The sequence below is a fragment of the Podarcis pityusensis genome (genome assembly GCF_964106645.2).
Source record: "Podarcis pityusensis genome assembly, chromosome: 11".
Classification (NCBI taxonomy): domain Eukaryota; kingdom Metazoa; phylum Chordata; class Lepidosauria; order Squamata; family Lacertidae; genus Podarcis; species Podarcis pityusensis.
The window spans coordinates 45,056,316-45,128,404 of NC_138036.1; the positions used below are offsets into that span (position 1 = coordinate 45,056,316).

Below are 72,089 nucleotides of genomic sequence, written 5' to 3' on the forward strand. Positions count from 1 at the left end.
GTGTCACACCTCGCCACGTAGTCCGCGACTTCCCCTCTCATTCCGGGCCACCAGAAGTCTCTGGCTACTAATTCCACCGTCTTCTCCTTGCCAAAGTGCCCGGCAGTGGGCGCGTCGTGCAGCTGCTGCAGTACCTTGGCGCGAAGTTCGTCTCCCGGCACGTAGATGGCCCCTTTACGGATGAGCAAACCATCTCGCAGCTGGAACTCGTCGGTCGCTGCCGTGCCCCTGTGCACCTCTGCCATCTTTGCTTGCGCGAAGGAGTCATCCTGCAACGCTCGTCGCACCGCATCCAGGTCAACTGTCGCCGCCGCGCACGCCCACACTGTCGGTGCGAAGATGTGCATGGCGGCCGCTGGCGTTGCCTCCTCCAGATACTGTGGCTTACGGGAGAGAGCATCCGCCATGATGTTGGTGTCCCCCGGGACATACTCTATTCGGAAGTCGAAATTCGCAAAGAACTCAGCCCAACGTATCTGCCTCTGGTTCAGGAACTGTGCCGTGCGCCAGTGCTCTAGATTCTTGTGGTCCGTGCAGACCTGCACCGTGTGCTTGGCGCCGATCAGGAAGTGCCTCCACGCTTTGAACGCTGCATGAATGGCCAGCAACTCCCTGTCCCAGATGGTGTAGTTCTGTTCGGACTTGCTGAGCTTCCTTGAGTAAAACGCTCCCGGCCTCCAAACCCCCTGCGGGTCTTTCTGCAGCAGGACTGCTCCCACGGCTCTGTCCAAAGCGTCTGTCTCCACCCTCATCGGCCTGCTGGGGTTGACATGAAGCAGCTGCTCTTCCGACGCGAAGAGACGCTTGAGTGCCTGAAAGGACTGCTCCGCCTGCTCTGTCCAGATGAACTTCTTTTTCTTGGAGCTGAGCGTGTCCGTGATGGCCGCTGTCTGCATCGCAAAGCCTTTGATAAACTTGCGATAGAAGTTCGCGAAGCCGACAAACCGTTGGACCTCCTTCCGGTTGCGTGGGCTTTTCCAATCCAACACTGCTCGGACCTTGGCGCTGTCCATGGCGAGCCCTTTATCAGACAACTTGTAGCCCAGGAAATCCACCTCGGTCACGTCGAATTGGCACTTCTCCAGCTTGGCGTAAAGCCTATGTTGCTGTAGCCTGCTCAGCACTTCCTTGACGTGTCTGTCATGCTCCTGCTGCGATTCCGAAAAGATCAGGATGTCATCCAAGAAACAGACGCACGTCTTGTAGAGGAGCCCCGCCAACACATGATGCATGAAAGCTTGAAAAACGTGGGAGCCATTTTGCAATCCAAAAGGCATAACTCTATATTCGTAGGTGCCCAGGGGCGTGAACATGGCTGTCTTCCACTCATCTCCCTCCCGCATGCGAATGAGGTTGTATGCCCCTCGCAGGTCCAACTTGGTGAACACTCTGCCCTTCCGTACCTTTGCGAGGAGGTCGTCGATTCGGGGCATGGGGAAGTCCGATGGCTTGGTCACACTGTTCAAGATGCGAAAGTCCACTACAAGTCTTTTTTGGGGCGTGTCCCGCTTCTTAACAAAGAATACCGGACTGCCCCCCGCTGCCTTGGACTCTCGGATGAAACCGCGCTCCAAATTATGATCTATGAACTCTTTGAGTTCCTGCAGTTCGTCCTCAGACATGGAATACAGCTTCCCTTTGGGCAGCGCCGCCCCCGGCAGCAGGTCAATTTTGCAGTCATATGGTCTGTGGGGGGGTAGCCTGTCTGCCTCCTTCTCGCAGAAAACCTCCAAAAATTCTGCGTACTTGTGGGGAACCGCTTGCAGCGTGCCTAGCTGCAGCTGTGACTCCTCTTCCCCTCCTTCCTGCCTGGGCACGATGCAGTGTTCAGCGCAAAAGGAAGAGCCGAAGGTCAGCTGCCTCTGGTACCAAGCCAGCGTCGGGCTGTGCTTGTCCAGCCAACTCATGCCCAATACAATGGGCGTGTCCGATAGTTGAGTGACATTGAAGCTGATGATTTCCCTGTGATTCCCAAGTCGCATCACCATTGGTGGCGTCTGCTTCACCACTTGCCCCCCTAGCAGCTCCCTGCCATCCACCGTGACAACCTGCAGGGGCACCGTGGCAGGCAGCAACTGTATAGCGTGCCGGTCGACAAAGTCCTGCCCTATAAAGTCCGCATTGCTTCCGGAGTCAATGGTGATTGGCACGTCCATGGTGATTCCATTGGGCAGCTGGAGCGACGCGGTGAGCCTCACTACCGGTTTGGGCGGGAGGGGGTCCATGGGCTGTAAAATCTCTGGGGACTGCTTCACTGACACGTCTGGCTGGGCCCCAGTGCCTCTTCCTCCAACCAGACTCCGTCGTTTCCCTGCTGTGGTTCTCCTTGCTGCGTTGCTGCAGTTACCATTGCTGAGGCTGCAGTGTGCTTGTGGAGCCTCTGGGGACACTCTTTCGCCATATGCTGTGGATCATCGCAGATGTAACACTTCCTGTTCCCTCTAGGAGGCTTCGCTTTCACTGCTGCCGGTGCTAGGGCTCTGGCTGCTGACTGAGCCCTTGCACCTCCAACCTCCATAGGTTCCGCTCCTCCTCCTGGCGGAGGCGTGGATTGCGCACGCGCTGCTTCTCTGGGAAGGAAGGAGGAGCCCCTGGCTGGTTCGCGCCCTCCACGCCCTTCGTCCCTGCTCCACGGACGTCCTTCCAGCCGCACCCCCACCGCCAGCGCCCTCTGAACGATCTCCTGCGTGGTCCGGGGTCTCTCCCCCCTCGCAATTTCATCTTTAACCGAGCCGTGCAATCCCTCCCAAAACAGGTCTCTTACAGGAGCCGAATCTCTGTCCCATTCCAGGGCACTGACCAAAGCGAAAAAGCGGGCATGGTACTGCCTTACGCTGGCCCTCCCTTGCTTCAGTCCATGTATCTGCTGCCGAGCAAGATCCACGTCAATGCTTGATAAAAAGCACCCATCCATCGCTTTAATAAAGGCATCCGCATTTTGGAGCGCCGGATCCTTATCTCTCCACAAATTGCGCAGCCATGCTTTAGCATCTCCATGCAAATGGGACATGATGAATCCCACCTTCTCTTGCTCATCTCTAAAGTCTTTGTTCAGCAGTTGCAGTGCACACATTACATCTGCTCTAAAGTTGGGGTACTGTTGCAAATTCCCATCGAAGTGAGAGACCAGACCGCCTGTTCGTCTCCCCAACCCAATCCCCTCCGGTTTGGGTGTCAGTTGCCCTTGCTTCGTAAGCACTTCCAACCTGACCTGGAGATCCCTGTAGGCAGCAGCTGCGTCCTCCTCTCTCTTCCTGGATGCAAGAGCCTCGGCATTCAGTCGTGTCACTGCTTCTCTGAGTTCCACTATCTGCTGTTCGGCCGTCATGTTGTCTGCCGTTCGTGAGCTCGCTAGTAGGCACCCGCTTTCTCTCCTCTCCGCGAGGACGTAGATGCCCACAATCTAGGGATGGAGCTTACTGTCAGAGCTGCTTCCAGATCCTAGCTCACAGAGGATCACGCTAGCCAGCGATCATTAAATAAAAGTCTTTATTGAGTTACAGTTTCCATTCTCAAGCTGCTGCGTGCAACTCTACGTCTCATGGTTAGATCGGCGAAGCTCCATCTGAGTCTCCGCCCCTTGTACACCAACTTAATATCCTAGCCTTGCTCCACCTTTTCCGCCTGACTGTTCTTCTCTGGGTCCCTCTGCCCCCCGGGGTCTCTTCCTTCCGGGATTCCTCTGACGCTGACGCTGACCCCCCTGACTCTTCTCCCTCCTTTCGGCGGGCTTTAGGACCTGGCTCCCTTTCCGGGCTGCCTACTGCGCCACTTTCCTGTGCATTTGAACTTGGCACGCGCGCCCAACCTTCCACCTTCCGTCTGACCGTTTCTTCGCTCCCCGATGGAGGTGTGGCCACTCCTGACTCGTGCCCTCCCCCCTGTTGTGAGCTGCCAGCGCTTGATCCCTGGCGCCCTTCCTCTTCCCTGCTCTCTGGCGGTGACGCTGGTCCTGATTTCCAACTGCTCCCCTCTGAGTCCCCTCTGGCTCTATCTTCCTGGGGTGTCCCCCTAGGCTCCCCCCTTGCCCTGGCCACTGGTGCTCCTTTCTGTGAATCTTCTGATTCACTGGAAAGACTCGGAGATCTCGGGTCGTCGTCATCACTCATCTTTTCTTCTGCCTCCTCTCCCTCGCTCTCTGTTTCCTCCCTTGCCCTTGCCTCTGCTCCTGAACCCCTGACACACACGTTTCATGATCTGTAGGCTGGAGAGATCTGTCAAGTGATTTAATTAATCTATAAGTTAGGACTTTCCAGTTTGAATAAATTAAGATAGATGGCCCGTGGCCATCACAGATGAGGGCCAAGCCCGGCTCCCACTCCAAAGCAGTACTGCCCCCTCTCAAATGTTATCCAATGGGTGCGGGGAGCAAGGAGGGTGATGCGTGGTGGTGTTGCTGCTGTAACAGCAGCAGAAGAGAAAAATCCTGCAGTCAGGGTTTGTAGTCCAACATCTGGAGGGCATAATATTTGCTACCCTTGTTCTAGTCTGACTTCACGTTTATCTTTATGTCCAGTTAAGGTGTGCATTTGGTTTGAACAGGTACCTTTCTGACAACCCTTTGAGGTGCATTACGCTAAGAGACTGGCTGAAGGTCACCCAGTGAGCTTTCTCGGTCCCACTCTGCTCACCCTCTAAGCTCATGAGCATCCACATTTGAACCTACCTCATTGTTAGACTTTGGTATTTTCTGTTATCTGCTGTGAACCCCTTTCTGTGCCTCCCTTCTCTTTTCAGACAAATTCCTCCCAAAATAATTCAGAGAGAGGTGGGTAAGCAAATCGCTTCCTCTGAAAATTTCAAAACTACCCTTGCAGGCATGCACACACCCCTCTGCACCTATCTGAAATTTAAATTGACCCCTTAGACACAATCCATTTGTTGTAACACAGTTAAAATGAACTTCCATAGTGAACATACGATACAATTTCAGATTTGACTGTTTGACTGAAAGTAAACCAGTATTCGTGTTTGAATGATGATACTGAAAAACAATTAATGTTGCCTTGCGTATTTCTAATGTGCATCATGTTATTGGTGCTTTGAAAATAAGAAACAGAAGCAAGGCTATAACAGATATTGGATTATCTCAGAACACCCATTAATAATTGGTATAGCAAGAATAATATGAGACAGAGAAAAATCAGAAACAGCAGCTCTGTTCAATTGATTCCAGGAAACAGCCATAACTAATAGCTGCAATACAAATGCTTATGTCCCCCAAACCAAAAGATGTTATAAATCCTTAGAGCCTAAGATTGAATAACTCACTGGCTTTGGGAAGAATCACAAGTACTTTACAGATGTTAATGTTGCCTAGTCTGTGAAACATCCTCTGAGGGACTCCATTACCTCCCATGGTTACTTGTTCTGCTGTTAACTTATCATGAGAATAGTCAGCAGTAGAACAAATTACAAAGGGAAGCCCATCAATCAGGGATAGCTGTGATTAAAACCAAGCCTATAGAATCCACCATTTTCAATGGTGTACTATAACTTCCTTATTTATAGTCCAATAGAGTCCAATTTCAGGCAACCACAGACATACTTATACCTGGATTCGAAAGGTGGTTAGATCTTAAATTCTAGCACCTTTTTGTAGTCAGTAAAGACTGAGTAGATCTGTGAAGAGTTTTATGAGTGTCAAAAGGATGTTCTCTCTCCTAGTTGATGACCAAACAGAGGCATAGCTTGGTACATTTATTACTGGAAGGCAACATCATCAGTCCATGGTCAGTCACAATAGATAATAAGGCTAAAAGCTCTGTCTAGGTGCTCCCTTCTGATGCACCTTACTATATTCCAAGTTTAGCTCCTCTCTCACAATGGAATGTCATTCATGATGGTGGATGGGAAAGATGGCACTTCCAAGATGGAGTCTATGGGATGCCAGCCACCATCTTTGCCACTGAAGGTGGCATGAGTTGTAAATCCGTGGAGATGATCAAAAGGATGTCCAGTCTTGGATTCAGTGCTAAGATTTCTTTTAGATGACCATGCTGCAAATTTATTTCCCCTCCCTTCAATTTTCTCCTCCAGATCAGGCCTGCACAACATGATCCACCAAACTAATTCCATCGGACAAGTTTTGGGGCCTGTCCATTGTTTGACAGCTCTCTTGTGGTGTTTATTCTTCTGTTTTGTTTCATAGCCTCCAGAAGACCCAGCGGACTCGCAGATGTGGCACTGTGAGCTGTGCTTGGCTTCCTAGATTTCAACAAGTTGCACAGACCTGCTGAAAAACAACGCAGTTTTTAAAAAAGCTGGGCTTTAAAAGATTGGAGCCCCAAAGCTGCGAGATAGTGTCTAAATATAAATCCAAATATCTTTGATGCTTTGTCTTACATTCAGTGTAGGACAAAATAACCAGATTATGATTTAAATATTGTCATACACAATAGCTGCAGGTATGGCTATATCAATATGAATAGCAATTTTACGGCAATATATATTCACTTCCAGCTATTCTTGCCTGAACCTTATGAATAAAGGCTAACCTTGGAGCCTATCATGACAAAAGTATCTAAACAACACAGGCATTGGAAAGAGGCATAAGTACAATAGCCAGAGTTGCATTTTACATTGGAGGGAAATTGCGGGGGGGGGGGGCGGGTGGACAGGCGAAATTTATTTTTGGTTTATGCACTGGGACTCTTGATGGCATATTGTGATTATTTTTCCACAGTGGCACCTGATCCCAACATTTCCTCAGCAGGAGTTACGTACTCAAAAGTAGCATATAATTGAAATAACTTGTACGCTGAATGTGATGTGAATGTTTTGAGTTAAGCTAGACAGGACCAGGTGGGCAACCATTTCCATTCCTTTACTCTGATGTAGACATTAATTTTCCTTACGGTGTAGGGTTTCAGTCAAGAATGTTTATATTTTCAGCAGGTAATGATGCCCCTCCTTCTTCAAGCTTTCAGGGAAAGGTGAGTCACAACGGGCATTGAGAGCGATCTGTTTTTGCTGTGGCTGCTTTGTAGTTTTCTATGAGGAAGTGGAGGCAATAGGAAAGATTGGCTGTACATGCATATTTTCTCCAGCCAACAGCTCCTCCATCTTGTCTTGAGCAAGTTTCCATTTCTTTGCTTTCATCTAGGGGTGGGCAAATCTTTCAGTTTAAATGAGAAATCCTAGATTGCTCCTTTTCCACAAAGGTTTCTTTAAAAAAAAAATAGTTTGCAAAAATATTCAAAACATTCTGAGTGCCTTCCTCTTAATTCACTCATTTATAAGAAATCATTCCTAATGCACTTTTGCATGTTATTTACACCAATATGCAACTTTTGCATACACTTTACCCTTGGCATGCTTTTTCGTACACAACTTTTTGGTTGGAGAACTTCATCAAAAAATTTGGTGAAGTGAGAAATTCAGATAGCTCAAGAAGTGTGAGTTATGTAGGGTTCATATTAACATGAAAGCTGAATGAATTTCTCCCCCTTCCATACTCTCATTTAGTCTAAAACTGCCCTGCCCCATACTTGTTCAGCACTTCTTAGACTCAGAAAATGGAAACAAGGCAAAGATTTGCAAAGACTCTTAGCATAGCTGTGACATTTCAAAGGAGACGTACACATGGTAGGTTCATGTAGATGTTGGGAAGCATGATGGGGAATAGTTAATTTAATTTGTACAAAGAAACAAGAGCATTGCCTTGCTGATATTTACCGTGGATTAACTATCATGGTATCATTAGCTAACAAAAATATTGTGACTTTAGACTCACTCAGTGATTCTTCAGTTTTGTCTAGTACTACTTCAATCAACATCAAAGGTAAGTATATTTTTCTTTGGTTTGAGACCTTGTAACATAGATCACTGTATCATCTAAAGGACTTCTAAATTATGAAAGAAAACCCATCTTTCCTCTCCTCCCACCTCCCTATCCCAACTAATAAATCTGCCATGCCCTTTAAGCGATAGTACTGCTTGCACAGTTTGTTATTCAGTACAGAGTCAATATTTGACTAATTCATTGAGAAGTGTCTCTCAGAATTATTATGTCAAATTCAGGTTGACTATATCTTGTTTCCACTAAATCAAGACAAAAATATTTTATGTGGATATACAAAAGATTTGGTTGCAATTTTTATGGGGTATGATTGTTTTTTCCACCCATAATTTCCAGATGAGGAATCTTGAAATATCATAATAAAGTCATTATTTCCAGTCCAGTGTCCTTATATGCTGTGGAAGGACATTCAACATACATAAATTTCTGAATAAATTATTGAAATCTACTATCTGCATCATTGCAGAAATAGCAGAGTATTGTGTCACTGATTTCTGGATTTATTGCCTTTAACGTAAGTCATCAAAAAGTTGATGAACCAAAGCAGGTCTGGGGAATCTGTGGCTGTCCAGGTATTATTGGACTGCAACTCTTATCATCCCTGGGCATTACCAAAAAAGAGGGCAGAAATAAGGCAACATATTCAAACTTTTATTAACACACAAAAACAGAATAACCAATAGACACCATATTGATTCCCAAAAGTGATCCCCACAAGAACAATTTCATTACCCATGGGCAGCAGCGAGCTCACAGCATAACTTCACCTGGCTCCATGTATGTTTGCTTATTACAATTGTATTCTACGTTCCCTCCAAAGATCAGAAGGGGGCGTCCATGTTTTTCTTCCTCTCCATTTTCATCCTCACATGAGGCAGGTAAGGCTGAGTGACTGACTTGCCCAAAGTCACCCAGTGAGTTTCATCCCTGAGTAGGGATTTGAAGTCTGGTATCCCAAGTCATAGCCCAACATCATCACACCACACTGCTCCTTGAGCATGAATATTAACTGAAAGGCTAAAGAGTCAGTGGTAGAGCAGATGAGGACACTGGGGCCTGCTTTAAACCATGTTCAGCAAGGTTGGGAAAGCCTTGGCTTGGCTTTCTCTTCAACCTTCTCTTGTACTTCATGCAGCTCATTGTAGCTCTTGTCGCTCGTTTGTGCATATGAGCATAATATTCCTTGACTCTAAAAGCAGAGGCTAAAAGATATATTTTGACTTTCACAAATAGCAGCGAGGCATAATATATTGGTTCATTTTACACAAAAGGCTTACATCTCACTTTATAGCCCCTCAAAGTGGCTTGCAAAAGATTCTCAAAACAAAAGTCCCGTTCGAATCAAGTAGTGCAAGAACAGAAATTAGCCAATGTCCTTATGTAACCAGGATTATCCAGGTAATGTTTCCTGAACTTGACCTTGTCATCCAGCTCTGGTTTCCTACCACACAGCAGCTCCCACCAAATTCCTCTGGGGCTAGTGAGTGGGACGAAGAATCAACTGGATCTCACTCAGCTGGTGATGAAAGCAGCCACCTCTTGCTAGTAGTTGCCTGGTGGCAGTTCCAACCCAAATCCATTGAAACAAGGAAGGGAGGCTGAGAGGTTGGTTCTCACTCAGCCTGCAAGGTATCTCTATCAGGAGATGCTCTCTTGAATTGGTCCCAGCTGCTACAGCACAGAACAGATTTCTGAAATATTTCTTGCCCACAGCAAAACAATATAAGCTTGGCTTTCTTAAGCACAAACGTTTCCGTGTAATGCTGCAGTCAATTTCCTTTTCGACAATTGATTTTATTATACCCTATAGTCGGGCACCTACGGTGAATTTAAAGATTATCAGCAATATGTATTCTTGGAAGCAAAAAACTCCTGCAGTCTTAGAAGCAGTTCTGCTGGCTCTTCCTGTAACTGCAGTTCAAAATTTAATATCCCCAGATTAAAGAAAGCATCTCCGTGCATTTCAAATGCTGAGAGAAGCAAAATTTTTGTAATGAACAAATAAATGATAAACATTACAATGAAGCTCATAAAAGGCCCAATGTGTCTATCTGCAGCACACAGCTTAATAGAAAATTGGGCTGAACTAATTGGAATACCTTGTTCTGGAAAATCTACCCCCTCCCCCCATTTATATTTATGCTAGTTTTTATCCTAAAAACAACCTAGTCTATTCTCTGCCTCCATTTATACAGAGTAAGTACCTTTGAATGTGGATCAGCAGCAGAAAGACATTTGAATCCCCCTTTCCCACCATTCAAGTAGATAAATTGCTCCACTTTAACCCCTCCATTGACAAGTAGCCATTCAAACAATGAATTTTTAGACAAGCACAGGGAGAGCTAAGACAACCCCATCAATGTCCCTTTCCTTGGGCTCATGTGCAGATATCTGCATGGACAAAAGATGAAGAGCTGAATGCCAGATATAATTTGACTGCTCGGGGAAATGCAGTGAGTAAGCTAAAACAGGTGATTTTACTTCTTAATTTCTTGAGTGGCAAAGGGCTAATTTACACACATATTTTGCACATTAGGTGCAGACAACTGTATCCCACATGTTCAATGCTTGCAAACATACTGTGATGCACATGCAATTAAGAAGCCAGTAGTGTGCTTCCACCTGGTGTGGCATTTTAACCAGATCCATGCTTTATGGTTGGCTGTGCATTTGTTGGTTGTTTAGTTGCACCAATTTGTAAAGAATTGGCAGGATCCAGATTGTGAATGAATTGGGAGGAAGGGGCAGGGATTGCCTTCCTCTGTGGCCACATGGTCTAAACAACCAGTTTCCCACATTGTTGGATCTGTGTCAGATAGTAACAATTTAGGAACCTGCAGAATTTCTGCCAACTAGAATTAAACTGGTGTAAATTGCCCCTATTCCAAACTCTGTTCAGGATCAGGGCAGAGGGCAGGCATCTGTTGCAGCACTGTAAACCTGAACCATAGAGCAGAGGTTTCAAAACAATTCCTGAATAGTATAGAAGAAAGTATAGACATGGCAGAAAACATATAAGGGAGTGGGTGGCACTGTTGTCTAAACCACTGATCCTATTGGGCTTGCCAAATGGAAGCTTGACAGTTCGAATCTGCACGATTGAGTGAGCTCCTGTTGCTCTGTCCCAGCTTCTGCCAACCTAGCAATTTGAAAGCACACCAGTGCAAGTAGATAAATAGGTACCGCTCTGGCGGGAAGGTAAATGGTGTTTCCGTGTGCTGCTCTGGTTCGTCAGAAGCGGCTTAGTCATGCTAGCCACATGACCCGGAAGCTGTACGCTGGCTCCCTTGCCAATAAAGCAAGATGAGCACCGCAACCCCAGAATCGGCCACGACTGGACCTAACAGTCAAGGGTAAACAGCATTTCAGTGCACTCTGGTTTCTGTCACAGTGTTCCATTGAGCCAGAAGCAGTTTAGTCATGCTGGCCGGAAAGTTGTCTGTGAACAAAAGCCAGCTCCCTTGGCCTGAAGCGAGATGAACGCTGCAACCCCATAGTTGGCTTTGACTGGATGTAACTGTCCAGGGGTCCTTTACCTTTTTGCCTTAAGGGAAAGGTTTCTGCATATACCAGCAAAAAAAACCAACAACAAATTTTGACACAATATCATTCTATGACCTCACTAAATGGCATAAATCTGATTGTGTGACCTGGCTCCATTGAAAAATACTGGCTGCATTCAAATTCCAATGTTGTGGAATGACATTGGATGGCCTCTTGTGTTTGATCTGTTATGGCTGTTTCACACAAGAGAGAGGCAGAAAAATGAAAATGAAGTCTCATTTGGGACTATACATTTCCACCAGTCTGGATCCTTCGGACACATTTGTAACCTGGGGGAGCTACAAACATAAGCAGCCTTTCTCTCCTTCCACACTCTTATCCATTTGTTATGTCTCTTATCCTTCCAGTTTTCTCAGCTGACTCCTTTCAGTTCCCATTCTTGTGTTACAGAATAGAATTTGAGGAATGCATGTTGGGTCCTAATGCCCTACTGTTTCATTATCGCCTATCCTCCTTCCCCCACAGCTGCTGACTGCCCTTTAGCAGGGTTGACCTAATTATACCTCCAGACACACTGCCCAGACTTGTGCCCCGGGGAGGTCACTTTGGTGCTGCTAATGCAGACGTTTGACTTCACCCCTGGAGGCATACTCCATTGTCTCTCGAGACAGACAGATGCCAACAATGAGATTTTAAGAATAAAAATAAAGCACCGTGATTTTAATAATTGCCTTCAAAAATCGAGGAGGATTCATCCACCACTCCTTATAATTTAGTCAGTAAATCAAGCATTTGCATCCTCATTTAATCCATAACATGCTGCTAGTTGCCCAGTAATTGCAGTTCATTAACAGGCAGAAGGCAAGACAAAAATGCAGGCATACATTTTGATTTTTTTTTTATTATTATTCTTTTGGTTCCCATTCTCTGGAACCAAATGAAAAGGGCAAAATCATCACATAACTGCCTTATTTCATGATAACAAATCTATCTGATGATGTTTCTACACCATTTATTACTTGATACTTTACAATTAAAAGCTTTCTTTCTTTCTTTCTTTCTTTCTGGCTCAAAGACTCAAATATTTTTTAGTTGTTTGTGGATTGGTTAAAGGTACTTTTGCAACAGCCTTTAATGACATTTCCAGAGCAGTTTACAAGAAAGAATGGAAAGTTAAAATGTAAACACAAACTAACAATAATAAACTAAAATGCATTAATGTATTTAAGTTGTGTGTTTTTAGGAACTGTCTAAGCCCATCTAAAAATAGGACAGAACATATATAGTAAAAGCATTATGGGCAGTAAAGGTGAACCAAAGTCTCCTCCAAAAGCCACCCATTTATTATGCTCTCCGGTTCTAAGTGTATTGGTTAAGTGAGCAATTATTTTTCATTGTGTCCTGACAAAAGATCAGGGACTGCATAGAATCATAAGAATGGTTTACTAATGGATGATCTATGACACATTCAGGTGAACATGACATGTTAATTCCCCAGAAGGCGAAATGATCCCATAACCCAAATGGATTGGTGACACACATATTTATAAACATGTCCCCTGTTTTCATCACTTTTCATTCACTTGGATCACTTGGCTGCTCCGCTAAAGTTCAATTGATATTGTCAAGGTATTTTAATTTACTCTAAAATGGTTTCTCTGCCCACAGCTTTTTATGCTATAATGGCCTATTAAAAATTCAAAACTGAAATATGCTCCTCTATGGATTGTTACCTTCCTTCCTCTCACCCTGGTTTTTGCAATTCAGAGAGATTCATCCTCCGGACTGAACCAATACCTTTTCCTTTAGCATATATATTTTTAAAGGATATGGAAACTTTGCAGCATTAAAAATTACTGGAATTTAGGAGCAGAATTTTTACTGCCCTTCCTCTGAAAGCCTGAAAGCTGAAATTGGATAATTGCTATCACTGCACATCCTTTTTTCCCTTCTAGCTTTTGATCTTGACAAACCCTCTCCCTAATTTCCACATTAAGCACATAAAAAAGCAAGTATCCTCGTGCTCGGATTATCAGAAAATAGTTAGGGGCGCCCTTAATGAAATTTACAAGCTCCCATTTTATCCAAAGCAATGGAGAGAGAGAGAGAGAGACCTACCTACATGATCCTGACACAAAAACCATGCACAAACTCTATGCAATAGAATGAAATATATTTAGCCCCCTCCCCCATCTCTCTCCCTCCCCCTCTCTCTCCCCACTTTTCACCTTCTGCAGATTCAGGACTGTCCCTGGAAAATAGGGACACTTGGAGGGTCTGAAATCATACAGTATATATTTTTTTCTACTCGGCCTACTATTTTCCCATTTTGCATAATATGAAAATTCATTCCTTGTGACCTTTGGTTGCTCATCCACACCAGTTTCTGGGTAGCTTTTGGGCTCGGTTCAAAATGCTCCCTTTTACTTTAAATAAAGGTAAAGGACTCCTGGATGGTTAAATCCAGTCAAAGGCAACTATGGGGTTGTGGTGCTCATCTTGCTTTCAGGCTGAGGAAGCCAGCGTTTGTCCACAGGCAGCTTTCCAGGTCATGTGGCCAGCATGACTAAACCGCTTCTGGCGCAATGGAACACTGTGACGGAAGCCAGAGTGCATAGAAACGCTATTTACCTTCCTGCCACAGTGGTACCTATTTATCTACTTGCACTAGCGTGCTTTCAAACTGCTAGGCTGGGACAAAGCAACTGGAGCTCATCCCATTATGCGGATTTGAACCACCAACCTTCTGATTGGCAAACCCAAGAGGCTCAGTGGTTTAGACCACAGTGCCACCCGTGTCCCTTTAGCCCTCTAAAATCTGCATCTTACTAAGTTATCACAGAAGGTATGGGCACATGGATTTCTCTTGCAATTCCACTGTGTTTTACTCAGAGAGGACCATTGAAATTAATAGACTTCAGTTAGTCATGTCTATTAATTTTGTTGTTGTTGTTTAGTCATGTCTGACTCTTCGTGACCCCATGGACCAGAGCATGCCAGGCACTCCTGTCTTCCACTGCCTCCCGCAATTTGGGCAAACTCATGTTGGTAGCTTCAAGAACACTACTCCAGCTATTACTAGCATTCAGCAAAGCCACAAACCACAGTTCTCTCTAGTTGATCACAGTACATCCATATGAATTACAACTGCTGAAAACTTTCAATGATTGGAATTATAATGGCCTTGTTAACAAGACTAAGCAGAAGATACTGAATGCATGGAGAAGGACAGGGAAGGACCACTGTCCCATCTTCCAGCATCTGAAAGTCCAGTCATGTAGAAGATGGAACAAACACTCCCTTTGCTGGTCTAGAGGACATGACCTGAATGAATGGACTCAAGAAAAGTCACTGTTGCCCCTTTATCACGCTTTCATGCATTCCTGAAAAGGAATGACTATTCTTCAAGTCTGCATGAGATACCACCCAGATAGTTAGTTTCTGGGAACACAGAACAATATATCTCAATGAGAAGCCAGAGGAGACAGTCTTTTCCTTTCCTTACTACAGCATATTGGAAATTGACAGGCTGAAGGGCAGTATGGCACATTCCTAATGTGTCAACTGTGTATGAGGGATGGTAGTGGAATATGAGTTTATGGATTGAACTAGAGAAAAGGGGAATTTGCTGACCCGAACCACTTCATTGTTGAGTGTTGTGAAATTCCCTTGTCACCCATTTGTTATGCTTGTGTTTGTCGATGAAGTGCGGTGGTTTATAGCATGCAATGAACCACACGTAAGGTTTGTTGGATTTCAGTGGAAATCAAACTACATATTTCCTTCCTATAAGATTCAGCATACCTCTACTCCAATTATTAGGGCTGTGATATGTGGAGTACAGAGAGCATTGTGGCATCTGATCAGAGAAATTAAATACCATACCCTGGACTTTAGCCCAGGCTAACTCTGCACAACTTTTAGGACCGTTGTTGCAGCTCGCACAGGGCATTCACCATGTTCAGGATCAAGTTCCATCACAATGTTTGTTTGACATGCCTGCAAAGATTCTGACAGATCACAAGCCACTGGAAACTACCTTTACAAACCCCATAAGAGCCCAGCAACATTGGAATGAGTGGTTATTCAACTACAGAAGTATAACGTATAGGTAAGAAATTGCTGGTCCTGTTAGGGACTCCAGCTGAGCAATGAAGTCACTGTTCCCCGTGATTAACTGATGATATATCAGGTGGAAGAGGACAAAGGGAGATTGTAATCTCAGGTGGCAGATCCTGGGGAGATGACAGGGCAGCTCTCTAGCCATTCCTCATGAGCCCCCTGGCCATACCCATCTGTTGGGAGGATATACCTTTGAGTGCCACACAATCTCTGCCCTTTGCCACCTAAATTAGCATGTCTCACTTGGGCGTGGTAAATGGAGCTCTTCCGTTGCCAGTGTTGGAGTAAGATTCATCTGCCAGATGTGCTTATTTGGAATGGGGAGGGTGCCACCTTGCCCTCCACTTTGGCCAGCATATGTCCTATCATGCCCCAGGCTGACTGAGTTGGGTTCCAGATCAAGAATTTGGGTGTTATATATGCATGTAACCTTTAAGAAAGCCACATCCTGTCTCGCCCATATCTCTCTCACAGTTTGACTGTCTCTGCGTCAACCACACTCTAGACTATGTTAAAACTGGAACAATTGTTGCTGTTTTGAACACTTGGTACATCCACTTGCTTCTGGAGCCCAAGGACAGGCTGTCCAGGAACCACATGCGTATGTGTGTTACCAGAATCCACAGATTCTGGACTAATTGGTCCAACTACCTTGGTATTGTCTACACTCACTAGCAGAACCTGCAAGAGTTCCAGCCCTATCTTGAGATTCCAGGTCCTCTTTTTTTAAAAAAATAATATTTATTAATTTTCCAACCGTTTAAACACAACAAAACACTAACACATAAGACTAACAAAACAAGACACAAACCATTTAAAACACAGAACAATTTCAATATCTTATCTTTCATTCCCTTATTTCCACGACCTCCTCACACCTCCCTTTTTGTATTCCACTTCTGTTAATTGTTTCAGCAATTCCTTTCCATCTTCCTTTGTTTTCTATCCTATAATTATCTTAACACATTCTAACCTTATTTTTCCCTTTAATACTCTATTAATCTATTTATACTTGATTCCTTATAACATTTCTACTAAAGCCATACAACTTCATTCCAACATTTTTCTAACATTCATTATTTTTACAGTATTTCTATAAATAGTCTTAAACTTTTTCCAGTCTTCTTCCACCGACTCTTCTCCCTGGTCTCGGATTTCTGCCAGTCGTTTCTGCCAATTCCATATAGTCCATCAACTTCATCTGCCATTCTTCCCGAGTAGATAAATCTTGTGTCTTCCAATACTTCACAATGAGTATTCTTGCTGCTATTGTTGCATACGTGAAAAAAGTTCTATCCTTCTTTAACACCAATTGGCCGACCATGCCCAGGAGAAAGGCCTCTAGTTTCTTCAAAAGGGTATATTTAAATACCTTTTTCATTTCGTTATGAATCATCTCCCAAAGTGTCTTAATCCTTGGGCATGTCCACCAAAGGTGTACTCTAATCCTCAAATTCGTCTGTTTTTCTTTAAGTTCAGTCATAGCAAGCGTCAACTTATGTTCATCAAATTGCCTCTGTAGGGCTGGGGCTCTCTTTCTCTTTCTCTCCAGTTGTGTTACTTTACATTCAGCAACAACAACTTTTTCCCTGGCTTCCTCCGCAGTTTGCCGTATCAAAGTAGGTTCCTGTATCAATTTCTGGGTGGTTTCTGTATTGGTATTATTTATACTTTCTGTATTTCAGTTAATTTTAGTAATTGAAACATCCACTTTCGCATTTATCGTGTCCATTTTCCTGTTAAGCTGATCCAGTGAGTCATTTATCTTATATAATGCAGCCACTAAAGCCTCTTCTGTCGACATTCCTCTTGGTTTTAAATATACTGGTACAAAGGCAGCGACAGAAGGAGCAGGGGGGCCTGATGATGGACCTCTTCTGGATTGTTGCCAAGTCCTCCCAGACCTTAATGTTTTGTCAGCAGTTGACTGGTCTGTTTTTCCTCTTCCATTTACCATAACACTTAAAAGATTCAAGGTCAGTCCCAGAGTCTCACGGTTTTTAACTTGCAGCTGGAAATTCCCCTAGCCCAGCTCTTATAAAGCAACCAGTTTCAAAGGCTTCCATTAGGGGGAAACAGTTTCTATTTGTAATAGTCAATAGTATCCTCTTTTAAACAATCCAAAATTAGTTTCAATTTTCAGTTACTTTTACTCCTTTTTAAAGCAGCCGGAGACAATAGAAACAATGTATTTCTCTTGTTTAATTAGCTGTCAATGAACATTCTAAACGCTGTCAATGAACATTCCAAAAGACGTCAGTCCTGCTAGCAGCCCGTTTCCAGGGTCAGAGCGACGGTGTTTTAAATCTCTTCGCTCTCTCCCACAGGCATACTCAATCCGCAACTTCCCCCTCTCTTCTCCTGCATCCAAGAGGGGGTTTAATGTTCTTTACCGATGGAAATTTAATCTTTTACAAAAGGCTTTCCAGGACTCCAGCTTGCAACTTCATTGCCTCTGTCTATTTACAAGAGGGGAAGGCGTACTTCCTGTTTTGAACCTCCCCGTTACAGTACCAAATTAAACATTTAGAAATCCAATTCTTCCACTTCAGCTCTACTCACGGGTAATTACTTTAAAGTCAAATTGTCCACAGGAAAAGGTCAGCGCTCTCCGGCAACAGCTATGCGGCTTCGCTCCGTGGAAGAAGCAGACGATTCGATGCACCGCGCCGCTCACCCCACGTCGCTCCGGACCCCCCAAAAACCGGGGTTCCCACTGAGTGGGGGAGGCGCAAAAGGTGCCCGCCGAATCCCACGCTCACAGGCTTCTCCCGCCTGTGATTTTAACGGGTCTCCGCCTTTGCTGTGGCGGCCAGACCCAGATTCCCACGGAGCGGATTCCTCCCGGTCAGAGGAATTCCGCCATTACCGGAGGCACCTCCCCGGAAGTTTCCAAGTCCTCAATCTGCAACTTTCTGCATGCAGAACAGTTGCTATGCTCTCTTCTCCACATAAACATGGCACCACTCCACCCTAAATGTTGTGACTGGATCTTTTGCCATTGCCACTTCTCTATAGTTGAATCCAATAATAATCCTCTACCCTCAAGTTCATCCATTTCATATATAATGTAGTTACTTATAAGAAAATGACTATAAGACAGGTTTGCCTGTCCACCTTGGTTGTAGGTCCTATAACTGATTCCAGCTACAAAAGCTTAGACTCCTGAACAGACTCTTGGGTCTTGTTTGGTTTTTTATTTTTATTTGGGAGGGTATGTTGCTTTAATTGATATTAATTTTTGTAACTTTATTTTTATATCTTAGTATGATTTATGTGACAATTGTTCAATTTGGTTGTGTACTTTGTAATGTGTTTTCTTTATTGTTTATGGCTACTTTTATTATACTTGTAATGTTTTCATGTTGTAAGCCTCCTTGAGCATGGTTTGAACTATGAGAAGGCGGCCTGCAAATAAAAGGATGTATGTGTGTATGTTAAATGAGAAATAAACAACAACAAAAAATCAGTGGTGGCGGCAAGCTTCAATTAAAATCCTTAAGTCACATGGGGCTAACGTTTAAGCATTTTCTGAAAGAAATGGTTGGTTTGCACTAAGAAGGTACTGTTTGTTTCAGCCTGCACAGTCACCCTTCATGTGGTTTTCAAAACTGGCCCCAGTTGCTGAATGGGTTATTCTTCCACCATTCATAAAGCAACATTGAATTCTGCATTCTTCCTTGAACTCTGGAACCCAGACTTGGCTAGAGACATCACTCAAACAACAATGCTGAGCGAATCTGAAAGGTTTTGAGTTTGATTCTAATTGCTGTGTGCAAAACTGGAACTCATACTGACAATGTGACAAAGCAAATGTGTCACTTCCCGTGCAATATTTACATTAAGTAAATACAAGCTTTTCATTTACGGAACCAATCCGCACATGCTCCCCACCGTGCTGTTTCGTGCCCAGTAACATCTTTGAAAGGATTGGGAGGCAACATACTGTACTGGAAGGCTCAAAAATCTGCTTTATTGCTTTGGGGAAAAGAAGGAAATTGTTGATGTGACCCTTGCTTAGGGCCTTTGCAGATGATTAAAAATGTGGCATTCTGCTATTTGCATTAGTGCAGCTCCACTTTCTAGAGGGAGGTGTGGCCCTTCTGCAAGGGTAAGCCATGAAGTTCTTTCTGACCCTCCAATTGTACCTATTTTCTGAGGACAGTCCCAGATTTACAGAAGCCATCCCAGTTTCTGATTTAATCCCGGAATGTCCCACTTTTCCTTAGGTCATCCCTATCTTCACCTGAGAAATGTTGGAGTGGAAACCTCTATTGTTATCAGAGAAATGTTGGAGGGTATGAAATAGGATGTCCCTATTTTCACCAGAGAAATGTTGGAGGGTATGCTATTTGGGGTGTTGTGAGAAGGAGATATGCATTCTAGAACCACAGTAGGGAAAAATATGGCATTCAAAGAGCAAGGTTATTCTTATTCTTATTTAAGTGGCCACTATGTGGCTGGGATGCGGGTGGCACTGTGGGTTAAACCACAGAGCCTAGGACTTGCCGATCAGAAGGTCGGCGGTTTGAATCCCCATGACGGGGTGAGCTCCCGTTGCTCGGTCCCAGCTCCAGCCAACCTAGCAGTTTGAAAGCACATCAAAGTGCAAGTAGATAAATAGGTACCACTCCGGCGGGAAGGTAAACGGCATTTCCGTGCGCTGCTCTGGTTCGCCAGAAGCGGCTTAGTCATGCTGGCCACATGACCCGGAAGCTGTACGCCAGCTCCCTCAGCCAATAAAGCGAGCTGAGTGCCGCAACCCCAGAGTCGGCCACGACTGGACCTAATGGTCAGGGGTCCCTTTACCTTTACTTTATGTGGTTGGGCAATGCAACTGTAATTGTGATTTTAACATTTGCTCTGTATTGCAAGCCACCTTGTAATAAATTATTACATACATAAATAAATAAATAAATAAATAAATAAATAAATACTGATGACTTAGAAAGAACCTAAGTAAATAAATACAATGGCAGCATTGGTGGCTTCCACTTCTGATTGTTATAAAAAACCCCGATGAGCTATGCTTTTCTTTGGATGTGTATTTGTAGGCATATGGTGTGTGTTTATCCAACTTATATCCAGTGATGCCTATGCTACCCATACATAACAAAATATGAGTAAGAGTATAAAAAGGATTGGAGAGTTTGGGATTGAAGACTGAATGGTGTAACAGTAATCTTCAATCTCATCATAAAGAGGTGATATACTTCATCACTATGTCTTCTCCTACAACTTACATTTCACTCAGAACCTACAATCACAATGGATACCCTAACTAAGGGGAATATTGCATTTCTCTAACAAAATATGACAGCCTAGACATTGGGATACATGACCAGTCTCCACAGAAGAAGAAAAACTACTTGAAGATGTCTGTGTTGCTCATCTCAAACTAGGAGTAACAATTAGGCTTATATAGTGTATGGGGAGGATCCGAGATCATGGGATACAGAACAATATAAAGGGGGTCTTCAGTTTCATCTTTCATCTACCAATGGAGGAGGCTGGGCATGTGAGGGGCATATGAGGAAAACATGAGGAATTATAAAATCATTTACCTCTTTATCTAGCAGTATGCTCAGTTTCCTTTTTCTGGAAGATAAATCTTTCAGAAATGTTGCTACCAAACGTGTCAACCACAGCTGTCAGAAGATGCACTGCCGAGATGTGTAAATGAGATCTCTCTTTCATTTCTATGGTAACCTCTCTGTGTGAATAGAATTCATAGACTCCAAATATCTTGGCTGGTCTTTTGTAGGCTGATCTGCCAACAAAAAGGTGTGGAAACAATAATGCAAGATGTGCAAAATGTAGCAAATGGAATGTGTCAGTCAAAAGTAGCTAATCGTCTAAAATTTACATCTATTCTCCAAGTTGTGAACAAAAGAATAATGAAGCTTCAAGCTTACATAAGAAGCTTAACTCTTGAGGAACCTTGACAGATTTGGTTAAAATTCAGAATATATATATATATATATATATAGCGAGATAAAAAGAGTGATTTGTATGTCAGCGGGAGGAACATTTTAAGAATGGTCTCCGGAGCATCTGTTATCTCTGGCTAGCTCACAGGTTCTATACACGAAATGGTTGCAATATATTACAAGGTGCTATAAAAATAGGTATGCATGCCAAGAGCACAAATCCCTTTGCCTAAAAAAATGTGCCTGTTTGTCTTATGTGGAGAACATTGCTATAGTTAATATGACATACAGAAAGATAATAATAATAATGAATTATCTTAAAATACCACACTTTTTGCTTTCTAAACATTCAAGATGGGCCTCAGAACCCCAGCAGTAAACCCAAGCACTACTGAAGTTCAATATTTTGCACCTTCTCACTAAATTAAGAAACGGTAGCTTGTGTTTTTTGTGCTGTCATTAAACTACAAAGCAATGATGGAGCTAGTACTGTACCAAATCACAGCCTCCAATTTTTCAGAACTTCTCCTTTCCCTGAAAGCCTCTTTCTCAAAGTGCTTAATAATTTCTTTCTAATTTTGGTGGGTTCAGATTCCATCTTACCTTATTCGTTGCAATGTGGCTATGGGTGGTGCATGCGCTTTTCTTTCCGTCAAACACTTCGCCGGCAACATAAAGTTCTTTTGGCAGCTTACAATAAATACAGTCTAAAACCATTATTGAAAATGCAAAATTAAGAACGTGCACTTTTAGGGGATTGTCAAGAGAGTTTTGGACAATTTAGGAAGGAGGGGAGGTGAAGAAACGAAGAAAGAAGAGCACTTTCCATAGCCACATATCCTGGGTTTAGTCGACAAAAACAGATAGTATGATAGTTGCCCATTCAACCTTCTCTGAGCTATAGCAACAGTAATAGAGACAGCAGCTTTATCATGTTATAGCGTTTGCACTAGTTAATGAAGCATCATCGCAAGCTATCAGTATAAATGACAAAGCTAGCCCTGGGATATTAGGGTTTCTCTCATGTCGTTTCCTTCTTGCTCTGTAAGTTTTACAAAACGACTAGTGAAAAGTCTGTGAAATGTCTTGGGTACATCAACTGGTGTGAAGGGAGGCCCCCAGGCCCTTTTCGCATCACTCCTGCTTCATTTTCTCCAGGAGTTTTCTCTCCCACTAAATCTGTATTTCTTCTACCCTATGTCTGGATGTAGGACTGGCTTAGCAGGAATCCATTAAAAGAATAAAAAAATAAACACATCCCTTCCATACTGGGCAAACATTTCTGCCACAGCAGATCTAGGGAGTTGTGAGCTTCTTTCATAATAGGAATGGGAAATATGTTTGGTTAAGTTCACATTTAAATGCTAATTTACTTAATTTGCACTGGGCTCATCTGGACTTCCATTTGTGCAGTGGTTTGTAGGCACAGATCCAGGTAGATCCAAGCACAGATCCAGGTAGAAGCAAGGGGGGGTTGGGGGGGGGTTGCCCCATTGAGATAACCCACTGCTGAATCGGAACAAATGTCAATGTAGTTTTAGTATTTGTTCCATTTCAGCACCCAAAGCATGGACCTGTGCCTACATATTGCAACACTAATGGAAGTGTGGATGAGCCCATTCCTGAAACAATATGCAACCTGAAAGCGAAATTTTGCAGTGCAGTAGTCCAGCCAGGAGTACAAAATGGCTAGGCTAAAATGTGCACATTTCTGAAAGTAACATACAAAATGCATTACAGTGGTACCTCAGGTTAAGTAATTAATTCGTTCCGGAGGTCCATTCTTAACCTGAAACTGTTCTTAACCTGAAGCACCACTTTAGCTAATGGGGCCTCCTGCTGCTGCCATGCCGCCGGAGCACGATTTATGTTCTCATCCTGAAGCAAAGTTCTTAACCCGAAGTACTATTTCTGGGTTAGCAGAGTCTGTAACCTGAAGCGTATGTAACCCGAGGTACCACGGTACATTCATTGAAGCCCCTTGCTCAAACATGTAAAAAAACCAAAATGTATTAAGCCGTATATATTAGGATAAATTTGCACTAGGACACTGATCAATTTCACAATGATTTTATTTTATTTTATAAAAAGTCGCAAAACTGACCTGGAAATGTGTAGAAGGAAAAATGAAAAAAACCGAAGTGTCAGGTCACCATGTCTACTTCACATACCCACAACTATGCAAACCCAGTTTCCTGTCTCATGATTTGCACTCCAACTGGTTCCCATAAGCCCCTGATCCCATTGCAACTGGGACTGTTCCCAACCTGCCCTGGTCCATGCACATCTTTGCTTCTGTGTTCCTTACATCCCTTCCTGCACCCCATTTCCTTCCCCTTCCCTTTTTCTCATGGCTTGCATCTTCCTCCTCCACCATCTCTTCTGGATTCCACTCCCACCCCCCAAAAAATCACATGAAACTTCTGCTCTTCCCATAGAGACACTGGCTTTACCTTTCAAGGTTCAGGAGGTGTGGTTCATTTCATGAAGGCAGATACAGTGGTGCCCCGCAAGACGAATGCCTCGCAAGACGGAAAACTCGCTAGACGAAAGGGTTTTCCGTTTTTGAGCTGCTTCGCAAGACGAATTTCCCTATGGGCTTGCTTCGCAAGACGAAAACGTCTTGCAAGTTTGTTTCCTTTTTCTTAACACCGTTAATACAGTTGCGACTTGACTTCGAGGAGCAACTCATAGAACGCAGTGTACATAGTAGCCTTTTTTGAGGTTTTTAAAGACTTTGGTGATTTTTGAAGCTTTTCCAAAACTTCTTTTGCAGCCATTTGGTAAGTTAAGCTTTTAAAACTTTTTTGGGGGGTTTTGGATTTTGGGTTGGGGTGTTTGGAATTCAAGGACTTGGTGTTGGGAAGGGGTTTGCAAGAATCTGGAAGCTTGTGGTTTTTTTTTCTGCATTTTTATGATTTTCTGTGACCATTGGGCCACTCTGCTGTTTATTTAAAAAAATTCTGGATTTGAATTTCTGTGTGCTGGGTGGCTGGGGGAACGGTTGGGGAGGGGTTTGCAAGAATCTGGAAGCTTGTGGTTTTTTTTCCTGCATTTTTATGATTTTCTGTGACCATTGGGCCAATCTGCTGTTTTTTAAAAAAAATTCTGGATTTGAATTTCTGTGTGCTGGGTGGCTGGGGGAACAGTTGGGGAGGGGTTTGCAAGAATCTGGAAGCTTGTGGGTTTTTTTCTGCATTTTTATGATTTTCTGTGACCATTGGGCCACTCTGCTGTTTTTTTAAAAAAAATTCTGGGTTTGAATTTTGAAATGCTCTTTACAGTATGTGTGACTTTAAAGAGCACTTAATAAACTCTTGTTGTACCAAATTTGGCTTTGTTTGGACTTTTTTTGACCATAGGAATGCATTAATTGATTTTCAATGCATTCCTATGGGAAACCGTGCTTCGCAAGATGAAAAATTCGCTAGACGAAAAAATTCACGGAACGAATTAATTTCGTCTTGCGAGGCACCACTGTACCAGCGAGAAGGGGGGGAGTGTGAACCAGTGATCAGAAACATGAAAATAAAGTCTAGCAATGGAATGACTCAGATTTCCCTAATACCAGATGCTGAAATAAATATTCTGTCTCACCTTCCAGTCCTCTTACCAATAATCAGCTTACAGCACACAGCTTAGCTCTTTCCCATCGGTGGGCTTCTCTCCACCTTTTTCTCCAACATCATTATTTTTATATGGCAATTTTGAGATAAATGTTAAAGATATATAATCCTGGGGTGAGAAAATTCATAAGCATGGAAAATAGCTCTGAATGAAGATGTAGACGCTAACACAATGAATAAGAAACCGGAACAATAGCATTGCATTGTTAGCTTTCTCACAGAGATGCTTTGGGATTAAATATGTGTGATGTACCCAGATAAAACTTCAGCAACTAATAACAGAATCTAGCTCCATTGTATCCTGCTGTAAAGGAGGAAACAAATGTTTGTTTGTTTGTTTGTTTGCTTGTTTGTTTTGTTTTGCAACAGTAGGGCTTTCTGGGGCCCATTGTACAACAATGTTTACAGGATGAAATAACTGAAAAAGCCTACCCAAGAATTTACACACACATACAGGGCACAGAACTACTGGGTGTTTAATGCTCCAGACAGAAAGGAAGGCCTGAAGTTGCACCCCCTGGGCATAGACAATGGGAGCTGAGCCCATGGCACAGACTTGAACTGCTGACCTTACGATCGTCAAGCCCAAAAGGCTAGGTGGTTTAGTCATGTGGTTTAGTTATATGGGTATGGCTGATGTTGTGAATGATGGCACTGAACGTGAGTCAAGAACAAAGAAAGTGGTTTTCTCTCTTCCCATATAATCCTTGCAACAAACCTGTGAGGTAAGTTTGATTTGGAAATGGTGACTGTCACCAAGTAAAGTGAAGTGATCTCTCTGATGTATCTACAATGAGCTATAGAAAAGTAGGGCTTTGCTTTAGTAGTTGTTCTCATTATTAATATTACCTGACCCTTTGCCTCTTGCTGAATTAGCTGAGTTTTGTCCCATTGATTTGCACTTTATTATGTGCCATATTAATTGTGCTCCCCTCCCCTATTGACTGCTTCATTACTACCTGCCAGAACTTTGCCTTTTATCTGTCTATTTACTGCTATCTTATTATGCACCCCTCTTTTATCTACCCTACTCTTTATGGCTGCTTTTCATCAGCATTGCTAGTTGTCTTGCCTTTCCATATATTGATCGCCTCTCTGAATCCCTGATTCTACTTTTTTCCTGCAGTTATGCCATTCGTCTCTATGTTCATATTGTTAGGGCTGCTTTGTTAAGCTGATGGCTTGCTAATAGTCAAGGATGACCAGTTGATATGTCCCTAATAGGGGCTAATGGTTAGAATAGTTTCCCTTCTGAATGGACTATTTGCCCGCAGGATGGGATCTGAGAACAGAGATATGTGCAGAAAGACCTGCTCCCTACATTGCAGGCCTTTTTCCATCAGGCCTGAGAGGACAAGGCCCTGACTGATGGACAGACTCCAGCTACATAAGCTGAGGCTGCTGAACAGACTCTCGGGTTGCAGTGTTATTTGGGGGCAGGGGCTGTTGCTCCTTTTGCCGTTGTTTCTTTTTTTAAAAAAAAATTATTTTAGATCTTTATGATTTATGTGGAAATTGTCCAGTTTGGTTCTGTGTTTTTTAATGTTTTATTTATTGTTGCTAACTACTTTTGTTGCGTTGAAGTTATGTAGTTTTTCATGTTGTAATATTATTAATAATAACCCTAAGAATTTTATTATTTATACCTCACCCATCTGTTCAGATTGCCCCAGCCCACTGGGTGGCTTTTAGCACATATAAAAACCACCTTGAGCATGTTACAGATAGGTAGCCGTGTTGGTCTGCCATAGTCAAAATAAAAAAATCCTTCCAGTAGCACCTTTAAGACCAACTAAGTTAGTTCTTGGTATGAGCTTTCGTGTGCAAGCACACTTCTTCAGATACACTGAAACAGAAGTTGCCAGATCCTTCTATATAGTGAGAAGGTGGGGAGGGGTATTACTCAGAAGGGTGGTGGGAATGGGAGATTGGCAGATAGCTGAGATGAGCCTGCTGACGACTCTTAACGACTGTAATAGGTCTTACAGGAAAAGGCAAGGGGTGAGAAGGTGAGAAATGGCTTAGTCATGTATAATGGGATAAGAATCCAATGTCTTTGTTCAAACCAGGTCTCTCCATGGTTTTAAGTTTGGTAATGAGTTGCAATTCAGCAGCTTCTCTTTCCAGTCTATTTCTGAAATTCCTTTGTAGTAAAACAGCTACTTTGAGATCTTGTATAGAATGTCCTGGGAGATTGAAGTGTTCTCCTACTGGTTTCTCTGTTTTGTGATTCTTGATGTCAGATTTATGTCCATTTATTCTTTGGCGTAAGGTTTGGCCTGTTTGTCCAATATAGAGAGCTGAAGGACACTGTTGGCATTTGATGCCATACACAATGTTAGATGATGAGCAATTGAATAGTCCCGAGATGGTATGTGTGATGTTGTTGGGGCCAGTAATGGTGTTGTCCGGGTGTATGTGGCAGCAAAGTTGGCATCTGGGTTTATTGCAGGCTCTGGTGCCAGTGTCCGTGTTAAGTCTGGTTGTAGTATTATTGTGGGTTAGGAGTTGTTTAAGATTGGGTGGCTGTCTGTAGGCAATGAAAGGTCTTGAGCATGGTTTGAACTGTGGAAAGGTGGCATACAAATAAAATTATGTCTGTATGTATGCATTGAAGAAGAGGGGGAGAAAAAGCATGTGAAAGAGAGCGGGGGAGCTGAAATGTTTTTAGCTAAATGCACCTAATTGGCCACTGTGATAATAGTATAAGGCAGAGGTTTTCAACCTTTTGGAGTGCACGGCTTCCTTGACCAACTACATTCTTTCTGCGGTACCACTGTGTGGCTCAGGAGCCCAGTTATGTCACCCCTTGCCTGCAGAGCTGGCAGCCTCACCCTTTTTAAAATCACCCTCCCTTTTGGAGTGTACCCTCAGCCTCCTCTCCTCTCCCCTCTCCTTGGGAGTCCTCCGGGCAGCTGCTGCCAGTGCCCCGGCCTCTGAGCTTGCCTCCACCCCACCCCCAAAAGAGATGCCTCCTCCCACTGCCCTACCAGGGCCTGGGACTTCTCTGTCCATTCCCAACAGCAAGGCCTGGCAGACTGCCTGGCTGGGCTGCCTCACCCACTTGCTTGCTTACTCCAAGGCTACCTCAGCTCCTGGCAACCAGCACCCCCTGGCCAGCCCCAGAGGCACCATTTGCCTGCAGAGCTTGTAGCTGGAGCTTCTGCAACAAACAGCTGTGCAACCCTTTGGGAGGCAGAGACGCAAGATGGCATCAGAGGAGGGAAGGAAAGAGGGACAGAGTCCAGTGTTACCTGTGGCACCCCTGACCATCATTCAAGGCACCCCAGGGTGCCATGGCACACTGGTTGAAAAGCACTGGGATAAGGAGTTGACTAGACAAGAAGTAGCTGAGGTGGGCGGGTATTTCTGTGTGTAAATGTCACAGTGATAGCACTTCATGTACATAAGGCTCACTGGGTGCCCTTGGGCCAAACACTGTTTCCCAGCCAAAATTACCTCATAGCTTTGTTGTGAGAATTATATGGGGAGGAGAGAACCACATATGAGACCTTGAGCATCACCATCAGAAACCACCATTGATGCCACCCAGCTTCTAGAGGAAAAGATGCGTTGCTCTTTGGGGCCTGTGGAAATCCACTGCACCTTCAGCAAAGACTGGATTATGTCCAGTGCTGATATGGTTTAAATTAATACCCTGAGAGTCTAGCCTACCTTTTTCTCTTTGATTTCCATTAGTGGCTTCTTTGTGTATTCAGCAACAATTCAGCTTTTATCACTTATGCTTTCAACAACCCAGCATTGCTTCCTTGGTGGTTTAAAAATCCATCTAAGTCTTTGTTTCTTCCTCCTTTTCTCAAGCTTCTTGCCTGATCATTTTTTACCGTGTGGGTTTTTGTGTGTGTGGCTTCTTTTACCCTTGGCTTCAAACTTCCTTCTGCTCACAAGTGCCAGACAAGTTATTTCCCACCCCATGTCCTATCTAGTTTTCAAAACACTTATTTCCTCTACTTCCAAAATACTCCATCAGAGACAAAAAGATCTTTGTACTGATTTGAAGATTCATCTGACCTACCAGATGCACCCTTTTAACAGAATATAAAATACATGGACCAAACCCTGAATAAGCACAGTAGTCCACTGAGAAAATAGGAACAGCCCTACTGGATCAAGGCCCACCTAGTCCAACACCCTGTTCTTACAGTGGCCAATCAGATGCCAGAGGAAGCCCACAAGCATAACCTAGGTGCAACAGCACTCACCCCACCTGTGGTTCTCAGCAACTGTTATTTAGAGGCATATTGTCTCCAAATGTGGAGATAGCACATAACCATCATGGTTGGTAACCACTGAATCATCATCCATCATCCATGAATTTGTCTAGGGTACCATAATTACATCTTGCATGGTGTAAAGAAGTGCTCTCTTTTGTCCATAAATAAATTCATGACAATTATCTATAAGCATCTGCATACTATCCCTTGCTTTTTCCTGTAGGACTAATTGCAGTCATTAACAGTCATTAACAGTAGTCAACAGAAACAAAATAAAAAAAAATCCTTCCTGTAGCACCTTAGAGATCAATTAAGTTTGTTATTGGTCTGAGCTTTCATGCACACGAAAGCTCAGACCAATAACAAACTTAGTAAAAGGTAAAGGGGCCCCTGACCATTAGGTCCAGTTGTGACCGACTCTGGGGTTGCGGCACTCATCTCGCTTTATTGGCCGAGGAAACCGGCGTACAACTTCCAGGTCATGTGGCCAGCATGACTAAGCCGCTTCTGGCGAACCAGAGCAGTGCACGGAAACGCCGTTTACCTTCCCTATTTATCCACTTGCACTTTGATGTGCTTTCAAACTGCTAGGTTGGCAGGAGCAGGGACCGAGCAACAGGAGCTCACCCCGTCGCGGGGATTCGAACCACCGACCTTCTGATTGGCAAGTCCTAGGCTCTGTGGTTTAACCCACAGCGCCACCCGCATCCCAATAACAAACTTAGTTGGTCTCTAAGGTGCTACCGGAAGGAATTTTTTTATTTTGTTTCAACTACGGGAGACCAGCATGGCTACCTACCTATAAGTAGTCAACAGGTTTACCATACCCATTGAGCCAATCACCCATCTCCTCCTACCCTTCTGAGAAATACCCCACCCCACCCTCCCGCTATATATAAGGGTCTGGTGACTTTTGCTTCATTGTACCTGAAGAAGTGTGCATGCACACAAAAGCTCATACCAGAACAAACTCAGTTGGTCTATAAGGTGCTACTGGACAATTTTTATATTTATTTTTTATTTCAACAATTATCTATAAGGTGCACTTTAACATGCAAAGGTCCTCTAGAGTAATATGTACTTGTCTTCATTTTCAGTCTGGGATGATGGGATACAGGTCTATGCATGTCATTACAGGACTAGGAAAAATATTGTGTGACTAGAAAAAAAATCATCTGAAGAGAGAAGGTATAATTATGAATCAGTCTGGTATAGTGAATAAAGTTTGGGCTATTGACAGGCAGCTGCTTCAGGAACTCTGCACTCCTTTCTTACATTTCTTTAAATCAGACAGCCCTTGAAAAAGAGGGCTTTAAAGCAGGACACATGGCCACTCCTGGAACACTTCAAATGCATTTCTTCCTGTTAGTAGCCTCTTTGTTCAGCAAGCATGTCCAAATTAGGAAGCGTATTTCACAATGCTGATGTTTTTAGTGATCTGATAACATTTATAAGTAATTAATTATGAGGAAAACTTTCCTCTCAAATAAAATGGTTAGGACATTTTCCTATGCATTCACAGCCAAAATCTGCTTAAGGGTTGCTTTCATGTCATTTTTATTATATTTTACAATAATTTTTTGTAAGAGTCAGGACTTTCCACACAACATATGGGCCTTTTCCTTTGGTTACCAGAATATTAACCTAATATGATCCATTTTGGTTTATTATTTTCACCAATATATCCATTTTTGGGGCACACTTTATCCTAGTATATGCATTTTCGTAAACATTGCTTGGCTGGCAAACTGCGTAGCAAAATTCAGTTAAGCACGAATTTTGAAGGATGGCTGTGCTTCAGTTCCCATCTTGCTTTGGAAGGTACAAATTTGGTAGGTCTGGCTCCCGATGAGACCTGAAGTGAATTTCTCCCCTACCCCTAACTGTGAATTATTATTATTATTAAAATTTGTATACTGCCTTTCTTCCTTAGATCTCAGGTCAGTTCACAACATAAAAATACAAAGTATTGGAAGACACAAGAACTTCCCACGCTGGAGGAATGGCAGATGTATTGGAAGACACAAGAACTTCCCACGCTGGAGGAATGGCAGATGAAATTGATGGATTATATGGAACTGGCGGAAATGACTGGCAGAATCCGTGACCAGGGAGAAGAGTCGGTGGAGGAAGATTGGAAGAAATTCAAAGACTACCTACAGAAACACTGCAAAATTAAAGAATGTTAGAGTGATGTTGGATTGAAAATAAGTGGTTTCCAGCTGTACAGGATAAAGTCATAGATAGACTAAGATTAAAGATTAGGATTAAAGAAATTTAACGAAATGGAAATTTGGTACTTAAGAGGTAAAATTTTAATGCTATATTATATTGAGATTAAAGATTGGGATTAAAAAAGTGGAAAAGAAATTGCTGGATAAACAATTTGGACTGGAATACAAAAGAGGGAGGTATGAGGAAGTCCAGAAAATAAGTGAAATTAAAAACGGAAATGAAAAGGTGATATTGTTTTTAATTGTTCTGTTCCTTTTTTTTTTGTTTTGTTTTCTGCTTTTTGTGTTTTTCTTCTCTTTTTGGATTATGTACTGTGTATTTGTATTTGTGTATTTTTTCTTTATGTTTTTCTGTTCAACTTTTTACTGAAACCTTAATAAAAATTATTTTTTAAAAAAATACAATATAACAATAATAATACAGTGGTACCTCGGGTTAAGTACTTAATTAGTTCCGGAGGTCTGTACTTAACCTGAAACTGTTCTTAACCTGAAGCACCACTTTCGCTAATGAGGCCTCCTGCTGCTGCCGCACCACCAGAGCACGATTTCTGTTCTCATCCTGAAGCAAAGTTCTTAACCTGAGGTACTATTTCTGGGTTAGCGGAGGCTGTAACCTGAAGCATATGTAACCCGATGTACCACTGTAATAATACATAATTCAAATAAAAAGAAAACTAAGAATTTCCCCTCCCACAACACGTTTAAAAGGGTGTTGGGTGTTAATCAGCCAAAGGTCCAGTTGAAGAGGAACATCAGCACCTAAAGATGTATATTGAAGGCACCAGGTGAACCTCCCAGGGGAGAGCATTCCGCAAACTGGGAGCCACTGCAGAAAACACCAATTCTTGTGTTGCCATCTTCTGGACCTCCCATGAAGGAGGCACATGAAGAAGGGCCTCAGGTGATGATTTTGGGGCCCAGGTAGATTCATATGAAAAGAGGGAGGGGATTGTACTTGCCTGCCTCATACCCAACTTTCATATGTAATCTAAACCTGTAAATAGGCCCCACTCTTCCTTTATAAAAGACGGCATGGGTCTTGCTGCTGCATGAATTATAACACTGATTGAAGATCAGGATTAACTTAGTTTTGATCCCCCAACTTTATGCTTTGCCGCACCAATTTATGGAAGATTTCAAGGTTTTATGACTTCAAACTGATCCCTTTTTGGCATAATCACCCAGAATCAGACCTGAATACTTCTTGTCATTAAAATAATCATTTCCAATCAAAACAATTATTTGACATGGCATTTTACCCCCACCAACTTCTTCTAAAATGCTCCACAGAAGCATAAAGGTAAAGGTAAAGGTACCCCTGCCCGTACGGGCCAGTCTTGCCAGACTCTAGGGTTGTGCGCTCATCTCGCTCTATAGGCCGGGAGCCAGCGCTGTCCGCAGACACTTCCGGGTCATGTGGCCAGCATGACAAGCTACATCTGGTGAGCCAGCGCAGCACACGGAACGCCGTTTACCTTCCCGCTGGTAAGCGGTCCCTATTTATCTACTTGCACCCGGGGGTGCTTTCGAACTGCTAGGTTGGCAGGCACTGGGACTGAACGACGGGAGCGCACCCCGCCGCGGGGATTCGAACCGCTGACAATGGGATCAGCAAGTCCTAGGCACTGAGGTTTTACCCACAGCGCCACCCGCGTCCCCTCCACACAAGCATACATGTGAACAAAAACGTAAAAAAATGACATGTGGCCATGGCTCAAAAACCTGACCCGATTGAGCAAAACCAATGTGATTTTTGGATTCAGTGCATCAGATTCGTCCTAAATCAACTGAAAAAACGCAGACAACAAATTTGTTGTTGACCAGTGTTATGATGTCAAGTTCCACACAAAACACAATTTGTTTGTCTAAAGCCAATACAGTTTTTTGTTTCTATGATTATCACATGGAATGGAAACAGTTTGGGAGGGAGGGAGGACCCAAATGGCAGCTGATCTCTCTGCTGAGCCAATGGAATACATCTCACCATCTAATCTTTCCATCTCTACAACCAAGCAGCATAGCACATGCAAGTCTATGGACGTGATTCAGAGATATGGGTACCCAAAGTACATGTGCACACAGATCATTGGATCATGAACCTACTATTGCCCTTTTCAGTCTTATCCAGGATACAGCTCCCTGTGCAAGTCCCCCTGAAAACAATGAGTCTTAAGCTGCTGGACTGTGGAAAGGAACGTAAACTTCAGAGGCATTGCCTGCAATCTTCAGATGTCATTACTGTTTTCTTTCCATCCTTTCAGGATGAGATCCACATATAGCAGGATCCCACAATGGGATGATTTAAGAAATGTCAACTACGCAGTCTGATTAGAGCAGGGCAGCTAACCTGCAGTCCATGGGCCACCTAACTGCAAAGAGATTTTTTTGTGACCTTCATATCACCATTTTAAATCATGAGTTCCTAGTCTCCAGAATCAACCTTACCACATAATCCTTACCATCTTGATTCAGAACTAAGCATCCTTGATTTCAATGCAATTTACTTAGAATTGTAGCCATGTTGGTCCACAACAAATCTAGTGTTCGCCTACTTCATCCCTTGGTTTGGAGCTGGGGAACTCTAACTTTCATCAACCCCAACCAACATGGCCAATGGCTGGTTTGCTAGGAGTTGTAGTCCAGCAATATCTAGGGAGTCACAGGTTTCCCACACCTATCCAGTTCCTCCATAAGACCTCCATACACTTTTAATGGTTTTTTTAAACACCCTAACCCCTACTATTTGGCCAACTGTTCTAAAATTAATATAAAACAATGTTTCACTCTTTCTTCATTACAAATTTGCTCCCACACAGCTTACTTTCCTCAACCTGATGTGTGATTTGAGATAACTGGCTCCTTATAACCATGGGGTAAAATCATATTATAGTGGGAAAATAAAGTCACCTATTGCTACCCTCAGGTTCGTATTTACTGCCAGTGCCCTCCTGCGGCAACAATGATGGATTTATTGACAGCAGGCATTCAGAACCTCCCACCCCACCCCACCCCAAAAATCTCTTAAGGAGAGATAATTGGCACAGATGCTAAAAAGTGTCACAGAGAAAACTTGGGCTAAACTTTCTCCAGTTGCAAGGGCTTGAATGCATTGAAACACGGAACAATTTAGGGGAAAGCTGTCTACATATAAAGACAAAGGGCAGGGCTCTCTCTTTCAATGTGGCATAGTCAAAGTCTCATAAGGCTTAGCCTTAGTCTTAATCCCCTTCAGATGAAACTTCCTTGGCTAAAGGCTCATCTGCCAGCACTCTGTCAGTTCAGCTATTTCTCATGTCAAGCAGTGATGAGCAATTTACTGACACATTAATCCTGTATCACTCCTGCACAAGACTGACCTTTGGCCGAGTTTCAAGAGAATTAGATGTGATATATCCACTACTCAGGACTACCTGAGAGAGAGAAAGAGAGAAAGAGAGAGAAAGAAGCCAAATAAACTATAAAGCATTCAAAAGGATTGTGGCCTTTGTCAAGATCAAAAGAAATGTAAGTATCATCACTTTTCATTCACAAGAAGCAGCTTATTTTTAATACAAAAGCAGCACAAAGCTTATTAACGAAGGAAAAAAATAAAGCCCTTTCAATAACGTTGAGACAAATATGTTCCAAAAGATTCACAGCTTCCTCTAACTCTGGCATATTATCTGACATTTGTAACCAATGCCCCCAGTAGTTTGCTACCAGAGTTTATAAGATCACATAAGGGCAAAATTTATAAGATTTTGTTCCATCACTGAGTCACATCATCTGTTCCATTCCTGATGCAACAGTGGCCATCTCTATTGCTATGCAAAGTGTTCAACTTTTGCCCTAAGTGCACCATAAAATCTTCTGATGAGGATATTCATACAGCATTCACCAAAAACAGGAGGGGAGAGGCTTGACACACAACTGGGACACACAACCTTGCCATTGGGAAAGGGCCTTAGCTCAGTGGTAAAGTCTCTGCTCTGGGTACAAAAATCCTAAGCATGGCTTGTGTCTGAAACCTGGGAGAACCACTTCTAGTCATTATAGATAATACTGAACTAAGTGGACCAATGGTCTGGTTCAGTATAAGGAAGCTTCCTATGTGCAGACTTAAAAAAATCCTTGCATGAAAATTTATTTGTTTTGTGTGTGTGGTTTTTTTTTTAAAAAAAAACACTCATATTTTAGGAGGTGTCCCGGGGCTGCCTTTTAACTTTTTTTCCCCATTAACAAGTTCTAGGTGCTGTTGCTGAACACATTGTGGATGGGAATAGACTGTGGAAGAATGGGATGGAATGGTGCACAATTCAACCCCTTGATTTACTTGTGGCAGCAGCCATCCATCTTCAAAGTTCAGAAGAGAGGCAGTACTCCATCATGTCCAGTCCTCCCAGGGACAACTGCAGCCTGATTTTGAAAGTGTGTGTCAGCTGATATCCTTTCTAGCTGTTCCACACAGCTAGGTGAACTCATGCAGTCTGAAATCATAACCAGCAGGCCAAATTGTGGATCCAACATTACAAGCTCGGGCAAAAGTTATCTGTGATTTTGAGATTTTGAATTTTTGTGCATGCATCTTGGGAAAGTGGTGTCTGCAATATGGCATTCCCCACCTTCCCAAAGAAACATAGTGTTCCTCAGAACCTATGGACCTCAGAGTACTTAAATGTTTTGTATTCAGTGTGTTAAACAAGGGAGTTGTTCCTTTTACTAAAATTACATATCTTACAAAGGACTGAACTTGAGCATCGAAAAATCCTCCGAACAGTTGATCTGCCGTATACAGAAATGAAAATAGCTTACAAGCCTTTGCGGTGGTAAAATTAGCCTTCATTTGGATGAAGAAATATGCTTTCAATTTAGCATCGCTCTTACACTTTTGTTAACACAGAAACAATATATGCCAGCTAAGGTGAGTTTTGCACCTCTACAGTCTAAAAATTATGCAAGGGAATGTGCCAGATTTATACTATTTCCAGTTCTCATTAGAATGGTTCATCTTTTCGATAAGATTAATGCTGTGCAAGACATGAAAATTAGATACCAAAAATGTTATAACGTCTCATATATTTATCAAGTATACTACCTTGACCTTTTCAGTATTCTGAAATGGGATTGGTTTTCAACATCCCTTTCACATCCAGTGAGGGGGAAGCATGAATGGCTGTACAAAATCAACATACATAAAGATGGTGAAAATATTCACATAACATACCCGCACACTGTGTGTTTACACACACCCACCCACACACACACACACACACACACCTCATTTTGGCTCGGTGCTGTTTGAAAGTGTCTGCTGCATGGAAATAGAAAATAAAACATGGACCCTTAACTTAACCGGAGCAACTTTCATGTCCTCTTTGCTAGGAAAACATTTGTGGCTGATACCAATTTCAAAATGTCAAAAGCTGAAAAATGTTCCACTTAATAAAGCACAGTGCAGTCAACTAATTTATTTCTTCGATAAATCAGTTTGGAAGGTTGCCCTCTGTCAGAAAATCTGTCAGTTTCCTATAATCCCCTCAGCTTGCGGTCCTTGCCTAACCCTGAATATAACCCTCCAATGACTATCCGAAACCTACATCGGACATGAAATATTTCCCACACAAAGCCATGTGTAAGTTCTCATGTACGACACTGTGAAATCTCCGTTTCATTGCAAGTGCACCTGCAAAAGGCCCTGGCTTTTCAGTACATGTAAACGATGTCTACAGAAGAGTAACTCTCTACTATTCTCATGTAGAGGTTGTTGGGAGTTTGTGTCATCAGGCATCTACCAGGCCCCATATATCATCATGGTACCCACAGCTGATCAGCCGAGTCAGTAGTGATCATTGCTCATTGGGACTGGTAGGGCAGAAGGCAGAGAGATCAATAGTAGGTAGGGCGAGAGCTAATGAATGGCAGAGCCAACTAATTCAAGTTGTGTCCCTATCCTCTAACTGCCTGCTAAGTTCTACTAGGGCAACACTGAGGCCCATGAAGAGGAAGCTGACAGGCTGGTGGGGGCTGACTGAGAGCAGATTGGGGTTCATAAGGCAGTGATCCATTTCTCCAAATGAAACATCCACCACCACTGGCACTGCTGCCCTTCCCACTATTGACACTTGCAAGTAAATATGTGAGCAAGGAGGAGGACCAGCAGTTGATCTTCCTCCTGACCTAGTTGACCTTTTCTTCTCAACAATTGGGCCAGAGAGGGAGAGGAATGGTGGACAAGATGTGGGGACTACATAGGGGATCTTTTCCAAGGATCCCTCTCCCGGCCTCCCAAAAAAAATTAAAAAAAAAATAATTCTGGAGCCAACAGTGTTTTCACACAATGTTCTATATATTAGTCTTATTCTTTAATTACACAGAAATGCTTTCTGTGTTGGAAATCTTCAGTGTTTAAGGTGGAGCTGCAAGCTTTGAATCCAGTCTTTAAAACTGTGTGTGTCGTGGCCAAACTATATGCAACACTCAGTTGTGTGAATCTTCATGCACTTGCATGAATATTTTCTCCGAGGGATGATATTTTTCTAACCCAAAGAACTAAGCGAGTGGATGGGTGGATGGAAAACTTGGGTTGTTCGTGTGGATCTGCAACTGCCCATTTTCCCATTAATATTCCCCATTAGTATTATCTTTCCCTCTTTAAATATCAGGTTCTCCCCCCCCCCATCCTATCTATTTTTTAAAACCCACCAAATTTGAAGGAGGAAGGGTCCCCAGTATTAATGAAGAGACAGGCAAATGCATACCCACATTTTGTTCCAGTATGGACAAAACCCTTATTTCATTCACTATGGGGTATTTTTTTCTAATCAGAATACCTCAGTTGCTGCTGTGGTATTACTTGAATTCCACAATATTACACTGTTTATGCGACCATCTGAATGAACTGTTAAAGACATACTTAGCAATGCTCCTGCTAGGTCTTCACTATTGATTCATATTGCCTACACACTGCATACAGTCTCTTTAGCTACAAGAAAACTGAGTAGAATCACAGAATCACAGACCTGTAGAGTTGGAAGGGACTATTAGGGTCATCTAGGCCAACCTCCTGCAATGCAGCAATCTTTCACCTTATCCTTTTGGAGAAAGCAAATATTTTCTTGAATTTTCCGAATGTAAGCAATGCATTTAATAAAATCAGGGAATTGAAAGTTGGTGTATGTTCCAGCAACCAGCAATCTTTTCCATTTCATATATATGAAATGACCATAGCAAATTTATAGCTCAGGACACACTTATCAACTTGATTCTTCCATCACCATGCCTTGTTATGGAAAATGCTTAATATTCCATACATTATGAGCTCTAAACTGATTATTTCCTGCACAAGGAGGGGTCACATATGGGACAGTGAAAATCTAGTGTATGTTTCATATAAAATTCACTTGTTGGTCAGTGGGGGAGACAAATGTAACAATTTCTCCACCATTTTTATATACTCAGCAATTTTCTCCCTCCCTTTATAACCAGAACTGCAGGAGGTTGTATAGATTGTAACATATGCTTTCCATTTATTTAGGTATGTGTATGGTGATGCTATACATAACTTATTTTTAGTTAATTTTTCAAGTCATCCTGCTGACTCTTGAAAAGGAGGATCTACTACATTTGACAATTTCCATGTCTTGTCCTTCCTAATCCCACATTTGGTTTTAGTCTTCTCAGCCAGCCAGAGGTCATATATCCAAAGCCATTGATTTTGTGGCTGAGCTGGCTGTTTTCTTTCTTGGGGTGGGGGAGGGAGTAGTAGGAGAACTAAGGAGACAACCACACTGTGTTTCATTTTGCTTCATATGATTTTTGGCATCTTGCAAAGCTCTCGCCCCCTCCTTCCCAACCCACAATCTTTCAGACTAGAGATTGATTACTGCAGAAAAGCAACAGTAAGAATCTCTGAGCAGAAGTAAAGCTGTCAAAACAATCTAATCAATTTTAATATATCAAAAACACCTCTCCAAAAGTGGCTGTGATGAAATCTTACGGACAAATATTAAATGTTCCTAACATAGAATCTGCTTAGCAAAACACAGCACTTGCTTTTTTGGCTCATCTAGCGCTTGGCACAAATCATATATAATGATTTCTTTTTCCTTTATTCATTGAAAATACCTGCACACCGCCTTTCAGCTCTTAAAAGGACCCCCAAATGCAGTTTATAACCAATAAGGGCAACAACAAAGGCATGCGGGAATAATGAATGAATAATGTTTTAAAAGGAATCCTGAATTAAATTTTGAAATCTCTTCTGAAGACTGTGGACCTTGGAAACATCCTTCCTTTTCATTGGATGGGATTGGATGGGACCACTGATATGGTAAATTAGGATGTGAATTGAGAGAGGCTGTGAAAGCTTGAAACCAAGAAAGATGGAGGTTGTGGGTGGGTGGTACCCATGTCCAGGAGATAGGCAAATTGCCTGATCTGGAAGTGGTTCCACTTCCTCTGAAAAAACAAGTGTTTAGCTTAGGGAAACTCCCAAATGTCACCCAAGTGTCCTCTGCAGCTAGGAGTGCCTTCTACCAGCTTCATCACCTACGTGGGTTCTAAACCACTGAACTTCTTGGGCTTGCCGATCAAAAGGTCGGCGGTTCGAATCCCCATGACGGGGTGAGCTCCTGTTGCTCTGTCCCAGCTCCTGCCAACCTAGAAGTTCAAAAGAACGCTGGTGCAAGTAGATAAATAGGTACTGCTGCTGCGGGAAGGTAAACAATGTTCCGTATGCTCTGGCTTCTGTTGTGGGATCCCATTGCGCTAGAAACGGTTTAGTCATGCTGGCACATGACCCAGAAAGATGTCTGTGGACAAACACCAGCTTCCTCAGCCTGAAGTGATATAAACACCACAACCCCACAGTTGCCTTTTACTGGACTTAACTGTCCAGGGATCCTTTACTTAAAAAACCCCCCCAAAAATAAACACCTACTCCTAGAGAGGGATGGCCTGGTGTCATGGCACTGTTAGGCTGTCATTGAAATTTTACTCAATATTGATCCAGAGTAAAAATTGGCAGAGTAAAACTTAAACACTTTGCAGGATTTCCAAAAAATGGACTAGAGGCAATTACTGTAATATTTCATCCAGCAGAGCTTTACTGCTAGTGAAGGCAAATGAACATAATGGTCGCGTCCAATACATTCAGGGTTGGCACTGTCCATAAGAAATCCAGTTGCAGCAGACTTAACTTAAACTTACAATAACTTATAATAAGTCTAAACCTTAACACTAAGCATACTGTGTACAGAACACCACACCAGAAGGAAAAGAGATAGAAAGAGAAAGTGAAGCCCACACTCCTTCTGGCCCCACTTTTATAGTCAGCATGACCTTGACTGAAAGAGATAACCGAACCAATTTAAGCCAGCTTTTGCTTATTTCTTTCACACAGAGAAGCTTCCAGAACGCTATGTGGCAATGTGGATAACCAATTTTAACTTTGGAAAAAATCAGAAAGAGAAACTGAAACTGGCATATTTACCCATTCCTAAAACAGAGTCAATTGTGTGTTTGAGGAAAGTCCTCATGAAATTGTAGATATCATCCACTCCCATCATAAGAATCATGTGTCACTTACCTACATTAGGCACAAGAGATGGGAAGAAACCTCACAAATTGGGTCAGGAGAATATTGGAATCATGAGGTAGGATTCATGGGAATGCAGTGAGTTGACTATTGTGTCATGAGGATTCAGAGCAGGCTTCCTCAACCGGCCCTCCAGATGTTTTGAGACTACAATTCCCATCATCCCCGACCACTGGTCCTGCTAGCTAGGGATCATGGGAGTTGTAGGCCAAAAACATCTGGAGGGCCGAGGTTGAGGAAGCCAGATTCAGAGTGACTGAGATGTTACAGATCTCTAAGTGTAGATTCAGCCTTTGTCTTATAGAATGCTATCATGATGTAAATGCTATTTTGTGTAACTGAACTCATATGTGCATTTGTACTCAATTTGCCTCCTTGTTGAAACAAGTGCTTGAGATTTAAATAGTCTAGACATTGGCATTGCGAAGACCATTTTAAAAATATATTTTATTTTCTGCATTATCAGTCCTCTAAAGGAACAACAGGCCTTGCTCTTTAATCTTTCAAGGGACAATATCCCGAAACAAGTTTAAGCATGGATCTGTCTTACAAGTCAGAAAAGCTTGAAAAATTCATAAGCCAGGAAAATGGGTCAGTGTCAACGATGTATTAATTTTTCAGCACAAGAATGTAATTCTCGTGTGCATCCCTTTCAGGCTCTCTTTGATGTAAATAGTGGGATAATTGGAGTGAATTTTTGACTTTGGAATAGAATCTGCGCTATCACAATTTCTAATGTTCCAGGTTTGGAGTACAAAGGAAATTAATGAGACCTTTAAAGCTACACCGCTTCGTGTTTCTCCTTGGAGTCTTGTGGTTATGATGAGCAAGAAGGGTTTTTTGTTTTGTTTTCTTTTTGCTAAACTGGGCTAAACAAGAAAGGGAGAGCAAGCTCCAGCATCTCAGCATTTCAAAGAAATACCACAGGGAGCCTGCATCAAACCACAAAATCCCTACCCTTCATTACCATTGTTTTCAAGCAAGCACTGGATGGGGGGAGGGATTAGGGAGGAAAGGATTAGATGGTTTAATATCTCATTCATTGCTTTGTGTTCTCAGAACTCTGTGCAAATTATGGAAAGGATGGATGACAGCTCATATCACTCATTATGCAATCACTCACTGGTAGCGCAACCTTGGAAAAGTCACCTGCACTGTGTGGTACAAAGAATCTCCGGTCTCCGGCATAATAAACTCAAGTATGTCACCTCTAGCTAATTATCTTGTTCTATAAATCATTCTAGGAAATTTACGCCTCACCCCCTGACTTTCAGGGATATGAATTAAAAATAAGAAATGACACAAGGAAAGATTATTATGTGGGTACCATTCAAAATAATCTTCCATTCCACTCCAATAATATTGGTCATGATCTAGCCAAAGCAGAGCAGTTTTAAGACACCATGACTTCATGTACAAACGCAAAGGGAGTTAAAGGGCTATTATTTGGCAGGACCTTGTCCTAGGCTCTCCAAATGACTGAGGCTACTACTCGAAGCCTGCAATCCTATACCAGCTTGCATGGGTGAGCCCCACTGAACTCAGTAAGGCTTCTGAGTAGGTATGCATATGGTTGCTTTGTAAATTGAGTTTGGTTTCTATCAACCACAAGCACATTTGTGACATTTTGTCTGGTGTTTGGTCCTCAGAAGCATAAGTTGAATACAGCAACTCAATCTGAATGTTCATTCATTTATCGACTGACAAGGCCATTACTCTGTCACCGTAAAACAAGCACATGTTTTTACATCAATGGTTACTATATGAAAAAGGGCCATGAGAATACATTGTATAATCCAAAACTGTCCTATTTCTTAACTATGTAGGAAGGACAGGAAAGGAACTGATTGTTCACTTAGAGCCAGTGTGCTATAATATAAAGGCAGGTGGACTTAAACCAGGGATAAATAAACCAGTTGAAATCCCAACATAGCCATGAATCCTACTGGTTGACATTGTTCCATTTATCATATTTTAGCCTAATACCCAAGGTTAATATGAAGCGAAAATGGGGGTTCCACAATATTTATTTTTTGATGGGGCAAAGTGAACCTCTATCAAATCACCACTTTGCTCAACGTTTTTCATAAACTGAAAATCCCATATTTCTATGTTTATGGGTGGAAGAGATACATTAAAAAAAAAAAGAATTCCATTTCAAGAATTTACAATGATCTGTGTTGCCCACTGTATTGAAACAAAACTGATCATTACAACCTGGACCTAGGTCCATTCTGATTCATGAAAATCAGCTGAGATATGCTGGGTCATGTATTGGCTGGATTTGCCAATGCCTCATGGAGGGCATGGGAGAGAGGAGATCAAGCAGCCTTAAATCTGCTGTAACTAAACATATGCTTGGGAAAGAAAAATTGACTTGCTACTTGATATTCTGCCTGTTTACTCAGAATATTACCTCACTGTGTTCAGTGGGGATAACGTCCAATAAATGTGCTTATGTTTGCAACCTTAGACAGGCAGCACTCCATTTCTCTGCCTCTCGTTCTCTCTGTATCTTTGTTCTCTGTCTCTCGTTCTCTCTGTCTCTCTCTCTCTCTCTCTCTCTCTCTCTCTCACACACACACACACACACACACAGTTTGTGCAGCTTTAGATACTCCTGAAGATAGTTTTGGCTTTTGACCTGGATTTAGCGCTGAGACTATGATGGCTTTGGTTCATGTTTTCAACCTTGGAATGAGAGATGGCATTTTACCCAGCTGATCCTATTGTATGCTCTTGCTGCAGCTTTTGATTCTGTTGATCTTGATTTGCTACTGATCCTATGAGATCTCGCCACGGCTTTCAATTTTATCTTGTGTGAAAGATTTGACATATTGACTCTACATTCTGTCGATAACTGTATCTCTACAGTTGCAATGGCATGGATAGAAGCTTTCTCAGTGGCTACTCAATTGGTCCTCCTAGCTAGGTATTGCATGTCAAGGCCCCGCACCCCCCCATTTGATGAATAAGACACGTGGACACCAGTATTTTAGGTTAATGGGCTAATAAAGGCCAAAAAAATGTATTGGTTACAGAATGTGAATGGTATTGGCTTAGGCATTGGACCCAAACCGACTATATCTGGCTCCTGCCCGCCATGCAGGGAGTCTCACAAGGGTTAACCACCAGTAGGGGGAAGCCCTGTTGATGTACATAAACTCGGAGCTCCCCTCAGGGTCACCAGAGAGGTCATGCCATGGCCCTAGCCTCTACCAAGGCTTTGGACAGGAACCACGACCCCTGGATTCCTTTAACGGAATAACCTTAAAGGGGAGGGGCAGGTGATGGCCACAACCTCCCCTCCCATAGACAAGCTTTTCCAATGCCAAACCTTACAAAGTTGTGATGATTAGGCGAAGACCAAGTGACTGGTGCCAATCTGCCAAATGGGATAATTCCTACCAGACCCCTTCAACAGGCAACCAACCGAGGTCCATAGCAAGGTCAGGGTGTTGAATGCAAGACATTTTGCATGCAAGGCAGGTGAACTACCACTGAGCTATTAGTAAAGGTAAAGGGACCCCTGACCATTAGGTCCAGTCGTGGCCGACTCTGGGGTTGTGGCGCTCATCTCGCTTTATTGGCCGAGGGAGCCGGCGTACAGCTTCCGGGTCATGTGGCCAGCATGACTAAGCCGCTTCTGGCAAACCAGAGCAGCACACGGAAACGCCATTTACCTTCCCGCCGGAGTGGTACCTATTTATCTACTTGCACTTTTGATGTGCTTTTGAACTGCTAGGTTGGCAGGAGCAGGGACCGAGCAACGGGAGCTCACCCCGTCGCGGGGATTCAAACCGCCAACCTTCTGATCGGCAACTCCTAGGCTCTGTGGTTTAACCCACAGCGCCACCCACGTCCCTTCACTGAGCTATTACCCTTCCCCAAAATATTGTCCCAGGAGCCTTGGCATAGCTCAAGCTTGAAAATATTTTGCTTGCAGGCATTTTTTGTACACAGGCTAAATCATTCTGTCATCTGGTATTTTAAGTGTACGTTCCATTCTTTTGCTTTTCCTTTCATATATGCTGTATATGATTGTATGAGGGCAACCCAGTCCAAACCACCCTCACCACCCAAAGAACCTCACCCTGATTATTTAGCTTAACTAGCTGTCAGAAGAGTGGGTTAGGAAAGTGTCTGCCTCTAGAACATTCTGCAATGCCACAGTAAAGAAAGCTCTGCATTTTAATGTGATTGGACAAACCAAAAAATCCATAATGTGTAGCACCATCTACATGCACAGATTGGACCTGGCATGTAGCACAATCTACACATGTTTACTTAGAAGTAAGACACACTATATTCATTGAGACTTACTCCCCAATAAGTGGGTTTATGATTGCATCCTTCGTGCTCCCCGTTTGAAGTGATATTGTGGAGTCAAAACCTTTTTACCTTTCTGTTCTGTTATCCTTCACTACTTATTTTAGTGCAGCCTGCTCTCAAATGTCAATCTGATTCTATTAGACTTTCCCCAGCATTTAACATAGAAGGACTGGTAATGTACCTTAGAACAAAGAATAAGTCCTTTGGCCAGTGATGTTGTTGTCAATATTTCATGTGCTCTTCTCTCTCTCTCTCTCTCTTTCTCTCTCTCTCTCTGTTGAAGAGACACCAGTGAATACACAAAGTTTTGTTTTCTCATTCCTTTTTTCTTTTTCCAATTGCCTTTATTGGGATTCATGCCTTAGAAGTAATATCATTAATTTTCAAATTTGTTTCTGATGTGCACTGAATGCCTGAGTGCTGCATTGGGCACATGCAATCAATGAATGTTAATTTCAATAATGAGAGAGAGGTGTGTTTTCCGATCCTCCTTCCCTGCCACATGGAGACCTGGTACAGCATGTCTCTTTTCTATTGAAATCTGAAAGCCACAGCCATTGCTGAGGGTCTGAGGACATCGTGCCCATTGCAATAATCTGCAAATTATCTGGGACACAATTATTGGAAATATCCTTCTGCATTACAGTAAAGCAAAATTAGATTTAAAAAGAAACGCATTAGCATTTTTTAAAACACACACACACAACTCATTTATTTGGCTTAAAATAGCAAATTGAAATAATGCAATGTGCTTGCACAGCATGGTTTCAAGCTTCACATCAAAGAGTTTTCTTAGCCTTCCTGGGAGGAAGCTGCCTTATAGCAAGTAAAGTCACTGGTCCATCTAGCTCACTATTAAATGCACTGACTGGAAGCATCTCTTCAGGGTCGGCCAAAAGGGTTTGAGGGCTAACATTGTACTGAACATGGTGCAGTTAGTGATGATTTTGTTTGGTCTGCATTTTAAAGTTAAGAGACCTTATTCACCATTCTCGGGCATATAAGCAGATGAACAGTGAACAATTTGAGCGTGCATTTCCCTGAAGTTTGCAATGCAGGGGTGTGTTTTTTAGTGTATAAAATTGCATAATTCATGAGAGAAACAAGCACATTTTTAAAGAGAAATCTGCATGCAAAAATGCATACAATATACATGTGAATCTTCTGTGCATTAAAAAAATATATTCCAAAATCCAGCCAGAAGAGACATAACATGTGAAACTGACAAAGAATGAAAATAGGCTGATCCATGTATTCCAAGGTACAATTTATGTACAAGTCTTTCTTATTAGGCTTGCTACCTACAATAGACATAAATCATAGTTATAGGGATTGGAGCAGGGTAGGGACTGGCAAATGAAACATGGCGATGGGGTTGTGTGAGGACAGAAGGCAGGACCAACGCTTTGCAGACTAGGGTCAATCTTCCAGAAAGCACTTTGCTGAATATGTGAGCTTACTTTCTTTTCCCCCCAAAAAAACTGCATTGCCAAATCCCATGAAAGACATTAGTGCCTGATTGGTCAGCAACAGTCTGCTCCTTACAGATACACAGTTTACCTGACTAAACATCAGGCATAAAACAATTCACTATTCAGAGCCTAGGAAGATAAGGCAATTACATAATGAGAAACAGTTCATGCATGCAAATGGCCATTTTTAATCCATGCAGTCATATATTGAATGCATGACCCCATGCAGAAAAGGCTGCTGTGAACCAGGAGGCTATACTCAGGTAGTTGCAGCCATTTCTGTGGTTTTGACAGTTGAAAAAATATCAGTCATGATCCAGAAATCATGGACTTGTGAGTTGGAAGGGACCTGTGTGCCTGTAAATATTTCCACGCAACTTTCCCCCTCACTCTTGGATGGTTGCATGCAAACGCACATACAAAATTACATGGAAAAGGGAGCATAAGAACTGTAAGATCTACCTTTCAACATTCTTATTGATTTGGGAAGAAGAAAGGTAGAAATACTCTGCAATACCAGTCAAATTATTGATCTCACACCAGTTCTGTGTCTTTCTGAAGTACGTTCACATAATGAAATAATTCACATTTCTGCCTTTTTGCAGCTGCTTCCCATACTACCTTACATTTTCAAGTGCACTAGGTTATGAGGGCTACTCTGCATTAGCTATTTCTCCTCCATTTGAGTTTGTGAAGTCCCATCAGCTCTTACCGTAGAGCAATTTCAGTCTCTCAAGACTTGGACCCACAAGTGTATTCAATACACAATCATACACTAACTGAACCTTTGATAATTTCACAGTGATTCATATTTTTGCAGGCACTGGACAGTGATCGAAGGATTATTCTTAAGAGATATAGAGAACCCTTGAAGAAAGTCAGTGAGAGTGATCTTTGGATGCTATAACACCAGTCTCCATGAAATGCAATTTTGCTTAAGAGGCATGTGTGTCCGAAACAACCATTTCACATATCCTAATTGTGCGTGTCTCCCTCCACCTTTCTAGCAAAAGGCTTTGAGAGTACTAGGCTACTCTTCATCAACCTGGGACAGTTCATTCAGTAGATGATGAGACACTTGATCTCAGGTTCGTGGGTTCGAGCCCTTCCTTGGGGGGGGGGGGAAGATTCCTGCATTGCAGGGAGTTGGACTAGATAACCCCCTTCCAGCTCCACAATTCTTTGATTCTATGATTCTAAGAAGATGGGAGCACAAACTCAACTGCCGTATATGCAGATGTTATTCAGGTTCAGCCAATGAAATCTCCAGTTAAGGGGAGTTCTTGTTGTACAAGATGCTTTGCCTGAAATTCAGAAGAACCATTACCATTCAGATTAGACAAAACTGGGCTATCTGGACTCATTGTAAAGCAGTTTAAGATTTTCAGTGTGTTGCTTGGAAACACATAGAGCACTACCCTGTATATAAATGGGTTTGATTTCACATGGACCTTGGAACTTAAATCTGATGACCTCTTACACTTGCCAAAGACGGTCAGTTTTTCTGTGGGTGTTACGCCAATGGGAGCAAAAGGCACAGGACAAGCATACAGATGCAACAAATAAATGAATTTGCTTGTTGTTATTGGGAGAGAATGGCTCTTTATATAATAAATCAGATCTTGATTAGCCAAAGCAGTCTCATTTGTTGAGAAGTGCAAGTAAGGAGAAAACTCAGTCCATCTTGGGGTTTTTTGTTTTATTAAAAAAAGAATCCTTTAGCCATTCACTTTATATATTCTTAAGAAAGGGGGAAGAATGTGTTCTCAAGAAAAAGGTCTGAACCTCACTTGTATTCATGTTGAGACAATGACCCTGAAGAATTTGCATTTGACTTTTCAACAAATGAGACTGTTTTGGCTAATCAAGGATCCAATTTATTAGTTTATTTTGATACAGTTTATATTCATTACATCTAGGCATGCATATTAGATGAAGCACACACAGATGAGGCAAAGATTAAAAAATTTAGAACCCCTGAGAGGAAGCACAGAATGCGTCTTTCTAGATTTCAATTGTTTCTGTTTATGCTTCTTAAATAATTATTACTTAGTCTTAAGCCATCAACCTTCCTCCCAGGGTGCCTCAGTGGAAATGAAGAAGTATGCTTGGTCCTTTGACAAACACAGCTTTGAGTGAGATTTCATCTTCTAGCAAAGATTTGGATGGTGATCATTGAGCCACCAGCTTGATGTTTCTGCTACCCATTACGCCTTCATATGAGTGCCGTTCTCTGCCATGTAGGAGATCCTGCTGCACGATTCAAGGTGTGCAGTGGGAAAGATTTGTGCAGTTGACCTCAACCACATAATTACATCATTTACCTGCAGCTCTCAGTAACATGAAAACACATTGCAGGAAAGCAGCTTCCACGTGGCTGGGGTGTCTGTATGTGCGCAGCTGATTATACAGCATCTTAGGCAAGAAACAGCCCCCACTTTGGAACACCTGCTCATTTTTGTTTCATCTAGCATGAAACAAAACAACACGTCAGCCCTTCATGTGATATTTTCCATAAGTACTTCGCTTTTCATTCAAAGCACCTTTTACCTCTTACGAACATTGTCTCGACAAGACTAATCTTAAACATGCTTTAAACATTTTGGTAACACCTTTCCATCCCTCTGGAATCATTTGATGGGCCTTCTCCCACAACATGGGGCGACCATGTGTGTGGATTGTAAACGGCAGAACAATGGGCTACTGTTTCTAATACATGGATTTTAGCTGATACACATAATGCCAGCCATATTATTCATGGAATTATTTCCCTTCAAGAAGAAATAATATAACTCTAGGACTGTATAGTCATAAACCCAAATTCTCAAGTGAGTCAAGTAGTGCCAGTGCTTCAAAAGGCTGTAGGCAAAAATGTTTCCAAGTTTCGCTATGTGAAATTTAAAAACAAACTGGAAATTGAACTTCTAGGACTTTCTGCATGTGTCCAAGTCGCAGTGGTCCATCCCATTTGTTTCTACCAGCCATCCTCAACCTGGTACCCTTCAAATGTTTTGGATTATAACTTCCATTTTCCTTGGTCACTGGCCATGCTGAGTGGGGCTGGTAGGAGTTGGGGGTGGGTCTAACAAATTCTGGAGGGCACGCAGTTGGAAAAGATTGGCTTATAGAATCCTTTTTTTTCCTCAGGTGAAAGACCATAGGATATCTGACTCTAACTACTGAGCCCCAACATCCCACTCTCCAAAATGGCATCACTTTCTTTTTTTATATCCTGCTTTTTTTAAAAAAAGAAAGATATCTGCTCCAACATTAAAATGTTTATTTATTGTACCAATTAAAAGAATTGTTTTGTGCCAGAAGCTACCATTTTGACAGGGGATTCCATTCCCGGCCCCCACATGCATCAGTGAAGTGTGCATAAGCACGTTACACCCCAATTATGCCCTTTCCTCGTTCCACCCCCATTCTGCCCTCTTCCTGGTCCAAAAGGACCCTCATGTCAGCACTCACATGTCAATCGGATGTGCCTAAAATGGTCGCCACCTGTACTGGAAAAATAGATAATCAAAGGTTTGAGTTTCAGCATATGACCCATTTGTTTTGCCCTGCTGTAGCTGTGGGTTAAACCACAGAGCCTAGGACTTGCCGATCAGAAGGTCGGCGGTTCGAATCTCCATGACAGGGTGAGCTCCCGTTGCTCTGTCCCTGCTCCTGCCAACCTAGCAGTTTGAAAGCACGTTACCTTCCAGCGGGAAGGTAAATGGCATTTCCGTGCGCTGCTCTGGTTCGCCAGAAGCAGCTTAGTCATGCTGGCCACATGACCCGGAAGCTGTACGCCGGCTCCCTCACCCAATAAAGCGAGATAAGCGCCACAACCCCAGAGTCGGTCACGACTAGACCTAATGGTCAGGGGTCCCTTTAGCTTTATAAGAGACTTGTTACATGTGTTACCTACAGCAGGGGCATCTAGTTCAATAAGACAATCACCTATAGCAGGGGCAACTATATCCCTTCCAGATATTGTTGGACTACAAATCCCATCATCCCTGGTCATTGCCCACACTAGCAGGGGCTGATAGGAGCTATAGTCCAACAACAGCTGGAGGGCACCATGTTGGTTACGCCAACCTTTCATTATCTGCAGTGATTTCTTGTGTAAGTGTGAGAAAATGTATTTGTCATGACAGTCATAGGCTGGTCACACTCTCTCAGAAGACATGTTGTTTCCTTCAGGCAGCCTCCCCCAACCTAGTGCCCTCCAGGTGTTCTGAACTACAACTCCCATCAGCTCCATGCAGCACTGCTCAGCTGCTGGGGCTGCTGGGAGTTGTAGTCCAAAATGACTGGGGGGCACCAGGTTGGGTACGGCTCTTTTAAGGATGGCTATTTTATGGGTAGCTGTTAAGCTCCCCCATAAACGCTCTCTGTAATACATGGCAGTCCTAACAAGAAGAACCATCTCCATCTTATGCCTCTGAAAGACCACTGAGTGCATAATTTTCAGAAATGAACAGATGAGGGTAGTTTCAGGTTGAGAACACCAAATTAATTTTCACTTTCTGCAAATGGAGGCAATGGGTTTTATTAAGTGGCAGAGACAGAATGTAATTTAAATGGTAACAATGAAGAAGCTTATGCAGAATACTTCTTTCCCCAGAAGTTTCTTTCTTCCATTTATTAATATCCTTCTTGAGACATTAATGAAAGCTTGACTGAAGGAAACTTTCACACTTCATGAATCTGAAGTTGTGGATCACAGGACTCTTGATGCCAGTTTTATGATCTGCAAAACAATAGTCAAGGGCCAAGGTTTGATTGCATGGTTGACAAATGATGGCATTCTTTCCAGCATTTCAGTAGTGATCTTGGTCATGTGTTGATGATTTGAAGGCTAGCTTTCCTTACTTTTGCTACCTGCACAAATTGCATATTCATTTCATACAACCTGCTCTCGGGCAAATTTTGTGTGTTATGGAGAGATGCCATTCTCCAGTCTCCCAAGTCTGAATAACCTAATTTGCATAAGGTGCAAATTGCTCACTGCTAATTTAACTCTTTCTTTTGTAATATATTCTCTGAGCATTTTCATAAGTGATTTGTCTGCATGCAAGTCAATGGAACACAAGGATTCAGATTGCAACTGAATGCTGAATTTGAACTGGGTGGGAGACATTGAGAGGGAGAATGGAACAAGACTGACCATATCCTTGGGCAGTTCTGTGAGGGATATTTTCAGTGTAAATTTTAACCAGCCTCGGCCCCACATCAAACATGCAAAATTAATCAGAAGCCTATATTTCAGAGTTGTGATAATGCCCCCCTTTTGGGTATGCTGCTGCCTAGTCACAGGGGTTGACTGGGAACAGTACACTGCATGTGGATTGCATCCTCTGCTCCACCTGCAAAAGAAGACACAAATTCGCATAACATTTCTGTGCACATTGACTAAATAAAATTTGTGTTCTCTTGTGCAGATGGTCCAAAAACAAATCGGGGAACATACACAAGTAATAAGACGTCAGACAAACAGAAAATCAACAGGTGAAACGTTCCCATAACTGTAATCTGATGCTAGGAATTTATGCCTGTCACACAGCTAGTGGCATAGCAAGGTCAGGTGGTACCCGGTGCAGAAAATTTCTTGTCACCCCCCCCCCCACACACACACATACACTGAAATCTAGTTGGACTCCCAAGAAACTGCAATCTACTCACAGTATAAAAATACTAGGTGTGATCTACCTATTGTCACTGCCAGGAGTTGAGCTTTTTTAAGTGAAGGATTGACCAAAGTTCTTGAGCTTTTTGGGGGGTTACAGAGTTTGGGTCCTGACTTGATGGAGCTTTTGCTTCTCTCCTTCTCTCCACCCTCTGCTTGCTTGCAAGCCTCCATCCCATCATCTCCCTGTCCGCCTGCATGCCTCCTCCAGCAGCCCCAGAACGCGGGACTGTCAAAACAAAGGGGGAAGGGGAGAAGGCAAAGCAGCACAACTCACCCCCTTCCCCCGATGGCTCGGGGTGGGCAGGAGTCACAGGCCAGCAGCACGCCAAATGACACCCCCCTCAGTGATGGCACCCGGGGCGGACTGCCACCACCGCCCAAACCTTGCTCAGACCTTGCACACAGCTCTTAAAGGCACAAAAGCCCTGCTTTCTCTCAATGCCAACCCTAAACCATGCAAAGAACCCAGGTTTTGTGAGTTCAGCAGCTTGCAAACAAACCAGGAATTCGCTTCAGACAGTGGTTCATGTGTAAGTCTTTTGGGGGCTCTTCCCATCTTAAATTTTCTGTAGCACCCATTGATCAGAGCTCTGGCATGGCCTTTTGGTTATAACAACACAAAAAGAGGAGAGCAAGCAAACTGTAACCAAAATTTTCCAGTTAGATGTTGACCAGAGCCCATGCAATCATAGTTGTGTGGATGGAAACAGCAGGATCAAATGCACTGGCCCCACCCCTGCTGTAATGTCTGTAGAGACATTCTCTTTGTGTGGAGGTAGACTCCCCTTGTGACTTGGAACCCCGAATATGTCTGGTTCTAAATCATGGAGGGAGCCTATGTGTGTATAGCAGGTTCTTCTCTATGGACATGCTCGCCAGTGAATGGGCAGAGCTCCCATGAATGCAGGGAAAAGGCCAGTAAGGGGGTGCCGATTTGCCCCCCACTCCACACACATTGAGGGGGAAGGAGTCATGTGACATGTCCCACTCTCACCCAGTGCACAAGCGCTCATCCAGCAGTGGCAGAGGATGGTGGTCCCCTCAATATTAAGGGGATCAACCCCCTGCCCACAAATATTGAGGGGGACAAAGCCCTTTCCACCCCCTATAGTTGGCGCCCCTGGGCCAGTGAGTGTAGCCCTGCTGTTTCCCTCCCTCCACTTCGAAATAGAGCTCAGGTGAAATGGCTACTAGACAGACAGGTCTAAGGGAGAGAGGCAAGGTGGACCATCCTGTCTCGTATTTCCCTTGCCAGCAGTCAGATGCAATGGCAGCCAAGAAGTGAAAGTATCAGTAAAAGATGAGCTAAAGAGCAGATAGTCTCAGCTGAACCCAGTGCACTGGGATGTGCTCCCTGTGCCATGACTTCCACAGCAGGAGTCAGGTGGAAATCCTAGTTGTAGATTCCTGCGTTAAATATAACAGAGGTTGGCAACAGGATTTTTTCTCACCCCAAAATTTGGTTGGAATATTGCCTCCACATTTTGACTTCTATCTCTTTTCATTGGAAGGAAGGAAGGAATCCAAGCCAGATAATAGACCAATTAGATACTGGGTAGTAAAGCCAGTATCCAGGCAAAATTGCATCAATGCAGGTCAACTTTCTATCCCTTAAAAAGAGCAAATAAGGAAGATATATTCTCATACAGTATGTTAAAACAGCTGCCTTCAAAACCCCAACAATACAGCAAATCATTTTACTTCCTAGATTCTCCCTGTTGACCATGATATGTAATTTATTACGATTACAGGGCAAAAGTACTTTTGCTGTTCTATAAATCCCATCACATAAATAGAAAAACATTCAATCTCTCCTTGAAGAGTGATGCTGTTCTGTTCACATAAACACACACACACACACGAAAGACAGACTTGCTGGATACAGTCATTGTTATTTTAAGAAACCATATGTGATCTTTGATGAGAAATGATGTCCATTGTACATCTGTTATCCATAGTAATCTCTCCTTGTGGAAAGAGATTCCTAATTTATGTCTAATGCTGTGATCCTGTGATGACTTACCGTACTTGGGAGTAAGTCCCATCAAACCTAGTGGAAATTACTTCCAAATGAACATGCATTGGTTTCAACAGTACTTCCTACGTTGACATAAATCTCATGGGTCCCTTTATTTTAGAACAAAGAACTCAGTATGAAATAAAAAGGCAGAAGTCTAAATATGGCACCCCGATGTCAGTTATGTGATCTTTAAGCAGTATACACTGCTAGGTCCACAAACTAGGAGGAAAGGATAAGAATGTAATTCTGCTTCAATCTAATTAATTCTTTCTCATCATTCATCTTGTGTTTGATTTTAACTCAACCATTTTTCATGCCAGCCCTCTCCTTTAATATTAAAGGTGTAAAATTAATTTACTTGGCTATATGTTGAGCTGAGCCATAAAGGGAACTAGTTCAAAAAGAAGGAAAATGTGGGGGTAGGCGGTGACGGAAGAACTTAAAATTGAGAAAGGGACACGACAAGGTTGCCCAATTTCCCCACTTCTTTTTATTTCGGTCCTGGAGGTTTTGCTGAACATGATTAGAAGGGACCAGTTGATTAAAGGTATACAGGTCGGAACTAAACAGTACAAATTGAGAGCATTTGCAGATGATTTAGTATTGACGTTACAGGAGCCAGGATCTAGTACTAAAAGAGTTTTAGAATTGATTCAAGAATTTGGTCAAGTTGCAGGATTTAAATTGAACAAGTTAAAAACTAAGGTTTTAGAGAAAAACTTAACACCGATTGAGAGAGAGAGGTTTCAGAATGAGACAGGCCTAACAGTGGTTAAGAAAGTTAAATACCTGGGGATTAACATGACAGCAAAAAATGGGAATTTATTTAAAGATAATTATGAAAAATGTTGGGCGGAAGTGAAAAAAGATTTAGAAATTTGATCAAATTTGAAACTTTCACTGCTGGGCCATATTGCTGCAGTAAAAATGAATGTATTGCCTAGAATGTTGTTTTTGTTTCAAACTTTGCAAATTGTGGACAAAATGGATTGTTTCAAGAGGTGGCAGAAAGATATTTCTAGATTTGTCTGGCTGGGCAAGAAGCCCAGAATAAAATTTAAAATACTAACGGATGCAAAGGAAAGAGGTGGATTTGCCCTGCCAGACCTTAAACTTTATTATGAATCAGCAGCTTTTTGCTGGCTGAAAGAATGGCTGCTTCTTGAAAACACTGATATTCTGGATCTAGAAGGTTTCAACAATGTATTTGGTTGGCATGCATATCTGTGGTATGATAAGGTCAAAGCACATAAAGCATTTAAAAATCACATTGTCAGGAAAGCACTGTTCAATGTTTGGATAAGATACAAGGATTTATTAGAAAATAAAACTCCAAGATGGCTGTCACCAATGGAAGCGAAAGCCTTGAAAAAACTCAATATGGAGGTCAAATGGCCAAAATATTGGGAAATTTTAGAACAAGATGGAGATAGACTGAAACTGCAGAGTTTTGAAACATTAAAAAACAAAGTGCGAGACTGGCTCCATTACTTTCAGATAATGGAGGCATTTAATTCGGACAAGAAAATTGGCTTCCAGGTGGAAAAATCAAAATTAGAAACTGAATTGTTAGAACCCAAAACTAAGAATTTGTCAAAGATGTATAACTTGCTGTTAAAATGGAACACTCAGGATGAAACGGTGAAATCAGCTATGATTAAATGGGCACAAGACATTGGACACAACATCATGTTTGCTGATTGGGAGCAGTTATGGACCACAGGTATGAAATTTACGGCATGTAATGCCCTAAAAGAGAATATTATGAAAATGATATACAGGTGGTACATAACCCCAGTCAAGCTCGCAAAAATCTATCATTTGCCCGATAATAAATGTTGGAAATGTAAAGAAACTGAAGGTACATTTTTTCACCTTTGGTGGACGTGCCCAAAGATTAAGGCTTTCTGGGAAATGATATATAATGAATTAAAAAAAGTATTTAAATATACCTTCCTGAAGAAACCAGAGGCCTTTCTCCTGGGCATAGTCGGCCAAATGGTGTTAAAAAAGGATAGAACTTTCTTTATGTATGCTACAACAGCAGCAAGAATACTTATCGCAAAGTATTGGAAGACACAAGAGCTACCCACACTGGAGGAATGGCAGATGAAAATGATGGACTATATGGAATTGGCGGAAATGACTGGTAGAATCCGTGACCAGGGAGAAGAGTCGGTGGAGGAAGATTGGAAGAAATTCAAAGACTATCTGCAGAAACATTGCAAAATTAAAGAATGTTAGAGTGATGTTGGATTGAAAATAAGTGGCTTCTAGCTATACAGGCTTTAAAGTTATATATAGATCAAGATTAAGGATTAGGATTATAAAAAAAAAAAGTTAAAGGAAATGGAAATTTGGCTTTTAAGAGGTAAAAATTCAATGTTATATTATATTAAGATTAAGGATTGGGATTAAAAAAGAGGGAAAGAAATTGCTGGACAAACAAATTGAATTGGAATACAAAAGAGGGAGGTATGAGGAGGTCCAGAAAATAAGTAAAGTTAAAAATGGTGATGAAAAGGTGGTATTGTTTTTAACTGTTTTCTTTTTTGTCTTTTGTTTTTTGTTTTTTTTTTGGATTATGTATTGTGTATTTTTGAACTGTGTATTTTTCTTTTTTCTTTTTAATTTTTTATTGATGTGTTCTTTTTATTGGAAACTCTAATAAATATCATTTTAAAAAAACAAAACAAAAAGAAGGAAAATGAAGAATGGAGTTGGGCAGAGCAATTATATATTCTAATTATATTGAGGAAGATGGGAGACCTGCCATATCTTATGCATGCCCAGCCCAGGTGGGAAAGGGGGAAACATCCAAGCATGACCTTTTTTAAAAAAGGGTGAATGATCTCCTGTTTGCCAGTGCTATTTTTCTAGAAAAAGATGTGCTGGAACTCACCATTAACATCTCCCTCATTCTGTTAGAATGGCAATGGCGCCCACTTGAGAGGTGCTGGAACTGAGTTCTGAGGAGTTCCAGCTCAAAAAAGCTTTTGTGTGTGCCCAGGAATGACAGGTGACAACACCAAAACAGTGTGCCTTTGGGGTATCTATCATGGCAGAAGCATATCCTGCATTCTGCCCATGTAGTGTGGCTTTAGCCAAGTCCCAAAATTTCTCAGTTGGCATAACTAAGGTACAGGATTGCACCCTTACACAGTGAACAAAATTCTCAGTTGATATGGAGGAGCTCAAAGCATCAACACCCCAAAAGATCTTTGTTCTATAGCCACAGATTTGGCACCAAGCATAAATCAAGCATGATTATTTTCATGTATTAGTTATAACAAGATCCCTCTCCCTATTATACTGTAAGCCGCTTTGATAATGTGTTAAGAGGGAAGTGTATAAATCTTAGATAGATGATAGATATATAGATGAGAGATGATATAGATAGATGATAGATAGATGAGAGATGAGAGATGATAGATAGATAGATAGATGATAGATGATAGATGATGATAGATAGATAGATAGATAGATAGATAGATAGATAGATAGATAGATAGATAGATGATAGATAGATGATAGATGATAGATAGATGATAGATAGATAGATAGATAGATAGATGATAGATAGATAGATGATAGATAGATAGATAGATAGATAGATAGATAGATGATAGATAGATAGATGATAGATAGATATAGATAGAGATAGATAGATAGATAGATAGATAGATAGATAGATAGATAGATATAGATAGATAGATAGATGATAGATAGATAGATGATAGATAGATAGATAGATAGATATAGATAGATAGATAGATGATAGATAGATATAGATAGATTAGATAGATAGATAGATAGATGATAGATAGATAGATAGATATAGATACATAGATATAGATATAGATATAGATATAGATATAGATATAGAGATAGATAGATAGATAGATAGATAGATAGATAGATAGATAGATGATAGACAGACAGATGATCGATAGATAGATGATAGATAGATAGATAGATAGATAGATAGATAGATAGATAGATAGATAGATATAGATGATAGATAGATATAGATAGATGATAGATAGATAGATAGATAGATAGACAGATAGATAGATAGATGATAGATAGATAGATAGATAGATAGATAGATAGATAGATAGATAGATAGATGATAGATAGATGATAGATAGATAGATAAACAAACAGATAGGTGGCACAGGATTTGTCACCTTATATGAGAATCATAGCCCAGAGACAGTGTGATGTTGAGGTTAGGAAGGCCTGAGATCAAATGTTCACTTTTTGAAGATCACTAAGTGACGATGGGACCAATCACTTTCTAACAACCTAAACTATTTCATTGGGTTGTTGGGAGGGTAAAATGGTGGTGGTGGTAGCTCCCAAGTTCTTTTAAGAAAGGGCCAGATAACGCAAGATACTGTTATGAGTTTGGGGGATTCCATTCTTAAAGGGGTGGGGAAGGTTTCTTGGTGAGTTAATGGGCCCTAAGAGAAGTGGCTTTGTGCCAGAAGACAAATGGGTGGACCCCCTCCACTACCTGGTGGGTAATGAGAAGGATAATAGCCAGAGTAGAGTTGTGAGAGAGAGCTGGGCTATATGCAGGCTTCTGGCAAAAGCCAGAGAGTGAGACCCATGTTTGATTTATGCTTGGTGCCAAGTCTGTGGCTATAGGAGAAGCAAGACCTTTTGGAGTGCTCAGGTTATGTATAAAAAAAGCCATTTGCATGTGTAGGTCCCCAGGCCACCCCTCAAATAATTTCACACACCACACATAATTTTAGTTTTGGTTTTTGGGCACTATTTTGGCCACGACTTTATTGAAATACAAAATCAGTGAGTGGTTGTTTAGACATTGGTTATGACTATCTGCCCCCCTCACCCAACCAGCTCCCCAAGGCTTGCCGGCGCTGGTCCCATGACAGGGATTGGACGAAATCATGGCAAGCCCCAGGATTCCTTTAACGGAATTCCCTTCAGCGCAATAGGAGGGGCACGCACAGCCTATCCTGACCCCTCCACCACCAGCTTTTTATAACCAATGCCTAACTGCAACCTTACAAGTTGTGACGAATTGCTAAATAGTAGGCAAAAACCAAATGGCAACAGCCAATCAGCCAAATGGCAAAATTCCTACTAGGCCCCTGCACCAAGGCAGGTGACCCCATGACAGGCAAAGCAAGGTCAACCGGAAAACAGGGCGGGCGGGCGGGCGGGTGATCCGATGCACTCTGCAAAAGAGAAAGGAAAACCAGAGTGCCCCAATATTTAAAGACTATGGTCCCACCCACCAAATTTGCAACATACAATTTGCCCCAGCAACCCGGTTATCCAATCAATGCCCCAGGCAACAACTATTAACCTGCCTGTCAACATAGGGCTGGCCCGGCAGCCCACACCGCAACATGCGCTCTCATTTAATTGGAGAACGCGCTATATCATAAAGACACTAGAGTCTCCACTGCCCGTCATTCCAAGGAAACTGAACCCTGGACAAGGGCCTGGAAACTCTGGAATCTTGCATGGCTCAGAGATTGGGGTGGCTTGCTGCAATACTTTTGCAAGAACTGTGCCATTCCACTATTCCATTAAAGATTAAATACAGTTTCTGCATATGATTCTGATGTATTTGGGGGAGAAATCCCAAAGGTAACAGAACCAATTGGGTCAGGGTAAAGACTTTTATATTTACATTCAAACTATCCAGGAACAGAAAATATATAGCTTAGTCGTTGACAGTAAGAATTCCAGTTTCCTTAGCTTTATTCAGAGGTACACACATAGTGTACAAAACTGACAGGAAAATTGTGGCTCAGAGGTTGTTCAGACCCCAGCAGAAATAGCTTTTTGATTCAACACTACAGCTTCCTTTCCACCATCCCTCTCCTTTCTCTGTCACCGAGCTAAAAATATTGAAAGGCTATCCCATCTTCCATGTGTGTCCAATAGAGATTGATAGTTTCTGCATGAGATGCCAGTTACAGGAAATAGATTTGGGGAAATCAGCAGTCAGCACAGAAGGGAAGCCACCGAGCAGTAATAAAATAAAAAAAGCCTCCACCACTTTTCATTTCCAAACGAAGAAACTCTTTGAAACCAGGGTGGCTTTAAATATATATATGTATGGAAATATAACCACAGAGTTGTCATATATCTTATCCACTACACAAAATTTCTAGTCAGATGAATGGTACAAGGAACAAAATGTGATGGTTTTTGTCAAGATGGAGAGAGGAACGAAGCAGTAATTGCAAGAATCCTTTCACACCAATGATTAGCCTATGATAAGGCATTTCAGTCTAAACATACATAGGTTCTTTTTGCCCTCAACTCATGAACAAAGTTTTTCCCCAACCTCTGAGTCTGCTCCCCCCCCCCCATGTTTTATCCAGACTATGAATAAAATATATGCTTGCAGATATGCAAACAGTTATCATTTAGCTTCTCTAAATGATGATGCAGCTGATGACAATATTTCCGTGCAGTCTGTGACCTGTGCCTATGTATGCAGATGATACCTAGCTCTACCTCTCTTTCAAATCAGAACCGACAACCAAGGTATGACTGTACTTATAAAGGCTTGCTCAGTAGTTGCCCCATAGCTGAATGCATGAAGCCACCTTAAACCACTGGTCCATCTAAGCCATTCTGGCAGCAGCTCTCCAAGTACTCAGGCAGGGGTCTCCCCCAATCCTGATATCAGTCATTCTCTTTTAGCTGGAGATACTAAGGATTGAACTCGAGATCTTTTTCAGGCAAAGCAGATGATCACCCATCTCTCCTACTGTAGAACAGCTGCCAAACTGCTACATTGAAGGGGAGGGTGATGTTGTTTTGGAAATAATTTTTTTCACAGGGTCAGCTCTAGATTTTGGAGGGCCCTTGGACAAGTCACAAGACACCCTCCATGCCCCCCACCTCAGTGAGCCTATCTCTCACTACAATAGGTCCAGGTGGGGCTTGTCAGCAGGCAACCTGCTGGGAACTTGGCCTTCTGCAGTTACCCAATGAGGCCCACCATTGATGCTTGCAGAAAGGTGGCTTATAAAGGAAGGAGGGAGAGGGAGATGGAGCTATTCAGAAGTTACAGCTCTTGTGTAAAGTAATGGGAAGACTATGCTAACTAGCTCTTCCACCTAGCATCCATGCAGACAACATGAATATCTACAGGGAAGTGGACTTTACACGTAGAGTCAGTAAGCAAGGTTAGACTGTTCACACAACTTTTGGGAGGGCTAGTCATTGCTGGTTGCCATGCCCCACTCCCCAATCCATACATATACTCTCCACCCAATAAAGCTATATTCTATAACTTCTAAAGATAGCTTAAGAAAAGTTTATAAAATGGAGTCTTCTGAATTGTAGAAAGCCACGTAGAATGTGTAATTTATCTTTTCTTCTTACATCCTCTAAGACTGTGCATGTGGTTTTAGGTCAGACCTAAATCAGCATGCCTCTCTTTCAGATCGAAAGCTCCTAAGATTATTGGGAGAGCAGGTTCAACAAGCTCTGTCGTTTCTGGGAAGACAAAGTGATGGATTAGCAGACAACCAAGCTCGAGGCTGTGACAAAAACGCCAGATCTTGTGAGACTTGTAGGATGGACGTTGACACTGACCAAAGGAGCTAATGCTTGGTAAACATGTCAAACAATCATACTGTCATTTGTACTGGGGGCGGGAGGTGCCTGTGTGAAACCACCCTTTGAAGAACACTGAGTTGGAAAGGAAGATGTTTAACCATTTTTTTATTTAAAAAAACTGGACCTATACTAGTGACATGTAATTGTAGAGTTGACCCCACAAGGGTCAATTGATCCAACATGGGGATCATACCCACAACCCTGAGATTAAGAGTCTCCTGCTCTATCGACTGAGCTATCCACAGGGCTGATAGAACTGAGTTCAGAAGCAGTCCTGTTTAGGGAAGTTTTTTATGTTTGATATTACAGAGTTTTTAATATTCTGTTGGGAGCTGCCCAGAGTGGCTGGGGCAGCCCAGTCAGATGGGCAGCATATTATAATAATAATAATAATAATAATAATAATAATAATAATAATAATAGAGATCCATGAGAGTCATCTGTCCTCCATGAAAAGTAAGTCATTCAGAAGGAGGGAGATGGGCTTCCAATCTAACCTCTTCCCAAACCAGGTTGTTCTAGTAGTAGTAGTAATAGTAGTAGCTGGAATACATATTACAGATAGTCTTTTTTTCCCATTCTACTCTTGGGCATTCCTATTTCAGCTTTCTATTTGGGGGGAAGCAGAAGCCCCAGCAGCTTGCCTTAATGAAATATTTTGGGTTGCACTAATATTTTTGCATGATATCACCTTCACCAGTTTCACCCTCTAGTACAGAAAGTCATAACATAAACAGCCTTCAACACCAGATGAATGGGACTGACACAGGAAGAGTGAATGGCTGAGCAGTGACTGGAAAGAACATGGGACAAAATAAAAATTTAGTACATCTGGCATGCAAGGGAGCTGGGCAACTTTTATCAGTTTGTGTAATGAGGCAAAATATTAAAATAGACCAACTGACCATGGAGCTTTGTGTGACAATGGTCTCAAGTGGAATGGAGAAAAGAAGAAGAATCCCACGTAAAAGAGAAAGTCACTTTCTAAAAAGAAAGAAGAAATTTGCATAGAAAGAGACACCAAAACATGCCCTTGGGTGGAATGCACATATTTCAAGATCCCATAATTACAGTCGCATATATAAAGGCCGATACTGTGAAGGAATGAAATTGTTCAGGCATTGTGTATTTGCTTGTTATTATAAAACATGCCCTTCTGTTTATACATGGGGTTATTTAGAAGCTATTCTTGCCCAGGGGTTCAGAGTGTCTCAGAAGGTTCAACAAGTCAACCCAGAAAACTGAAACATTAGCTGGCAGAGAAGCCTAATTTGTATGAGAGCTAGAAACTTAGCAACACTATAATGGACTTCTGGTTTTTTGTTTTGTTTTTGTCAGGGATGTGCTGAGGAGGACTGCACTGAGGAGGAATGGTGGGAGCCACCCCCTCCCCCGATCCTGAATCTTCCCAGGAGCAGGAAGACAGTATAGATTTGGAACAGTGGTTTGCAGAGGGGCATAGTTCAGAAGGCAGAAGCTGGGAAATACTGGATGGGGAACAGCTAGGAGAAGAAACACTGGAAGAGAGAGGGTTAACAGATTCACAGTCACTGCACACCATTCCTCCACCACCCTCCCCAAGGTCAAGAAGAGCTCAGAAAGTCTCAGAACAGGAAGCGCAGAGGGTACAAACTTAGATTACAAGACATAGGAGTGACGCACATTAATAGGGACGGAGGGGGTGTGAGCCTTAATTGGGAGCACTGGCATTTCTAGGGAGATGTGTTCTGTTGTCTCTCACTGTTGTTATTATTAAAGAATCTAACTGGTAAGATGTTCCTTTTGTTTGATCTTCTTATAGCCACGATAGCGGAAGCCGATTCCCCAAAACCTGACAGTTTTTCTGATTGGTTAAGAGGTTGGGAGAAGGAATTGGAATTGTGTGCGTGTGTGCATATATAAACCAATAAGAGAGCCAGAGAGCTAGACATCAGAAAAAGAATCCAGGCGTGTGGCAAACAAAAGAAGCAAGAAATTTGGAAGCTGCCCTGCCCTATGGACTAGGAACAGGTGAAATAAATTACTTCATTGCCAGGTCTTGTCTATCACCCATGTCTAATTGCCTTACCACCCCACTTGGTATAAAGAATGTGGTTGGTTTAGTCAGGAAGTCCAGAGAGACATCACAGAGAAGAAAAGGCTGTTTTCATGGACATAGCCAAGAAAAAACTCATAGAATCATAGAATCATAGAGTTGGAAGAGACCACAAGGGCCATCGAGTCCAACCCCCTGCCAAACAGGAAACACCATCAGAGCACTCCTGACATATGGTTGTCAAGCCTCTGCTTAAAGACCTCCAAAGAAGGAGACTCCACCACACTCCTTGGCAGCAAATTCCACTGTCAAACAGCTCTTACTGTCAGGAAGTTCTTCCTAATGTTTAGGTGGAATCTTCTTTCTTGTAGTTTGGATCCATTGCTCCGTGTCTGCTTCTCTGGAGCAGCAGAAAACAACCTTTCTCCCTCCTCTATGTGACATCCTTTTATATATTTGAACATGGCTATCATATCACCCCTTAACCTCCTCTTCTCCAGGCTAAACATGCCCAGCTCCCTTAGCCGTTCCTCATAGGGCATCGTTTCCAGGCCTTTGACCATTTTGGTTGCCCTCCTCTGGACACGTTCCAGTTTGTCAGTGTCCTTCTTGAACTGTGGTGCCCAGAACTGGACACAGTACTCCAGGTGAGGTCTGACCAGAGCAGAATACAGTGGCACTATTACTTCCCTTGATCTAGATGCTATACTCCTATTGATGCAGCCCAGAATTGCAGATGTTCACTTGGTGACCATAGTGAGGAACATCGGAGATGAAGTCCAAATAGGTGGCTATAATACCTGGTTTGCTAGCTTTCTGTTGCTGCCTTTCTTTGTAAGAGATTTCAGCAAAACCGAAAAGAATACTCAGGGGGACTGCATAATTCAATGAATTTAACACAGTATGTATTAAATTTCACCAGTAGTCCAAATAAATGAAATATCTTTTAATGTGGTTCATAAATTTTGAGATGCACCATTTATTTCAGTTCTACTTGATAGCAATTTAAAGCATACCAGGTTCACAGTTTACTGCATGCCAAGCTTCCACTTTGCTAAAAAGAAAACAAAAACAGGCTTGGTTTCTGAATTGAGGGATTTTGCCATGAATTGGTGTTTGAAAAAGGAAGACAAAGGAGAGTCTTGCTGATTCAGGTCAATAGCCCATCTTGTTCTAATGGTTGCCAACCAGATATCTATGGGACATCAGGAAGCAGGGCCTGCCTGCAGCAGCACTCTTCACATTCATGGTTCCCAGAAGGATCAAGGACTGCCTGATCCATTGCATCCCTGTCTGATCATTGATATCTTTGGAGGAAGTCATTGATAGTGGTCCCCTGTGGCTCAAATGCACAACTACAGTGGTACCATGGTTCTCGAACTTAATCTGTTCCGGGAGTCCATGCGACTCCCAAAACTGTTCGAAAACCAAATGCACAGCTTCCGATTGGCTGCAGAAGCTTCCTGCACTCAAGTGGAAGCCACGTCGGATGTTTGGCTTCCGAAAAACATTTGGAAACCGGAGCATTTATGTCCGGGTTTTCAGTGTTCAGGAGCCGAAATGTTCCAAAATGGAGCCGTTCGAGAACCAAGGTACCACTGTAGCATCTACCAGGAGCCATATGTTCACAATGATAGACCTGATATTATGGAACTACCTTCCAATTGAGGTCAGGCAGAACCCATTCCTATTCAGCTTCTAGTTCCTACTGAATACTATTTTTTAGTACCAAGCATATATTATTACTTTATTATAGTTAATATATATTTAATATATTTGTATTTATAATATTTATATTATTACATTTATATAAATATTTATTATATTTATTATATTTTACTTAATTAATAATAATATATTCCAATTTTATATTTTAACCCATTTTTATTTTCATTATATTAAGTGCTCCAACCGATCCAGCAGCTTGTCCACATTCCCGAGCCTTACTAACTAAAACTCATCCAACAGAAGAGGACTAAAGAGTATTCCTGACACCCCTTCAGATTCATATGCTATAACAGCAGAGTCAAGATCCCAGGGGATACAAGCAGTTTTGTCCTCAAAATGCTTTGCAAACAGGTCATAGCGAACTTAGGGTTGCTATATTTCAAAAAGTAAAAACCAGGACACCAGCCACAAAAATTTTTGAGTTTTAGAGCTTTTTAAGGCATTTTTGGCACGATTTCACCCCCGTTGTTGGTTTTCCAGGACATTTGCCTGATTTCTGAAAAATAATCCAGGACACCATTTTTGGATGCAAATTCCAGGGCATGTCCTGGAAAATCAGGATGTATGGCAGTCCTAAGCGAACTACCTGTACCACCTCCTTCAGACCAGACTGCAAGAGGCCCCAGACTACCCAGATAAGCTCTACTGGATGGCACAGCGAGGATGCTGAATATTCTATAATGCTGAGCATATCCGTGGCATAATCTGTTATTGTGCCGTTTTGCTGTGAATTACATTACACTGACATAAAGTACATTTTGCAACTATATCATTTACATTGGGTATGAAACACACATATATATTCATCACATATCCTAATATTAACCATGATTTTTCTGACGTAAGTTAGTTTCAAATAACTATGGAACGGGGCATTAAATATTCTGTTCAGATTCAAAACCTGAAGCACGCTAAGTTTATTGCACTCAAATACTTTGCAGTGGCGCCTGTCACAACATAGTTATAGCTAACCTTGGGTCAGACTTTTAAGTCTGAGAACACTTGGGAAACAGCAGCAAAATCCTTTTTTCCCACAATTCACTTAAAACTTTATAGGTATTCTAGACTGTATAGTGCATCAAACATTTCCAAACTGGTTTACTGTTGTGTTTTATTGTTTAGCCATGTGTTTTGGGTCAGCGCTGCAGTATCATTCGGCTGGTTTTATTCTTTTAATAAAGTTGGAGAAGGCAAGTCTTTATGGTTCACTTATAAAGGTGCTGTGTGAGCAGCAGGCTGTGTAAAATGCAATTACTCTAGAGTCAGTGTGTGGGACATGTTATGCCAGGTACCACCATTATGCATGCCCCAATATTGCTCCAGAGGAACTCAGAAGGCAATTTCACATTCTTCCCTCCCACGGTGCCAAGTCCTTTACAGGAACCACATAGGGTAATATTTCATTTTCCAGGGGATACAACCATTTGCTTCAAAGTCAAACCCTTCAAATGTTACAAGCCACTTTTTTTGGGGGGGGGGGGAGGTAGGGCATCCTGGAGGCCACTGCTGTGTTGTTTCATTCAATAGCATGTTTTTAATATATGGATGCTCCCAGCTTGAACCCTAGTCCTACGCCAATAAAGAGGTTCCCTTTAATTTGAAGGCCACAAATCTACATGAAATGCTTACAGGAAAGAAAACAAAACACCTACGTTTTCAAATTGACCTCCTGCTTGTATGAGCTCTGACCTATATACATAATTAGCAAACCCCCCTGATACCATTAATTTAGGTTTGGGCATTAAGTTTCACGGAGAAATAAATGTTTAGATTGCGGAGCTCGGGAAGAGAACGAACCTAAGTGTTTCATTTCAACCTGGGCTATTCTGCACAATCACTCCATTGAAGAAACATTACTCTGAAAAGCTTTCAGGCTCTCAAGGACAATGAACTGACGACCTTTAAATCCTTCTTTATAAAGCAAAGAGATGATCGTTATGTACTTGGAGAAACCAAAATGCTTATTATAGTAGTATAAAAGTGTGCTATCCTGAATGTTCCATGAGTACCTCATATAACCACAGGGCACCAAAGTCCTGAATTGGTCAAAGTCTTGTTAATTTGAATTCCTGCAGGTCTTTGGAGAACTGGATTTACAACATAGTCTTCAGATGGCAAACTTTTCAAAGTTACAGTAGAAAAACTCAAAGGTTAGAGCCATGGCACTCTTACCTGGGAGTAAGCCCCACTGAACATCATGAGATTTCCTTCTGAATAAGCATTAAAAGGGTTGTTTTGTAAGTCTTATGAGATGCACTTCTAGACATTTTGGCTTTCATTTTTAGCTTTGCTGCAGTGCAGGGCATTTTGCATTTTGGAAAATCAATCAATATGCCTTCAGACATAACAGTTGCACCTAAGAAACCAGTTTTTAGATATTAAAAAAGAAATACACAGCATCCATGTGTATTGCTGTGCGTACCCAAATCTCCAAGCAGTGAGAGACTTTGGGGGTTCCTGTGCTTGGCCAGGGTTCGGTTTCCTTGGAATGAAGGTCACTGGAAACTTTAGTGTCTTTAGAATACATGGTTTTATTTCCCTGAGCATAGGATAGAGGAGCTCACAGCATTAACGCCCCAACAAATCTTGATTCCCCTACCTTTGAGGAAAGCCCTCTGCCCGCAAGCCATCGTTTTGGAATTCAGCACCCAGAAAGAGTTATGTCTGTCCTTCCAGCTTCCAGCCCACGAAAAATTCACATACAAACCCTGGCTACTGTTCTTCCACCTTACAAGATGGTGGAACTAGGTGAGGAGGAGAAGGAGGGTTACCCCTCCCCCAACTTTGTCTCTATAGCAACAGGACAAACTCTTTGGATATGTAAATGGTGGTACTGAAACAGCCAGTTAAGGCCCACTATCACACAAAGAAAGTGGTCAGATGTCAGGGTGCTGTCAGCGGCTCCCGGCTGGTTGCCCAGGAAATTACAAAGACAAGGAAAAGTTTCTTGCAGACTTTTTTTATTTCAAACTTTACAGAGAGAAGCTATAGAACTCAACCTCTTGGATAATGGCACCGTCCCAAGTGAATCTTCACCCCCCCCTTTTCTCCCACCTCCTCATTCGTCATCATCTCCTCAACAGGTGCTGCTACGTGCCCTCTATCTTTGAGCTCTTTGCTCTCCTACTTTTAAGGCTCACCAGGTTCTGGGAGATGGTGGGTCTGGAATGCTTTCTAAAGACACTGTGTCAGGCAGCTGTTGCTCTAGCTCTCCCATGATATCCCCACTTTCCCCCTCATCTGCCTCTGAACTGTGACCTCCTGCAAACCCCTGTTGTAAATCTAAACTGTCTTCCTCTTCCTCCTACATGGAAGGGTCAGAATGGGGAAGCGGTCTCCACCACTCCTCCTCCTCTGCCCAGCACCTGACATCAGACCAGTTCAATGTCCTCTTCTACTAGATTCTGAAGCTCCTTGACACAGAATTACAGGCCTGGAAAGGGCTTACAGATATAATCCAGACTCATTCCTCAACAACAACAACAAATTCCAAAAACCACCCTGTAACCCTCATGAATTATAGGACATTACAGTCTATCCCACAGATGCATGATCTATAACAATATATTATTAGAACCCATTATGCTAGCACTTTTACTGGCTTAACTCAAATGACTAGAACAGCCAAACAGAAACATTTTATATGAATCCCAAAAAAATCCCCTTTAAAGTATAAGTTCACACTAGGGCTCTTGCATCCAAAAAAGTTGAATAAACATGAAGTAGTTACTTGCAACCACTTCTTTGTAGGCCAGTTCAAGTACCCTGGAATGTGTACACTTTGTGAGGGATCAAAAATGAATCCATCCCTGAACATTAAGTAGCTCTATATTTTAATTCCTAGGGGGATTTTTCACTGATACATCATATGTTCACATTTGGAATAGCCATAAAAATGATAATCATTGGATTTTAATTGCTCTCTTTCAAATGCCCTAAAGATTGGAAACAGACTTTGTGAGTACATGTGAAAAGAAGTACCACTGGAAGTTAGCCCACTGAAAGGATCTGAGTACTGGCTCTGACACAACTCACCAATATGTGGATGTACAGTAGTTATGTCGAAGTCCTGCTGGTAGAATTCTATTTTTTTAATTCCTGAATTGCATTTCTCTCCAATATTGTCAGTTACATATTTCATTCATTCATGCTTAGCCCTTACATGCCAGCCTTCAAGGCAAAGTTGTCCCAAAGCAACTTACAAAAGATAATTAGTTTCCCACAAACACAAGATAATTTAGCTTCCTACACAATCTGTATTATACAGTCTTTATAGCAGAGGCTTTCAGCAGGATCTCCCTATAATTGAAGTCCCAGTTGCTTTTGAGCACATAGCTTGTTATGGCAGTGAATCATGCATTTTGTAGTCTTGAGGCTAAGCAAACAGTTATTGCCACACTTATGTGTTTTGCTCATGAAAACTTTTGTTTCTACTTGTCATTTTTTTAATGATCCTTATGTGAATGTGGTATGGTTACTGCTCAGTGGGTTCATTGAAAGTGTCCTGAATTTTAGAAAAGCTTTGTATGATTTTATTCAGGACTTGGAAATAATAGAAAAGTAGTCATCCAGGTGTGGAGTGGTGGAGGGTTGGGGTTTTTTTTGTCTACAATTGATTATTTTGGGTGGCCATTATATCTGCTGAATTGCTTTTAAAGAATGTAGTCAGTTGTATTGTTGTGTATTTTTATTATTGTAAGTCATTTCAAGACTCTATTCGCAATGAGATGATGACTAACCTGAAATAAATAAATAATAGAGATATTATGTTCAGCCTTATTATTTTTTTAAAGAAATCCCTACAAATTTGCTGGCAAATTGAGAATACATCGAGAGTGCATCTAGAATACACCTAGGATACACATCCTTTCAGTGCATAAGCCAAAGAGTTGGTACAGCATATGCATATGTGTTGTAGGCCTGAGGTAATTTCCTCATCACAAATCTTCATGGAAAATACTTATTGAAAAGAAAAGTGCCCTACAGACTCATAAACAGAAGTTATGGCACCTATTAGTGATACCCATTGTTGATATATCAGGAACGAACCGGTCTTTCAATATCTTCATCCCAATGAGTCTGAAGCCTCTAGCTCTGCAAATTGTTTTCAGTAAATTACATTTAGTTTTATACCACTTGTAAGGGAGAACATAAAATAGTCACAAATGCCAATTCAGTTGATGTCACTATTGCTAGACTCCACCAAAAAGCAGGATGTCTCAACTTGGAGGATTAAAAAAAAAAAAAAAAAGATGTATGGCTTGACCAATCTAAATACAATGTGGAATGACTGATATTGAATGCTTTTAAAATATATTTCTCAAACTGCACAACTGGCAACGATAAATCCAGAATTAATCCAGGGGAGTTCTGTATAACGTAAGTCACAGTATAGACTTTGGAGCACATTGGACACTATTTGTAGACATTAGAGTGAAACTAACCGAAAGTTAATCAATAGAATAGATCAGAGGCCTCATGGAAGGAAATACACTTAAAAGAGGTGGGTTGCTCATTTGGCTTCTTATTAATCAAATAAGATTGCTCAGGGGGCACTAAAACATTTTAAATACTAAAAGTGACAACTACATATCGTGTTGCACTTTGTTGAATTAGGCAATGGAATGCCATGAAATCTTTTTATCTCTCTGTGCTGAGCTGACAGTCTTGTACTGAGAATCCCAACTTTTCCTTTAAAAGTATTTTAACTCTTCTTTTTACAGCATTCGGCCCTCGTGTAAGTTTGGCTCTCAGGTAAGAGCTCTCATTCATTCTGCCAGTGAGAATGACTGAGAGCTCTTGCCCCTCCCACTTCCCATAAGCAGCAGTGGCGTGACTGGCCAGAAGTCAGGTGAGTAGTGACTCCCACCATGTCATCCACTGCTGAACATAGCAGCTGGTGTAGAGACAGAGTTTGTTTTAGAGATGTTAAGTGGAAGAGTGATTATTTTCCCTCTTTCTCCCATTTTACGGTTGCCAATTTTCTGACTTACACACAATGGCTGTTGCTTTGGGTTATGAAGAAATAGTAATTCCTGTTTCTGTGCATCAACGACCCATTTCCCTTGCTTTATATAGCCATCAGCTGCCCAGATGTACTTCAAAGGAGACTGGAGAAAAAGGGAGGTAAATGGACCATCAACAAGGTAGATGTCACAGAAATAGATCTC

The 72,089-nt window shown here is 42.1% G+C and overlaps 1 long non-coding RNA gene across 1 annotated transcript; it reads right to left on the bottom strand.

Annotated features, from left to right (window-relative positions):
• Positions 1-5,684: 5,684 nt before the first annotated feature.
• LOC308458431 lies at positions 5,685-41,099 on the bottom strand. The gene is made up of 4 exons (XR_013977401.1): positions 41,021-41,099; positions 34,812-34,865; positions 20,992-21,197; positions 5,685-6,235 (listed from the first exon to the last, which is right to left on the bottom strand). It is a non-coding gene; the product is annotated as an uncharacterized lncRNA (long non-coding RNA).
• Positions 41,100-72,089: the final 30,990 nt, after the last annotated feature.